Below are 70,663 nucleotides of genomic sequence, written 5' to 3'. Positions count from 1 at the left end.
AACACATATCCAGAGGTGGAGTGTCTATTATCTTAGAAACCCAAAAATCGAAGTTAGAGTACCCAATGATCTCTAAATTCTCAGACATCATATAAGTGAACATGTAATCATTTGTTCTCTTTAAGTAACGCATAACACGTTTGACTGCCTTTCAATGATGCATTCTAGGATTGCTCAAATATCTGCCCAAAACTCCCACAACAAATGCTATGTCAGGATGTGTGCAAACTTGAGCATACATTAGACTTCCTACTGTAGATGCATAAGGAATCTTTTGCATCTCATATCTTTCAAGGTCATTGTTGGGGCACTGTTCGAGACTAAACTTGTCTCCCTTAGCTATAGGGGTATCCCCTGGTTTACTGTCTTTCATGCCAAATCTATCCAGGACTTTATCTATATAATGTAGCTTTCTTGTGATAACCTTAGGATACCTTGAGAGCGATCTCTCAGTATCCGAATACCTAATACAAAAGAAGCTTCCCCAAGATCTTTCATTTCGAAATTCTTCGTTAGAAATCTCTTGGTCTCATGCAATAGTCCCATATCACTGCTAGCAAGCAGTATATCATCGACATCATAATACCAGGAAGATAAATTACTCCCACTGAACTTATGGTATACACAATCTTCAACTTCATTTGCCTCAAAACTATACGAGGTAATAACTTGATGAAATTTGTGATTCCATTGACGAGAAGCTTGTTTAAGCCCATAGATGGATTTCTTTAATTTGCATACCATAGACTTTGAGCCAACTGACACAAAGTTTTCTGGTTGCACCATATAGATCGTTTCCTTAATGTCACCGTTAAGAAACATAGTCTTAACATCCATCTGATGTAGTTCTAAATCAAAATGAGCCATTAGTGCCAATATTATTCTAAAAGAATCCTTCGAAGATACTGGAGAGAAGGTTTCTTTTATAATCAATGCATTTTTTCTGAGTGAAGCCTTTAGCTACTAGACGAACTTTATATCTGTCAATATTACCCTTTGAATCCCTCTTGGTTTTAAATATCCATTTGCAACCAATAGGTTTTGCACCTTCAGGTAATTCGACAAGATCCCAAACGTCATTATCATGCATAGACTTTATCTCATCCTTCATGGCATCGACCCACATTTGAGAGTTAGAACTTTTCATGGCTTGATAAAAGTTCAACGGATCATTTTATGTTAACCCAATGTCATCCTCATGTTCTTAAAGAAATACAATATAATCATCAGGAATTGCACTTATCCTCTCTCTAGTGGATTTCCTTAATGACACTTCTACTTCTTGAGGTTGTTGAATTTGTTCTATAGGTAATTGAGGCAGAACCTCATTGTTGTCTTGTTCTGAAGTATTGTCAGGAACAAGATTCTGAACATCATCTTCTATTACCGAATTTATTCCTTGAATGGTAATAGGCACAAGAACTTGTTCACAATCAGTAACCGGTTCTTCCTCAAAGACAACATTCCTTATGTTCTCTTCCTTCCCAAAATCAACTTCCTCAAGAAATCTTGCATTTCCCATCTCACAAAAGAATCTCGAAGTGGGATCATAAAATTTATGGCCCCGAGAGCATTCAACATAGCCAACAAAATAAAAGCTATAAGTTCTAGTGTCCAGTTTTCTTTCATGCGGTCTATAAGGTCGTGCCTCAACTGGACAACCCCAAATGTGCAAGTGTTTCAAACTTGGTCTTTTATTAGTCCAAAGCTCATATGAGGTTTTGTTAAATGCTTTACTTGGCACCCTATTAAGGATGTAAAATGTGGTCTTTAAAGCTCTCCCCTAAAGAGACTCTAACAAAGAAGAATGACTAATCATACTTCTCACCATATCCTTAAGAGTTCGGTTTCGTCGCTCAGCAACACCATTCATGCTAGGTTTGCCCGGCATAGTGTATTGCGGAACCCTAAATGTGCAAGTGTTTTAAGCTTGATCTTTTATTAGTCCAGAGCTCTTATGCGGTTTTGTTAACTGTTTTACTTGGCACCCTATCAAGGATGGAAACTATGGTTTTTAAAGCTCTCCCCCAAATAGACTATGGCAAGGAAGAACGACTAATCATACTTCTCACCATATCCTTAAGAGTTCAGTTTAATCGCTCAACAACACCATTCATGCTAGGTTTGCCTGACATAGTGTATTGCAGAACAATTCCACATTCTCTGAGGAAGAAACACAAATAGCCATTTCACAACATTCTTCTTGTCCTTTCTTATCTTATTCTGAGAGGTCATAGCTAAGTGAGCCCTTTCAGTCTTATCTCTCTGCAGTCTCTCTTCCTCTTGCATATAGTCCATCTGAGTGTTATAACTCACTTTCAATTGCCCAAAGTGTGTAGGAAGCGAGATCAAAACCAAGTGAACGAGCAAGTCATCACCAAACTCTCACTTAAGTGACTTAAGTTTTGATGCGAGATTAGACATCTCCATAATGTACTCCATTATGTTCCATTTGCCTTTATACTTCATGGAGATGAGTTTAGCCAAAAGGCTACTCGTCTCCACTTTTTCATTTTTTTGGTAAAGTATGGTTCTATTTCTTCAAGGAACTTCCTTGCACTCTGACCCTAAAAAATAGAGTTCTGAAACGCTTTTAGAATAGAGCGTTTCATGATCATTAGACACATTCGGTTATAGTATTCTCATTTCTCACTTTTAACCTCATCGAGGATTTTCAGATTAGAAATGAGTTTCTCCACCTGAAGTGTTAGATCTAAATTCATGCAGTTGATAATAATTTCTACGACTTCCTTACAGACCTTAAAGTTTGTCCCATTCAGCAATGAGATGTTCTTAATTTGAGCAGAAATATTTGCAACACAACTAAAAGAACAAAACAAATTGCAACATTCTTGCAATTAAACTCACATTCAACTTGAATATTTAAATTCAAATGATAATGGGGCACATCACGAGTTACCTAGCACAACATTAATATTCAGTCTTTGGACAAAATATTAAATTGAAAGTGATACACTCAATGTAGTAATCAAATATTGAAAATAAATCTTGTCAAACAATAAGCCTTTCTTTGAACCGACTTACTATTCACATGGAAAGTCATATGATTATCACATATTTTTTGCTACAAGTATGTTTTTAATTTGGGCGAAATAGTAATCTTCCTTTGGGCCGATCATTATTCGTATAAAATGCAATCATATAATTGGCTTGATATTTCATACCAATCACTAATGATATTCTTGTTTGTGGTCAAACATTGATCATAATGCATGTCAAATAATAAACTCTTATTTGAACTGATTTATCATTCACATACACAACTTTATAATAATCACATGTGTGTATATAATCCGGCCAAATATTAATCTTCATTTGGGCCGATTAATACTCGCATGAATACATATACACACTAGCATTTGACATTTATTATAAACAATTCACAGAAAAGATGTTACTTTGGTGACTTCATATTTAATAGATTCACTTAAAATGTCAAACAATTTTAGTTTCAAAAAGAAAAAAACATTTAGTTGAGTTTGATTCAATACTTAATCGAAAATATATATTATTTATATCTATAATAAATACATATATGCATTATAGCATATTGGTAGCATTATATCATTCTCATCACAAGGACTGCATTTCGAATTTCATTGATAATCATTTTGAATTTTCCATTAAAAAAATATTATCATTTTATACATGAGTAAACATGATAGAACATATTGTCCAAACGAAAATAATGTTTCAACAATAGCAACCCCTTAATAATGCAATCATCCACCAACCAATGCAACAAACCATAAGTGTTACAATCATTTACACAAACAAGTCATGTATTATATATATAAAACAAGACATGTTCACACAATAGACCTATCACAAGATACCTAACACAACATCAATTTCTAGTCTTTGGATATAGAAATTAATTTGTAAGTGGTACTCTCAACATAATGATCAAATATTAACAATTAGTTTTATCAAACAATAGCCTTTCTTTGGATCGACTATTATTCACATGAAAAAACTTTATAATTGTTACATATTTATCATATTTAACAAAAGAAAAATTCTTTAAATTTCAATATATATATTGAAATCAGTGGGAAAATGGCATACAATTTCATCCAAAATATGCATTACAAATTTAACGCAACAATGTAATAAATGAAATTTGAGGGAATGAACTGAATAGAACATGTGTGGCAAGGCAATGTATAATATACATATTGCATAACATAGTCATAAAAGTTAATGCAATGTTCATGTACATATTTGTATATATACTTCAACACATGTTGTAAGGATTCATAATACAAATTACTCATAATTCAAATAAGCGGATGCGGATAAAAGTTATCCTCATTATTCATAAATACTCAATTTTCATAACCAGTAGCGGAAGCATAAAAATCCCAAAATTTAAAAAATTAGGGTTCGTAAAAAATTGGGGGAAAACATCTTTAATGGAGAACCATAAAATTCAGAACATAAAGCTCTAATACCACTTGTTAGATATTTTCTAATGGTTGATGAAATATCAATCCTAGGATCATGAATATCATGATTCTCACACATATATAAAATAAGGGTACAAAATCATACTTCAATTCATGTTCTCTGATCTACTCCTTTGACATACCTTTTGAGAGAGTTTTGGTATGATGGTCTTCCTCAACCAAATCCTTAATTCCTTTTGGCACCTTCGTTTTCTCTCTGATGGGGAGAGGTGAAAACTATTTGTGATTTGGTGTATTGGGGACCTATGAAGCACAAATACAGATACGTGTATCTGATACGATACGTATCCGATACGTCAACACACATTTTTTCTAAAATGTAGGATACGATACGTTCAGGGATACGCGTATAAATTAATAAAAAATACATAAAATATGATAAAATTATAAGTGTAAATCAAAATATTCTCTCCTACCCTCTATCTTCTCTTCTCTGTGAAGAAATAAAGGTAAGCTCTTTATTTATCTTCTCTATTAAGACTCACACATCATCTTCTCTTTATAAACATACTAAGTAAAAAGAAACTAAGAAGTAACAAAGGCAAGCCTTTTTCTGTTTGCTCTTCACAATATACCTATGGCGGTAGAGACAGTAACACTAAGCACCGGCCGGTGATGTTATGGATCAGAAAATACCAGCTATTCAAGGATCAATGTGGTGTGATGGTAAGTTGGTATGATGTGACCTTTAAATAAGTGAGTGATTATTGAAAACAAATCTATCTTATCATAAAAATGAATCTATATATCTTATATTTTATTGAAAACGAATCTATATATCCTATATTTTATTGAAAACAAATCTACATATCCTATATTTTGTTGAAAAATTTATTTGTTTTATTTTGGATACTCTATGGACACGTATCCTTCGCGAATCTGAGCGTATCCATGTCGGATACGTGTCGAACACCGAAACGCAAGAGTATTTGGCGAATCTGTGCTTCATAGTTGGGGACCATAACCATTCCTTAATTATGTGTTAACTTATAGGGTTCTCATTATCCCCTATAGGTCAACCGTTTGGGTATTCACTCATTAAGCCCATATCTGTTACCAGTTTCAGAAGTCTTATAGGTTGTCATTAATTAGATCACTTGTTTTGTAACCCAAAAATAAATAGTCAATATAATTGTATGAAATATATGATGCCAACCTTAATTAGAAATTATGAATTTCTAACATCATAAGCACACAAGCAACAAACTTGTTAACAGGCAAATTTTTTGTTATTTTTAACCAAATGAGTTGTCGCAAACAATTATATAAGATTGTCGAATCCATAAAGACTTGTTTGATATTCTTTTAATTAGCAAATAATTAAAGTTAGGTTGAAAAAAAAATTATTTAGTTAAAGTATTAAAATTAAAGAAATGTAAAAGTAAACAATTTAAAAATATTAAGTTCAGAGATGAAGAACCTGAGATTAGATTTCACTATTTATCCTCTAGTATACAATAATTACATTCATATATGATTATTCCTATGATTTCCCCACTTCTAGATCTTATCTATTTATCATTTCCTTGACTAAACAGATCAAATGCCTAAATAAACTACTTCTCAATTCCTTGACAAATTAATCATCTAATCATAATAATGTGGGTGTTAGAATCGCTAGTTCAATCAATCTTATTCCTAGACATCAATATGTTACTAGTTGATATATTCTAGATCTAGTTTAAACATGGAAATTCCCATTACTCATCTTTAAACTTGATATCATGCATTGGGTGATCAAACCAAAACAAATATTAAGACTAAGAATAATCAAGGAAAAACAATGGAATAATATTAAACAATTAAATAGTCATATTGGACACATCGAATTCAAATAATTACATCTAATCCCAAGCAGAAGGATTTAGCTACTCATTCCCATGGAAGTTATAGTCATTTAGTTGTCTCCAATCCTTATATTTTCTCCTCTAATTGGTAATCAATGATGATGAGTGATGTCACCGATGCCTTCAACCCATAGCTACTCTCCTATTTATACTAATCTATATCTTTTCCTTATCTTCAAAGATTATGATTAGAATAGAATTAGGTGGTTGAATCAATATCTTCGAAGATTGTGATTAAATTTAGGTGGTTGAACCATTATCTTCAAAAGATTGTGATTAGACTTAGGTAGTTGAACCGTTATCTTCAAAGATTGTGATTAGCATGAGGATTTCCTTTGATATCTTTTGCTCCTTTTAGCCTATAATCACCTGAAATATCATAAAACACATGTCATAAAATTTGATGCAAATATTTGACTCAATATATATTATAAATTAAATTTATATAGACTTTTAAGGTTAAAAGGTGCTTAATTATCCTTATTTTTTAAGGTAATTTTCGCACTTAACAAAGTTCGATCGATATGTCACCTCCTACCTTATTGCATCGATCTAACACATATTTTGCATCCCCAGTTCTCGAGTCTTAGATCCACAACTTCTGCTATTACAAACTTGCTACCTTCCTACAATACTAAATTATGTTCAAAAGAAGCAATTAATAGAAGGGTTGCTACTTCCTAGATGCATCACTCTTAACATAAATACATTGAAAATTTGATTTTTAGTGGTGTATTAGATATATTGTTATTTAGTTACAGGATCAAATATTGTTTTAATCAAAAGGTGTATAGTGTATTTGATGGTTACTTGTTTATAACATTGAAGAGTGATTGTCTGATTAGTAATTCCACATGGATGTTTAGGAACTTTTGGCATTTGATCATGACTTAAGTTTAAATTATGATTGCACACATAAAGGTGTGCTACTAATTATTAATTGGTGGTCTTTTTGATAGTGAAGATGAGTTTAATTTTTTTATAATGGATATGAAACTAATTAGTTTGTTAACTTTGGAGGTTTAAGGGGGCAACAATTATATGCAATATTTTTTGTGTGGGAGCTTATTACAGCACAATCTACAATTATTTTTAGGTTGGAGATGTGTGATTCAAATATATTTAAAGAACAAAACAATATGTGAATTTGCGAAATTGTTAAGAGTTTGTAGATTATTTCTTTTGGTTTTGAAATATTTCGTAGATTTTGTGAAAAATGTACTCCACTTATTTTAATGATGTTTTTCACTCCTAAAAGGAGCTGAAAACTTAAGTGACAATGTTGATAACCTAAGTTGAATTTATTGGTAACTTTACAGTTTTGAATTTCATAACTTTTGATTGTTGGAACACTAACTTGGAAATAACTACTACTTTAGAGATAGTAACTATAGTTGTTTTAAGTGTATAACGGTACGAGTAGGAATAAAAATATTGGGATTTCTTCTAATGCAAGTTGGAACAAAATTATGAAGATGCATGTAATATGAGATACATTAGTAATTTAATTGAGAAAATTGATAACTTCCATGCAACATATGTTAATTTTTATATGTAGGCATTGATTATACTGAGAGTTTTTTATATTGTTACCGTTTAGTTGATAATTTGTTCGGCGTTCGTGATAATAACAATGTTGGTGTTGATGAGGATGGTTCTCCGATTCTAAGGAGGCATCGGTGCTTGTCCGGGACAAGGTGGAATGAAGATCATTGATGAAGGTTAACCATCATTTATATGGTAAAATCCATAGTTCAGTTTCTTGACATAAACTTATAATACCTGAATTATTTTGGATTTGTTATCATTTCACCCACTTGGTTTCTTCACTATCATTTTTTAACAGCATGTAGAACTTGATAATTCATGTACAAAGTCTTGAACAAAAGTTTCATATTTTTTTTTTATTTCGTTAAGCTTCAATGTAAAATTGTTATGGCATTTAGCTAGCCTTGGGAACACTAATCTTTAGGGTGATTTGGCTAGTGACATAATTATATTTGGATTATGTATATAACTTATATTCTGTGATCTATAGTATTCAATCCTTCTCCCTCCTAAATTATTGTGTGATCTTTATAGACATATAGTATCTTTGTGAATATTTTGTGATCCTTGTGACATATATAGTATTTTTTTGAATGTTTGAACTGTATGAGTCTATGCTTCTTAAGAATATTCAGTTCATATTTTTTTCAAAGTGATATAAGGAAAGATAAAATGGAGAAAAGAAGAAATGATGATGTAGGAAAGTTATTGAACTAGTCTTTAATAATAACAAAATGCCTAACAATAGAAATAGGCCTCACTTGTGTGTGTGTTTTTCTGGCTTATCATAGCTTATACTTCTTTTCTACTTTGGCACTTCTTCAAGATACATGGGAATTCCTATGAGGTTTTCACAAATGTTGATTTTCCAATTGGAATGTTTGGAGGATCTTTTGCACCAATTCTATATTTCTAATTTTTTTCTTGGTATAATATTAATTTAATTCTTGAAATTGGATTGAAATAATGGTCAATTTAGTCCTTGAAGTTTGATTTTTGTTCCTAAAATTTGGTTGAATCTGGCCAATTTAGCCCTAAAACTTGATCAACTTAGACCAATTTGGCTATTGAAATTTGATCAATCAATTTGCTCCTTGAACATGAAAATAAATTGTTCTGGGCTTATGACACTCTTTAATGTGCAATATCATGTACTCTCTTAAATTGACTAGCAATCTCTAATGTTAGGAAGTATATTAACCAAAAAAAATTGGTTTCCCACGTACGGGGTTAACCCTCCTAGCGGGTATTTTTTTCATCCATAAGACTCGAATCCAAGACCTTGCTTAAAAGAAATCAAACATGTACTACTTGAACCAACACATATTGATAGTATATTAACCAATTGAATATAATCTGAATTTATCTTGGAGACTAAATGTTTAACTTCAAGTAAAAATCTTAAAAAACATACAGTTGTTAGTTTAGTGGTGGGTCTAGATCCCAGAGAGATCAAAATGTTAAGTGTTCGATTCTTATGAGTGATACTTGTTGCGAGAGACAATCACATATCTCGGAATGGATTAGTTCATTACCCATAGAAGTAAGAGGATATCCTTTAGTGAAAAAAAAAAGTAAAAATCTAAAAAAAGAAGCACATGGTTACAAATAGACCTATGAGGTCATTTATTTAAATAAGTGTTTAGTAGGTTATTTTGTGTCTTAAAAGATTAAGACTTAAAATCAGGATAGAAAACTTTCAGTGAAAAGACTATTTTTATGTAAACATTAATCTAATCCAAACATGCAATAAGTTAGAGACTGATATTTTATTGGACATAAAGTTTTATTCATTTATAGAAGGAAATTAATTAAGAACACCAATTTCAGCCATGAGTTTGTGCTTTGTGTGTAGCCACTAAAATGTTCATTGAAGCAAACCATATATCAATAGGAGTGGACCATGGTAGTATACTAGCAACATTTAAGAAGGATATGCTATTAAATTGAAATTCTTTGTCCTACCCTACTATAGCCAAAGATTGTTGTAAAAAAATCTCAATGTCATATCAACCTCTTCCATGGAAGGAACAAATTCTAATTGAATTAATGTGTTAGAATATATGCCCCTGATGTGAGGCAATGTCATAATAATGTGATGTGATGATATAAACTTCAAGAGATTTATTGGAACTAATAATAAAATTTTAGTTTTAAAGAAAACATACTCCTTTTTAACAATAAATAGTAAACAAATCTTCATTTATAAAATGATTGACTTGCATAAATCATATATGCCATTCATAGCAAAATAACTCTTTATTCGTCATCATTGTATTTATAAAAAAAAAAGATAGGATAAGTTTAACATCTATATTGTTAGTATTGGCAAGAAGAGAATACTCATATATGGCAAATTCACCCATATGGGCACCTTGACCAAAAAATTACGGTTTTGGTGCACCTTTTAGGAAAATTACAAACCTAGTGTAACTTACTTAGAATCGGCAATGGAAATGCTGATTTCAATTTTTTTCTCTCTCTCCCCTAAATCGGCAATGACAGGAGAGATTTATATTTTTTATTATTTTTTCCTCCTCCCCCTAAATCGGCAATGAGAGGAGTTTTCTTTTTTTATTATTATTTTTTTCTCTCTCCCCCCTAAATCAGCAATGGGGAAGTTTTTGATTTTTTTTTAAATTTTTTCTTCTCCTCTAAATCGACAATGGGGTTATATTATTAGTTTTAGGGTTTAGTTTTTCAAGCCCTAACCCTAACAACATACAACATAATATTTTTTGTCAACCTTAATAACACAACACAATAATGAAATATTTTTTGCAACACTAATATTATTCAAAAAACAAAATTTGTTGTATGTTGGGATTTAAACAATTAACTCATTTTTTGGGATTTAAACAATTAAAATTTTAATAGTGTCAGATTTTGTTTTTTGAATAATATTAGTGTTGCAAAAATTATTTCATTATTGTGTTGTGTTGTGAGGGTTAGGGTTGACAAAAATTATTATGTTGTTAGGGTTTGAAAAACTAATAATATAACTCCCCCCATTGCCGATTTAGAGGGGGATGAAAAATTAAAAAATTTACCCATTGCCGAGTTAGGGGAGAGAGAAAAAAATATAAATCTCCCCATTGCCGATTTAGGGAGGAGAGAGAAAAAAAATAGAAGTAAGTAACACTCCCCCGTATTGCTAATTTTGGGAGGAGAGAAAAAAAATTGAAATTGACATTTCCATTGCCGATTCTATGAAAGTTACACTAGGTTTATAATTTTCCTAAAAGGTGCACCAAGAATGTAATTTTTCAATCAAGGTGCAGATGAATTTGCCACTCATATATAATGGAAGAAGTTATGCTTTAACTGTGATCTTACATTAGATTCTATTTCAAAACAGTAATAATGAGTGGAATAACTCAACAAATATTTAAACCATATTTATGAGAAGATGTGTCTTACTTTCAACAATTTTTTTCTCATACAGTATTTTTTTCTCATAAAGTATTTTTTTCATAAGTATTAGGAGGGTAAACCATCCATTGCTTAAAATTCTAAAAACTAGTATACCAATCATTTCTTAATACAATAATAACTTTTTTCTTTCTTTTTAACTACTTCCGGTGCCTTGTTTCCCTTGGAATAAAGCCATATGGCAATACATTACCCAAATTTCAGATTTAAATTCTGCGTCTAACTCTGATCCACGTGACATTGATGGTTCCCTAATTTGTACCCACAAAAATTCACCGTTTACAAAAATATCTTCTCGAAACCCCACATGCTTACTTAACTGCCAAGTAACTTTCTCATTCATATATTTGACAAATATATAATTTGGAGTCCCACGTTCAATAATATATAGCAAATTTAATATGATACTTATAAGTTATGAGATTCTCTCACTTAATAGATTAATTTTTTAGATTGGATTATCTTCATGTAAGTTCTAACATATACTTGTCTTAAATTACATTCTATAATTACAATTATAGTTATAATATTGTGTTTTAGAAATATGCATATGTACATCATTCAAAGTTATGCATTAAGTATATTTATCCACATTTTTTTATAATTACAATAAATATAATGTAACTACAACTACAATAACACCTCCCGGAAGCATCCTGATGAACATATTTTAATTTCTTAATCAAATTTTATGTTAAAGTTCCACGTGCACATCAAAATATTTAGCACTTTCTTTATAAACTATTGGATAATAATAAGCTGTTGCATGTATTAACATATATCTATACCACTTGATCTTTAGTTTTTAATAAGATCTTATCCATTTTTATATTTTGTTGTTATGTTGGTTGTTTAGATCAATTTCCAACTTCCAAGACAGCCTATAATTATTATTTTCCATGATAAGTTCAATTAACATTATTAGACTTGGGCATAGCTCAAATCATAAGAACATTATGAAATTAGAATTGAGATCATTACTTAGGATTGAGTTATACCAATTTAAGTAACGTGCATGGGTCAAGCTATATTGAAATTTATAAACATTGTATGGTTGCTTGTTTCATCCATTTATTTTTACCATATTGTCGTTTTTCTTCAAAAACAACATTAATAAGGTTTCTCATCTAGGGTGCAAAAATACTTTGACCATTTTCTTCAAAACAATTAATTGTTATTTCAATCTATAGCAAGAGAAAAAGGAATATACCAACAATATGGAATTTGCATATTCTAATTTTTGCACATAAGAGCAAATGCATTATAATGAATTGCTTATATAGTGCCTAAATTGATAATCACAAACCTGGGGTAAACCACTTTATTGGACCAAATACTAGTTGGTCCATCATAAATAATAATTAATAAACTTGATATTCTGAATGCATTAGAACCCACACTTATAATTAAATGCTTACAACTACACTCTTCACTTAATTAGGTTAATACTTTTTTTCATGTTAATATATTAGTATTTGTTGTGGATGAGACTCGTATTATTAATCTATTTCATTCTACACCTAACCATCAAATCAGTTTATAACTATTGCCCTTATTTTTAAAATTCAATATGGGTGAGATTCGAACATACAACTTCTTTCACTTTATTCCATAAACTCATTCACCTTGATCATCTCAAATCACCTTATGACTCCTTAAATTATTACTCGATAACAATATAATGAAACTCGTTATGTGGTAACGTGTTTGGGATATATCTTCATTAAATTTGAAACTCAATATTATATAATGTTGGGTATTCCAAGTGTGAATGAAGAAGTCTCATATTGAGCAAAAATGGATGAGTTAAAGAGCATATAAGTAGATGGAGCCATAGACTAATGCTTTAAGGTTTTGGGTCAAGATATAGTGTCAAGCCCACTTTATGCTTCTTTTAACTTAGTTCATAAAGAAATGTTGTAAATCATGGATGAAGATCTCCGGACATAAATCACCAATTTGCATTTAAGATGGGGTCAAAATGTACCACAAACATACAAGTGTATGGTTTAGAACAGTGCCACATAGTCTGAAACATCTTGTTTCAAATATTAAATTTGAGACATTTATCCTAATATGATCCACTTGAACATCTTATATATTATAAACCCCATGTTACTCTGAATCATATGCCAACTATTCCTTAGATTCGCTGCAATTTTCTTTGTCTTTATCTCAACATAGACCTCAAATACTAGACAAGAATCTTTTGCATCCAGACATAACAGATAGATATATAGTGCTGTTTATTTGACTAATATAGTTATAATACACAAAAATTTAGTATTTAAAGTGGGATCAAAGTATTCACATTAAGCATGCAGGTATATATGATTTATTATATATGTCATACTAAGATATATAGTGAAATTTATAGCTAGCTACCATGCATTATTATTATTCACATCAAAGTTGATATTTCTTTTGCATTAGCAGATTTTTCAGTGGCTCTTTAGAGGCTTACATGCACAAGAAAGAGAGAGCAGAACCTTCCATAATCCTTCCCCCAAAAGTGAAGATATCAGAGGTAAGATTGATTTTTACAAGTCACACAACTCTTATAATTTGTTTCTAATTTGGCATCAAGGTTTAAAATTGGGTCTATGTTCAATTTTGATAATCTTAGTAAATTATCAGGATTATAATTGTGGTCATATCAGCTACATTTTTTCCATAATTGCCCATGATTATGGTTAGCGCAAGCGCAACCATAATTTAAAATTTTGTTTACCCTCGGCATAATGGTGAGCTGGTTGTATAATGATCATAAAGTTACGGGTTTAAATCCTGAAAACAGTTTTTCCATTTTCAAGGGTTAGATTGCATATTTCTATCATTTCCTGATTTCATGTATTGGGTTGCCCCTTTTTTTATTGTATGCAAACAAAATTATATAGAATTTCAATGAATGTGAAATTTTTTTCTGTCTTTCAGATCAAAATGCTAAAGGGAAGGATATAAGTCTACTAAAACATCATAGAGCATATCAAAGATCAAAGAGAAAGGAATGGAGCAAGTTTAGAAGCAAGAATTCAAATATATTTGCTTTTATATATATGAAGGACATTCCAAAAGAATGCTTTTATAGCACCATCAACTTGAAGAGATTAGGAAGCTTTAATAAGAGACATTTTGTGCACTCTATGAGGATGAAGAGAGAAGAAGCAAGAGTTATTAACAAAGCTGATTCATTTGTTCATGTAGGAAACAAGGTTTTGCCTATAACTGAGGCACCATTTTCATCTTCAGTTGAAAGAAATGATAAATGTGATACCAAAGAAAATAAGGGAGAGAAAAAAAAGCCTATTTCAAGAATGAAAGAACTACTTAGATGGGCTACTTCTGCAAAAACACAAAAAGGTGATAAATTCAATGGAAGAAAGGTAATTCAATTTTTAACCTCCTATTATTATTCTTGATTATTTTCAAACCTGTCTTTGAGAGTGATACATGCATGGACCAGAAGATTTTTTATTTATTTATGATTTTGATCTTAGGTGCTTCCATTTTATGATTCATAACTCTACTAACTAAGCTATCCCTTGAAATAAAATTGTCAAATTTTGACATGTAAATAATGAAATTGTAAGAATTATCTTTAAACATGAAAATATATAGTATACTAAATATTTTATTATAATTTGATGTTCAAATCAGACTTGGTCATAATAAGCCAATACAAAATGAATTTAACGAAGGAATGAAGCCACCCTTAGCTTGTTACATTCCACCAAAAGAAGAAGAAAAAAGAAAGAAATATTGGGTCTAATTAAGATTTTTTTTATATACCCATTTAGTAAATGAAAAATAGAGTTGAGTATCTAGAAAACAAAACAATGTATTCCAAATGTTCAAATAACTAAACTCAGATAAGATAATTAGGCAAAATGAATTTAATGAATGAAATAAGTGAAGAAGCTACCCTTGTTCCAATTTATTTTTTTAGAATTCTAGTGTCTAATTAACATCTTGTTAACACTCATTTCTTAATCTTAGTAGTTTCATTTTTTTAAGGTTTTAATGTTGGGAAGACGTGGAACCCTAAAAGCAGTTCCAAATGATGATAAAGTTTGCAGTGAATCTCCTAAGATGAGTTTCAAATGGGATTTGGAAAGTGGCTCCACTTTTTCTTCATTCTCAGCTATCTCAATAGCTTCCTCATCCCAAAATGTCCAAACCCAAACTTCACCTTCCACCATCTTAATCCCTCCTTCAGAGACAGATCAAATCACTTTAAATCATAAACAAGGAAACTGGATCACAACAGATACTGAATGTAAGTCATCTTGTTTTTAGTTACTTTTCAAATTTTCTCATCCTCTCACAATTCAGAAAAATGGGCCCATTGCAGCCCCCATTATGTTGGTGATTTGATTATGGAAACCCCACAAAAAAGGAATAGAGATATCTCTCCTGTCAACAGTAATGTGACATTAGAATGTCGTGAAACCTGAGCCTGACATTAATTCAGGATGGGTCTTGTATTAGGTTTAACCGATTTAAATAGTTAAATCATCTGGTTTAACCAGATGATTTCATACATAATTAATAATTTTATCTTTAAATATATAATTATATATAAATGTAAAACTTCATATAATTAGAAATTATGTATAATTATATTGAATTAATATCTCTTCATATGTTTTTGGACCCCATTTTTTTCTTATTTTTAAGTGAATCAACCGGTTTACTTCCCGGGTTAATCCGGTTTAACCGGGTTTAACACAGTCGGACCGGAATTTCTCAGGTTCAAAGCGGTCCAAATCTCATTCGGTTAAAACTGCAAACCAGAACCGTTTTCAAGTCCGGTCAGCGATCAGACCGGTCGGACCGTCCGATCCGATTCTCACAACACTGGTAAAAATAACAATAATAATAAAAATTTAATTTTTTAGCTAATATGACATATTTTTATTGGTACGAGATAACACATGAGACATAATTTGGATACTAAATTTCCATTTCACAAAAAGAATACATTATGGTTATAATTATGGTTGTGGAAAACAATTTAATTAAAACCCTAGCATACATCTTTATATATATAGTTTGTTTTACCAGTAACTAGGTATTTACTATTTACTATTTACTATCCAAATGCTTGGACTAATTCTTTGTTTATCACGTTTTTTGTTTGAAGAGTAGTTGTGGTTCTGGAACTATGAAAGTGATGTGTAATGAAGATCTTCAAATGTGTGGTAAACTATTAGCAAGTCAATCTACGTCACAATTAATGCTCTAAATTAATATGGTCTTTTACTCTTGTAGTTCATGGCTAATTTCTATCAAATATTTCCTAGAATTTTTATGTGACTACTAAAAATAGAGAGATTGTAGACAAGTGAAAGATATGTAATAGTACTATATGGTGATTCAAGCTTATCACATACAGAATGTTTGGCATCTACATTATATTACAAGTTAGTGGGTACCACTTCCTATAAATTAATCATGATTATCTGAAAATGAAAGTCTAAGGTCGTTATCTTCCCAATTTTATTCCAATAATGCAACTTTTCGAACTAATTACCTAAGTGATACAATTTTAAAACCAATAAAATATTGATTTTAATTATGTAAGACTATATCAAAAAAATTAAAAGATTAAAAGTTTGATTTTGGGAGCAATATTTATTGGGATGAGCAGTCACACACTCCAAAAATAATTATTTTCTTACTCATGAGGTGAAAAATATCTTTAGTAATATAAAAAACAAGCATAAATTTGTGGTTAATCAAACAAATTATTAATTAATTTATGTGTGGTGAAACAAACTATTTATCAATATGTATCAATTTAAGTCAACTTAATATTTTATTATTTTTTATTACACATCTCAAATTTCTATTGGACCAATTTTTTTATAAGGAAATATTTTTTATTTAAAAAAAGGAAAAAGTGGAGGAGACAAGTGTTGTGACAAATTTACGTGGCTAGTGCACTTTAACTGAAATATTACAGTTTTAGTGCACCTTTATATATCTTAATAAATTCAAAAGAGAAGATCATGATAAATCTTTCCTTCATGGATCAAGCAAGTAAATGGCCAAGGATTCCTTTCCTTATTTGGTGTAGCGCTTGAATTAAAAAAGGAGAATCAAATCTCATTTGAGTTTGCCTTAAAGAAGATTGATATCAAGCCATAATGAGGAGCTATGAAGACAAGGATTTAATTCCTTATTCATTTCAAGAGCCTTCAATTTTGAATTTAGACACTTAGCCCTATTAAGATGCATTCCTACAAGGCCCTAGTCGAATGAGCACATGGAGAAAGGAATAAGGAAAGGCATCAATCCTAAAGAATAGCCTAATCAGCACATGGGAAAAACGAAATAGGAAAGTCTACCAATCCTAAGGCTTGACCGAATTAGCACATTGGGGAAAACAATTAGGATCAACAAATGAATGTAATTAACTATTTTGCACATGGGAAATAAGGCCTAGCCGAATTCTCTTCCCTATTTGTACCAAATTACACATGGAAATAAAATAACTTGAATTTTATTTGGAAAATAATCCAATTCCAGTTGAGTTTCTCCTAGTTTCTTGGTTAAACCAAGGTCATTTATTATTAGGGTTCTCTTCCTTGTGGCGAAATACATTAGGCTTATCAAGCAATCAAGCTTGTGGCGCGTTCATCTTTCTATCTATTCCACCTTCTTTTATCAACTTCAATCCTCAATCATACATGGCCAAATAACCCTACACACAACCACCAACAAACATTCTTACACAATTGCCCTAAATAATCTACAAACCCACTCAACCTTCATCCCAAAACCCCACGGCCAAACACACTCCCTACACAACCAAAAACCAAACCAACAACAATTATAACCCACGGCCAAACATTAACCCAAACAAAAACTAATCAAAAATTTAACAAGTTTCAAAGTGCAAAAATCCATATTCATCTCAAAGACTTACATTCAAGAACAATCAAAAACAAAAATCTGAATCCTCTCAAAAGGGATTCGCATCAAGAACTATCTCAAATGGGCATTATATGCATAGGTAAGGGCATTAAAAACTTGGCAGCATTACCTCCTACCCAAGGAGTTTGTGATACATAGTGACCATGAGTCATTAAAGTACTTAAATGGGTAAGGTAAGCTCAATAAAAGACATGCCAAGTAGGTTGAATTCCTATAGCAATTCCCTTATGTCATAAAACATAAGAAAGGAAAAGCCAATACTGTGGTTGATGTTCTATGAAGAAGGCATACTTTGCTTTCTACTCTTGAAGCAAAATTGTTGGAATTTGAATTAATCAAAGATTTGTATATTAATGATATGATGAATTTGCTTATATGTATAATAAATATGAAAATGTTGTTGTCAATGGATACTATAGACAATATGGATACTTATTTAAATAAAATTGTTTATGTATGCCTAAAGTATCCATTAGAGACTTGTTTGTTAAGGAGTATCCACTTTGGGGTCCAAAAGACGCTAGACATGTTGCAAGAACATTTCTACTAGCCTCACATGAGGCAAGATGTGCAAAGGCACTGTGAGAATTGCATTGTTTGCAAGTGGGCCAAATCTAAAAGCAAGCCCCATGGGCTTTATACTCCATTCCCCATACCTGATTGCCCGTAGATAGACTTATCCATGGACTTTATGGTTTCTTTGCCACAATCTAAAAATGGAAAAGACTCAATTTTTGTCATAGTAGATCATTTTTCAAAAATGGCACATTTCATACCTTGTAAAAAAAATTGATGATGCAAATCATATTGCTGACTTGTTCTTTAAAGAAGTGGTGAGACTACATGGTCTACCATATAGTATTGTAAGTGACAAGGACACTAAGTTCCATAGTCATTTCTAGAGGACTTTGTGGGGAAAGCTTGGGACTAAACTCCTATTTTCCACCACATGTCATCCCCAAATAGATGGCCAAACCAAAGTTGTTAATAGAACTTTATCTACTCTTTGGAAGGAAATCATAAAAAGGAATATAAAAAACTGGGAAGAGTGCCTACCACACGTTGAATTTGCTTACAACAGGGCCTCTCATAGTACCACGAAATTGTCTACATTTGAGATAGTTTATGGGTTCCAACCCCTAACTCCCTTGATTTATTACTTGTGCCTAACTCATCTGTGTTGCAACATAAAGATGGTAAGTCCAAAGCGGACTATGTGAAAAAGCTACATGAGCGGGTCAAGGCCCAAATAGAGCAAAAGGCAGAATGATATGCTAAACAAGCCAATAAGGGGTGAAAAGAGGTGATTTTTGAGCCCGGAGACCTAGTCTGGGTCTACATGAGGAAATAGAGGTTTCCTTCACAAAGGAAATCCAAACTCCAAGCTATAAGAGATGGGCCATTTCGTGTGCTAGAAAGAATCAACAAAAATGCCTACAAACTAGATCTGCCAGGTGAGTATGGGAATATTAGTGTGACATTTAATGTTGCTGACATTTCTCTTTTTGATGCAGGTGATGAAGACTTTGATTCGAGGTTGAATTCACTCCAATAAGGATGGGATAATATGAACCTACCAAGGCCCATCAACAAGGAAGAGCTAAATGGGCTAGGAGGGCCCATGACCCAATCCAGAACCAAGAAAGCACACCAAACTCTCAACCTGTTAGTAAAAGAAGTGGCGGAATCAACAAGGCCCAGCAAGGAAACCAAGCCCATACGTTGCACCATTTTTATAGAAGTAACCCAAGTTGGCCACGACCAAGGAGGGAATATTTGAGGCGTGTGGGAGTCCCATTTAATAAGTGGGGATTATCATTTCCACATGTAGTATAGGAATTATTTTCCTTTCTTATTTGAAAGAACAATTACTATTTGCATTTTTTAGCGTTGAGTGCTTAAACATAGTTGTAATAAATTGCATTAAGAACCATGTAATCCAGGTACAAACCAAGGGGAATCTCATACTAATCCAGTCGTGAATCCACCCTATGAAGACAGAATTGATTCTTGCCTATTTTGAAAGAGCACGTGTAAATGAGTCATCAAGTCATGGGATTTTTTTTCCTAATGAGGAGGGGGCGTGTGAATTTCAAAGGGAGAAGATCATGACAAATCTTTCCTTACTTGGCATAGGCGTGTGAACCTTCCTTTCTTGGCATAGGCGTGTGAAATTCAAAAGAGAAGATCATGACAAATCTTTTCTTAATGGATCAAGCGAGTAAATGGCCCATGATTCCTTTCCTTATTCGGTGTAGCATTTGAATTCAAAAAGGAGCATCAAATCGATTTGAATTTGCCTTCAAGAAGATTGATACCAAGCCATAATGAGGAGTTATGAAGACAATGATTTAATTCCTTATTCATTTCAAGAGCCTTCAATTCTGAATTTGGATACATTAGCTCTATAAAGATGCATTCTTACAATGCCCTAGCTGAATGAGCACATGGAGAAATGAATAAGGAAATGCATCAATCCTAAAGATTAGCCAAATCAACACATCGGAAAAACGAAATAGGAAAATCTACCAATCCTAAGGCTTGACTGAATTAGAACATGGGGGGGGGGAAACAATTAGGAGCAACAAATGAATGTAATTAACTACTTTGCACATGGGAAATAAGGCCTAGCCGAATTCCCTTTCCTATTTGTACCAAATTACACATGGAAATAAAACAACTTGAATTTTTTTGGAAAATAATCCATTGCTAGTTGAGTTTCTCCTAGTTTCTTGGTTAAACCAATTTCATTTCTTATCAAGGTTCTCTTCCTTGTGGTGAAATACATTAGGCTTATCAAGCAATCAAGCTTGTGGTACCTTCATCTTCCTATCTAATCCACCTTCTTCTATTAACTTCAATCCTCAATCATACACGGCCAAATAACTCTACACACAACCACCAACCAACATCCTTACACAATTGCCCTAAATAATCCACAAACCCACTCAACCTTCATCCCAAAACCCCACGGCTATACACATTCCATAAATAACCAAAAACCAAACCAACAACAATCATAATCCACGACCAAACAATAACCCAAACAAATACCAATCAAAAATTTAACAAGTTTCAAAGTGCAAAAATCTATATTCATCTCAAAGACTTAAATTCAAGAACGATCAAAAACAAAAATCTGAATCCTCTCAAAAGGGATTCGCATGAATCCTAGTTCAAAAAAACTATCATACTCCATCATAAAGAGTATACCCATAGCACACACCTTGCACCAATGTTAACTAATGTCTGTGTCACATTCTTACATCTAATCCAATGCCCATGTCACACCTCTGCTTCTCTACCAATGCTCGTGTTACAACTTGCATAAAAGCCAATACCCATTTAACACCCTACATCAAAGTCAGTTAGCGCCTCTATGCTTTTGTGGATTTGCTAACAATTAACATTCTTCACTATGACGTCTCAGACACGCCATTAGGATATTTCACTTCTCATCTCAAATGAGAACATTCTCTCAACATCTTGAGAGATATTGTCAGAACCTGTCTTTGGGTCAAACTAAACACATGAGTCTCTATCTCCACCTTGATCCTAATCTAGTACATGAACTTATGGGATTCTGGATCAACATATATCGCCCCCACAACAATTTCGCCATGTTTTATTCTCCTTCAACACATCTACTCTATCTTTTCCATTACCTTTGACACACCTTGTCTAGCCATCACACCATCTACCAATTGGCTCTGATAACAATTGTTGGTGCAGCAAAAGCGATCGTTGCGCAGCGTTGACCACAAGCAATCAAATAAAGTGCATAACATAAATATAAGAGAAGAAACAAGAGAATTTGTTAACGTGGTTCGGCCAATTTTGCCTACGTCCTCGGGAGCATTGAGCGGCTACCAAGATATTATTAGAGAATAAGGATTACAAACTCTAGCACACTCATGGGCCCACATGCCCATGAGTGTTTTTGTTTGGTACTTATATATGGTGCTCATTACAATAAGAGACTTGAGTTCAATATATAACATTGATACTCTACTCTATTCTAATACCAAGCAATGTGGGACTTCATATAATAACATATTTCAAACATTTCCAACAAGACTTGAGCTCTAGTGTATCCAATGCATGAAGAGGAGAAACTCACACTTGAAAGGGAGGTATTGGGTATTCTAAGTGTGAATAAAGAAGTATCATATTGTGTAAAAGTGTATAAGTTATAGACTTAATGTCTTAAGGTTTTGGGTCAAGATGTGATGTCAATCTCACTTATATTCTTCTTTCACTTAGCTCACGGAAGAATGTTATAGTCGATAAAGATTTCTTAACAGATTGCTCACTTGTTCCTATCAGCAATCGATCTTTTGTTCCCTGGAATATAATGATACATCATGCATATTTCATCAATTGAAAACATATTTCTCGATGGATTAACTTCCAATGAAACATTGCCTGAAAAAAAGTGGAGTTATTTAGGGTTTATATTTCATTAGCATTTAACTTGGAAGGTAATATCTTATCACTCTCTTTCACGAGTTATTGTCCTAGCTTTCATTTTGAAATAAAAAATAATATTAAAATAAGTTCTCATGAACGACACTTGTTAGGAAGGATTGAAGAATATCCATATATCTCGGAAGAGATTAGTTCTTTACCTTGAGAATACATTTGGTTATAAAAAAATTCCCATGCAATGGCTGAAAGGTTAAAGGGAACACATGTTGCTCTTGGTCTTGGGTTTCAGAATAACACTAAAGAAACTTGGCAGCCTTGATTATTTTCTTGGCTAAAGGTCAACCATCTATCTAATGATTCTCTCTTTCTTTCTCAAACAAAGTATGTTAGGGACCTAATGGAAAAGGCTCACATGGGCTCAGATAAGCATATTCACTCACATACACATGGCTAGAAATAGCAAATTGAACAAAGAAAAATGATGATTACTTTGAAATCCAACTCATTACAAGTCTATTATTAGTGCATTGCATTATGATAATGTCACTAGACCTAACTTGGATGTTAGTATTAATAAGTTGTATTAGTCTATATGTTAATCTTATAAATATACATGACTATTCTACCCCGGTCATAACAGGGCAATTGTCCATCCGTTCCGAGCATCACATACAGTGCCCCTCATACCCTCAATACTCGCCTCAGATGGACCTACTTATAACAAAAATTATAAATGCTCCTAACACAGCATTAACTCCTCTGACTCACCATTTAATGCGCCTCTGACCCACCATTTAATGTGCATCTGACCCACCATTTAATGCGTTGTTAACTCACCTTCATGTCAGATATCAGACCGTCTGCCACGCCGCCTGCACATTGCGCCTATCCCCGACAATTCAACAAGAGCAAATTCACGGGACAAGGAAAGACGACCAGAGTACGTCCTTTATGCACGTTAGATGTTGACCAATGATCAAATGACATCTCAGTATTCTCTAAACTCTATAAATAGGAGAGATCATACAGGGAGTACAATTAATTTTCATTCTCTCATTTATTGCTACTCACTACTATTTCTCTCTTATTTACTCTCTTTCTCTCTAGAATACTCCACTGACTTGATCGTCGGAGAACCTTTTCAGGTACCTCCCTTGACCGGTCTAGACAACAACCCGACCAAGTTACCTGATCACTTACACTCCATTAGGCGTCTTCTACCGACCATTACTCCTCTATTCCCGACTATCCCCTTTCAACATAAAATAATTTAATGAAACATACAAGATGTTGCAACCTATGAAATTATACTCAAGCTTGCTTCTCCTACTTGTGCTTTGCCTCTAAGAGCCTTTTATGGGCTTATTTGTTTGTAGATTCAAATCTCAAATAAAACCAATCTCAAATAAATTCTTATTTGTTTGTAGATTCAAATCTTGTCATCTAGTGGTTAAAGAAGCAAAAAACTAGTTCCAGGTCGAGTATAAAAGTCTTACCTTAACTTCTCACGAAATTAGTTGGATCAAGTTTTTTAAGGGAACTCAATTTTCCTATCATGTTCCTCTAATGGTATATGGCGATTTTAGTACATTTGTCGTTGCTCATAATCCAACGCTTCATAATAGAATAAAGCATGTTGAATTGAATATGTTTTTTTGTCATACATAATAAGTCTCTCCAAAAGTCCAAGTCAAGCACATAAATCGCAAGTTTGCTTATTAAGCCACTACCTACAACAACATCTCTTATGCTAAGTTTATCAAAGGGATTAAGAAGATGTAGCAACAAGTACTTGTTTTTGGGTTCATGCCTTATGGGAAGGAAATTTTGTTTTTTAGCTAAGCATGGTCTTCCATGAGACTCACTAATAAGGAACAAATTCCTTCTATCAAGGAATTAAGCTATTAATTACTCTATTTCTAAGGAAATAAACAATACTAAAAGATAAAATTCATATTTCATTGATTGATTCATTTTGGATAAAAAAAAATACTATTTAAAGAAATTCTAAATTGATGATGACCACACAAGTGTCATCATCTTACAATCGAATATTCTAGAATTATACATGTAATATTAATATTTAATTAAATCTAAATACTAAACTATAATATTCTATTATATATCATTTCTAATGAACCCAATAACAAACATCATAGAATACATTCTATAATTATCGACACCTTAAAAATCAATATTGTCCTCAAGGTTGAATAATTGACCTATAGATCAAATAATTTGGTCCATTAAATTTGAGAAAATATCATTTTCTTCTCTATCACATTTGACTTTGCCCATAAACATAAGATTGGGCCAAAATATTTCATCAGTTAAAAAGTCCAAATCATTGTCTAGATTAGTAACTATCCAATGCATCAAAAATTGTGTCCCTATTAATTATCATTGTGTGTGCACTTTCGTAAATAATTAAAAATAGTTATTATCTTCCAACAATTTTAATAGGTTTGTGCAGGAATTTAGACTCAAGAGACCCAAGTTCTAAAAACCTAATTTCTTGCTCCAACTTATATTGGCAACCTGAATGAGGCAACAATAAAGAACTTTGAAGAATGGAGCATCATCCATAGTTATGGGAGGCATTGAGGTGTAAATGAAAGCACTAATTATTAGGACTTAAGCACATGAGAAGAGTTCAACTCAAAAGACTAGTCTATGAGGAGGAAGAGCCTCATGGCTTAAATACCACATTGAATTTGTTATTCTACTCAATGTGGGACTCCTTACATTGTCGCCACCTTTAAGGTCCAACATCCACAGTGACTTTCACTCACCTATCAGTTTTCAGTAATGTACCTTAATTCACCTATAGGTAGTCATTTCCATGACTCAATTCTCAATGAAAGACATAAATTGTTAAGGAACAAATTCCTCCTATCAAAGAATTAAGTTATTAATTACTCTACTCTTAAGAAAAGAGATAATAATAGAAGATAAAATTCATATTTCAGATTTATTTTGAATAAACAAAACACTACTTAAAAAAATTCTAAATTGATGATGACCACATAAGTGTAATATTAATATTCTAGAATAAAATATGTAATATTAATATTTACATGCTAGAATTATACATGTAATATTAATATTTAATTAAATGTAAATACTAAACTAAACTATTCTATCATATCACATTTATAATGAACCCCATAACAAACATCATAGCATACATCTTATCACAGAGTTTATCATTTTTTACTTTTTAGTCTATTTTCTAGTTGGCCGTCTATTTTGGCACTCTGTTTTATAAATGGATGAATTTTGTTTTGTCCGGGGCCTTTGCGCCTCCAAGTAAAAATATATAATACAATATAATATTATAATTTAAATAGACCCAAGTATTAATAGATTGTCAACTTGAATGTCTTGTATTCCTTAACTTTCTTTCATAAGTTAAATTCACCCCTCGATTTTTTTCTAGTAGCTATGAACTCAAACTTTTTCAATTTTACTATAGTCCCTTTATCAAGTTTTTGTGAAACAACAAATAGAAGGGGGTCAATCATGACATATCCATGCTAGTTAAATACCATGGATGGAAATTTGACAAAAAAAAATAATAACTTTGGGATCAAAATCTCTCCAAAAAAATTTGGAAGACTAAAAACCATACAGTTTTTTACGCTAAAAATGAATTACGAATGAATAATTGATTGAAATTATACATGTTTAATTCTCTTTAAACAAGATCTTAAGTTTAAGTCTTGTATATGAAAAAAAACTTTACGAAGAGAACAAATACACCATATCGTAGATGTTTGAGAACATAATGTATTTGGAGGAAACATAGTGTCTATTTCAAAAAATGAGAGAAGTGCTTAAGAAAGCAATGAACTAACAAACCACATCTTATCTTAGCTTTCACATCTAGCTTATTTAATAATAAGTTTGGGAAAATTTTATAATAATCTTATATTTTGGTTTGTATGATTATAACATGAGAAATAGTTGTTGGTATCTATGATTTTGTTTATTAGTTAGATATTAAGATTAAATTATTGATTATTTATAAACACTAATACTACTTTTTTTAATCTAAGTTAATATTCATTTCCCAATAGAATAAGAAGTAATCAAACTCAATTTGTGTTGTTCCTCCTAATAAATGTTATTTTAAGAGATGAAATATTGACTTTGTCCTTTATATGATACATAGAGAAATGATGTATTCTATCTAAAAAATATGTTACTTCATGTACTATTACTTATATTGGTTAAGAAAATACTTAATTATTAAATTTTTAAATAATTATAATTTTTAATGTATTGAATGCAATATTTTTTATATTAATGACGTTCTCAACCATATTTTCCACTCAATGATCATGAAACAACCATTAATCTTGGCTTTGTTAGCATTGAACATATAATTGCTTTACCATTTGAGTATTAAAAAATACACAATTTTTTAATAAAACACTAATCCAAAATTCCAAACACACATAAAAAAAAGTAAAAACAAATAAAGCAAAACACATAAGACTAGTCCTTAATTGGAAAATTAGCAAACAATTTATCCATTTCTTAAAATAGTTTTTTACCAAATAAAAATAAAAATATTAATTTCATAATCCAATCCAAACCCCGCGTGTAACTCACGCTCGCAAACGAAAATATTCTTCTTCTTCTTATAGGGTTTTAGGGTTAGGGTTTCATTTCATTCAACTCTTCACAGTAACCATGGATAGGTACCAGAAGGTCGAAAAACCAAAACCTGAATCTCCAATTAACCAGAACGAGATTCGAATCACAACACAAGGCGCTATTCGTAACTACATCACTTACGCTACTTCGCTTCTTCAGGTGTGTAAATTTTCATTTTCCATGATTTGTTGCATTACGAGTTTCTATCTTTGTTTGTGTTATATTTGATTTGATTAATCGGTTTATTAATGAACGAGAATCGTTTTGTAATTTTTTTTATTTTTTTTGTGCGGTTGTGTCTGAATGACTATTAGTCCCCGAAGTCATGGGTTTGAATCATGGATGCTTTCTTTAGGGCAATAAAATACTGCAGGAGTATTTAAGCTTGAGGGTGACACACTCAGTGTATTTATGGGTTCGGGGTCGTGTCATGAATGAGGTGTTATATTATGTGTATGTCCTGAGTTGGTATTTTGGGTATTTTTGAGTTTTTAGTTTTGGTTTTTGTCGGTTACGATGTTGATTGAATGCTGCATTGGTTTTGACTTTTAATTGATGGAGTTTATGTATTGGAGTAGTTGCGATTGATGTCATTGTGTTTTGGTTTAGAGCACTGCTATGTGGTGCAAAATGTTATGCATAGTTTCTATGAATTGTGTGGCCGTATCATTGTTGAGAGAACAATAAATCAAATGTCACATACCAGACACATGTAATTGGTGGTTAATAAAATACAGTTATAGAATAGATAGATTTGAATTCTTATGTCGTTTAATGAGTTTTTTATTCATATGAAACGGTTTTTTGTCATGCTTGATGTTGAAAATTTAGCAAAGTTGACCATTTTTGCTTTTTTTGGAATATTGAGCTTGTCTCCGCAGTTTCTGCATTATTCAAGTTATGTGCCTGACTGCCTGTCAAGATGTGGTATTTTTGGAATGTTCACTGACTTTTTGTTTTTATTCGAGTATTTTGGGTTATTTATTTTGTTTGATTCCATGCTGTAATTATGAAAGAGGGATGTGAGGTAATGTCTTCAGTTTATTTGTGCATTCGAAATAGAGAAATGTTTTAATTGGCTTTTCTGATTTTTTAAGTTATTCAACATGAAAGGAATACTAGATGCTCTGCTTCTTTAGGGAGAGCGTCATGACTTTTCTACTGGGATTTTGTAGATCTCCATTAAGTCTTAATGTTATTTGAAACAATTGAAGCTGTATTGTAAAGAGCTTTCCTTAGAATCAGAAGCTAGGTGATGAAGATGCACAGTAGCTGTTTTGCCCTGTTCTTTTTGTTTTCTAATTTTTTGCCACGGAAGAACAAGAGGGAAACTCGAGAGGAAATCTCTACCAATATAATATTCAATTATTGTATTTGACAAATTATTAAATAGTTGAACTTTAAAATTTGTTATTATGAAATGAACAGAAATCTGCTATAGAAAAATGATAGTCTAGCTCAATTTATAAAACCTTAGGAAATTCTTAAAATAGGAAGGAATGTGAAGTGATATAAAGTAGGAGGTCATTTTATAGAAGTAGCAACTATTGAAATAAATTCAAGTCTTACGAAATATACCAATTGAGAAAAACATTATTTCCATGCATATAAATTACAAACAAACTGGTTTTTAGTTTTTAGAGTTGTGGTTCTGTAGTTTCTCTCAGTTTTTAAACTTCAAAACCTGATTGTATAATTTATCTCGTATTTTTTTTTCCTTAATTTTATGTTGTATGTTTGCCAATAAACCTGTTGTATGTTTGCAGCAATTCAAATTAGAAGTGTATTTAGAAATTTATTAGAATCACAATGGTGCTTTGCATATTGGTGTCATTTTGATGAATTGATCAATTTTTACAGTGCCTGTATCAATAACTGTGTTTTGTCGCTATTCGCAATACCTCCAACCTGTACTGTCATTAGACTGATAAAAAAAACACATGATTTTAGCTTGTTTTTTGGCCTTTTGCTTTTCATTTTCCCATTAAGACTCACATAGTCATATGAAATTCACGCATCTAGAAAAGAATCTATTGTGTCATAATTATTCTGTTTCTCTTAAAATGATGACATTCTCCTTCTTTGTGAGTTTGAAACCCTGCTGGCCTTTATCATTTTAATAATTGTCTGCTCCATTTTGTAACATAATTAGATATCAATCTCTGATTTGTAATGTTGACTTGTGATTAATTTTTGTTTCTAAATCTTTAGTTAAGTGTCATAAGATGATAACATTCTTGTTAAGTGAATTAATATCCGGAGTATTTTTTCCATTTCACATGTCCATGTACATCTTTCACATTATTATGTTTTTAAGGTATTCAATACCTTGTTTCCATATCTTATGATTCTATTCATGATTCACAATTCAGAAAACAGCATTCTAGTCAACAATGTGTGTCATAAAATGACAGCATTGATTTGGGTTACTTGACCATTGATTTTTATTCTTTTATTATCTCTTCCCAATTTTCATCTAGTGAAATTACTATACAAAATATATTGTTTCTTTCACTAGTTGAGTATATTTTTCTCTGAAACCTGGTATTATCTTCTTTTTGTTGTGGAAAAATCATTAAAATAACTGTACTATTGTCAACAGAAAGACTTCTACGAATCTTGTTTACCTAGTTAGATATTATTAATTTCTTAAGTGTGGTTCTTTTCAAGAGGGATATGTCATTTTGTGTTGTGCATGTTTGTGCTCTTGTCTCCATGTATGTTTCATCATTTTATTCATAATTGGCTGATCTGAATGAAACTAGTTATGATACCCTGTCTTATTGTTGTATGTTGTTATTCATCCAGGAAAAAAATGCTACAGAGATTGTCTTGAAGGCGATGGGACAGGCAATCAGCAAGACAGTTGCCATTGCAGAGATTTTTAAGGTCTTATTTCCTTACGGGGTGGCCATTTCTTGCCCATTCTATTGTTAAATTTATACAAATGACATTCTAGCTTAGATTTCCAGTTAACGAAGTTGTACAAATGAAAGCATAGAAAAAAGGGTGGAAGTTCCCCGGGCGAAATAATTATATAAATGGTTGCCACAGAGAAAAAGTGTTACAATATGCTTCAGAATTCATATTAAGTTTAGTATTTTATGTTTGATTGGCTTTCTATTTCAAACAGAAAAGGATTCCCCAGCTGCATCAAGACACTGCCATCAGCTCAGTGAGCATAACAGATGTGTGGGAACCCATTGAAGAGGGTCTTGTACCGTAAGTATTGTATGAAGTTTGAACCTTCATGCATGCATCTGTGTATCAGTGGCAATGTTACTGAACATAAAACATTTAATGCAGTGTGGAAATGACTCGACATGTCTCTATGATCTCAATTACCTTGTCAACTGGAGAATTAAACAAAGATGCTCCTGGGTAAGCTCTTGAAGAACTCTTAGGGTCTGATTTCCTATTTTTACTCAGTTAAAGTGTTGCCTTTTTGTAATGGAATGCTTTGATTAGTTATCAAGCCTATATTTTGAATCCTTTCCTGAGTTGTTTTAACTTGACGTTTTTAGGATGTTTTCTTTATGATTCTGCCTACAGGTATCAAGCTCCAAATAATGTGGAACAAGCAAAGCCCAACTTCAATTACCAGCGGCAACCGATAAAACCAGCACGTGGTCCTTATAATTCTGTAAATGAAGGTAACCTTAATCATTAAATTTTATAACACAATAGTTTCTACATTTTAGCACATCTAATATCTTCTTTTAGACTCATATGGCCAAGGTCGGGGTCGTGGGAGAGGGAGGGGAAGGAATTGGGGAAGGGGTGGTTATGGCTATCAAGGTGGTTATGGAAATTATCAAGGTGGATATGAGTATTCTCAGGGTGGATATGCAAATTACCAAGGTATAGACACTGTTCTTGTCATTTTTTTGTTTGGATGCATATTTAATTCTCTTTTTAACGGTGCTCTTTTCCTTACAGATAATGGTGGGTACTCAAATCGGGGTCGAGGTGGTGGGCGTGGCAGAGGTTGGGGATATCATGGTAAGACTCGATTGTAAGGGACTTTATTTTGTCTATTGTCCAAAGGACTTGTATGCTAAGTTTACACTCTTTTGTTGCTTATTTCCCTCTTTTTTATTCGAAAATGACAGTGGGAAGAAAAGGCTTGGTTGCTCTCGGGCTTCCTGTTATAATAAAAATCTGTATCTTTATATTTTTCATCTGGAAGTATGCAACTTACAAATGTCCTTTAGTTTCCTATTTTTACTTAGTTTTACACATACATCCCCACTAAAAATGGAAATCTTTTACATTATCTATATGTATTATGTATAATTGTATATGAAGATGCTTTGTCAATCTGATTATAAAATGATATTTCAAAATCTGAGTTTTCTTACAGGCTATGAAGGTGGCAGAGGTGGAGGTACAGGCTATGAAGGTGGCAGAGGTGGAGGAGGTACTGGTTATGAAAGAGGCAGAGGTAGAGATACTGGTTATGAAGGAGGAAGGGGTGGAGGAGGTGCTGGATATGAAAGAGGCAGAGGTGGCGGTACAGGTTATGGCGGAAGAGGTGGAGTTACTCGTTATGAAAGACGAGGCGGAGATGGAGGTGCTGGTTACGAAAGACGAGGCGGAGATGGAGGTGCTGGTTACGAAAGACGAGGCAGAGATGGAGGTGCTGGTTACGAAAGACGAGGTGGAGATGGAGGTGCTGGTTATGAAAGACGAGGCGGAGATGGAGGTGCTGATTATGAAAGAGGGAGGGGTGGAGGTATAGGCTATGATGGAGGAAGAGGTACAGGTTACGACGGAGGAAGAGCCGGAGGAGGTAATGGTTATGAAAGAGGTGGCAGAGGTGGAGGAAGGGGGTATGGCCGTGGTAGGGGACGAATGGGTGGACGTACAACAAGGGGTGGTGGCAACCAGGCATGATAACTGTGGATGATATTGTCATTCTTACTAAATGCCTTGACCAGTGCCATGAATGTTATTACAATGCTGTGTTGATAGTGTGATATGGCTCATGATTCATCAAGCACTATTTTATTTTTTTCATCATGAAATTGATAAGGGCAAGGTTTTGATAATCTATAAATTTAGCTGCAAAGGATCTTGGTTTTATGATTCTGTAATTCATTTCAACTTTTGCCAAAACCATATTTTTATCTGTATCTAGTTTAAATATTATTTTTAATTAAATCAAAGTGGTTCTTAATTCTTATTCTAACCTTCCATGATGTTCCAATAAGTAGTTGAAAAATATTATTTAAAGTGAAAACTTCCAGGGTCTGATGAATTCAAGTCCACAGAAGAAGAGTTGAGGAATAGCTTAGGGAATTGAATTCTAACTTACCCCAGTCTCAGTTTATGAATGCTTTGGGCTTTGATGATGACTTTGTCAAAGGGATTGATGAATTATTATATGCATTGGGTTCAAATAGATCAAGAAGACTTCCATTTTTGAGAAAATATCATCATTTAGAGACCAATTGGCATGTTAATAGTTGAAGCATTTCCTTATGTTGTATATTGGTATGTTAGGTTTAGGATCATGGCATCATGCAAGTAGCTAGTTTCTTATCCATTTGTGTATTTTCCTCTACCCTTTTTTCTTCTTAAAAGAGTGGGGAAAAAACAAGAATATGGGGGTTGGGTGTATCTTGTAATTATAAACTATAAATTGCACTCAATATGGTTGATATATAATCTCTGGTTAGTTATGAGAAAATAATTTAAATAAGGTCATGCAAGTTCATTAAAAGTTGTATCCATATACCATCCACATAACTCCTTGAGATCAATTATGGTATGTTTCATTGCTCTCTGAATATCTATCACCATCTTTCAACACTATTACTAAGTAGGAGCAAGTATTTCACCCCATAAAAGCTAGCAAGTGATAATTACTAAGTACATTTCAGAAGAACTATATGAAACCAAGTGAATCACCACTAATTATTGTTTATTAGGCAAACATCATTAATAGACTGATTATATGCCTGCATTGGAGAATATTGACTAGTGCTATGTATATGCAACAACAAGAACAAAACAGATAACACTAATAATCTCTTGTTACTGTGTCACTTACTATACCAAATAACTGTAAGTAAAAGGCTTAATTGCATTCGTCCTCATCTTTTATGACTTTGTTATTTTAGTTCCTCCATTTCAATCCATGTTAAATCACCAACAAGATGTTGATCTAGTCATGTAAGATCTCATTAGATCTTCAGAAAGACTAAAATGACAATGATTCAATTCCAATGAACAACAGTTGTTTGTTTGGGAAGGAGTATTTCATTACGCAAAAGGTAGGGACACCCTTATTAGTAGGGGTGTAAAAATTGGGTGTAAATCATAAAAACAGAGAATAATAATAATAGTTACTTTTTGGTGCCTTCAGGGACGACAAAAGCTCATAACGATCTGGTGCATTCATCTCTTCTTCTTTTTCACTCCTAGGAAGCTCGTAAGGTTTCCTTTTTGTTGGTACATAAAAAACACAAGTCAGGCCCTTCTACCCATTATTAATATCATACCAGTCATCAACCCGCTAAGTAGAATAGTGATATAGTAGTTCAACCAGTTGTTCAATGTATGCTATAACATCCCAGTTTTGATATGCAACTTCCCAGCCAGTCCAGAAATATATAGAGCGTGCCATCCACAAGCTTAAATACTCATTTCAGTATTTTATTCTCCACAAAGTGGAAGCCTTCCGGGATTCGAACCCATGAACTAAGAGATAAATATCACTATACCACTGAGTCGCTTTTGTAAGTGACACGCTCACTATATCTGGGCCTAGGAGGTCGCATGTCAGAACTGGGGTGTTACACATACCGGTTAAACCGGATGCTTATAAATATGAAACAGCAGAAATACCACAAAGAAAAGAATAAATATGAAATTCCTAATGCCAATCCTAAAAGTGTAAATTGTGCCTATTATGAATTAGAAGATGTTGTGTTTAAATTAGGTTTTTCTCAGTGCAGTGTTACCTGAAAACAGTTAAAGACAAAAAAGAAGAAGAAGAAGACAAGCCTGGAAGAGTGGAAGGAAGGAGAAGAAGAAAGGACACAGATCACCTGTCCCATTCCTGTCCTCACTTCATTAAAAAAGGAAAATTTTAAAAACTTAAAATAACACATGCATTACTTGGAAAAATCATCTTATTGAGTTGGGACATGGCGACACACTGATTTTGGACAGGTGATCCCTATTCAAGAAGAAAGACATGAAAAAGTGTAACAACGTTCCTAAACAGCTTTCCACTGTCAGAAGATGACTCTGTCCCGAGATGACTCGGTATCCGTGTCTCCATCCAATAAAATAACACCAAATAATATAAAAAAGAGTGTGATATGAATGATTTATAAATGACACGACATCATGCATCATTCATTTCGATTATTCTTTTGCAGATAATCAATAATGATTAAATATGAATGATAATATAGTAGTAGTGTATAAAACTCATATGCTATTAGTGTTTACATCTTTTTCTCATTTATAAAATGAAACCGCATGATTTATCATTCATTTGAATTACTCCAATAATGATTAAACATGAATTATGATAATATAGTAATAGTATATAAAACTCATTTTAACATTTATATAATGAAAACAAAATTAAGTTTGTCATGGTTCGAATAAAAATGACAGTTTTTTGTACTACCAATGTATCACTTACCCTATTCGTGATGAATTAATTGATATTATGATATATGATTGTTTTTTCCAATAAATATTGCTATTAGAAATAGTATCATTGACTTTTTTATCTTTCTAAAGATCTAGCATATCATACACCACTAAACAAATGTCTTGTTGATATAAAAATTACAAATTAAGACAACTAAATGAAAATGAAAGAAAGTAACTATGTAAACAAAAGCCTTTGCATACATTTTTTCATTTTTTTTTATCTTTGTACAAATTGCTAATTTTCTATATATTATCATTTTATTGGAGCCTTAAATTTTCAAGCCACATTCATAATGGGCCTTAAATTGTCTCACATTTTCCCACCTAGATTGGACCACTTTCAATTATAATCAACTATAATAATACAGTAAAATGATCACTACAAGTCTACAACAAATAAAGCATTAAATAAATTCATATGTGGAGTGAAATAACTTATATCACAATCAATTTAGAAAAAATTAAACAAAGAGTTGACATTTTGTGTGAGTGTGAGTAAAAATAAATTGGGACTCACAATAATAATATTAAAATGAATCACTTTACAACTAAAGCATTTGGTCTCTTTTCCAAAAGAAGGTTTCTAAAATAATAATTAAAGTATCTTTCATCTTTAACCTGTCTAAAAATTTATCCCCTCCTTCATTACCATAATTGAAAAAGATAACATCCAACTAGAGTTTATGAAGTTAGCAGCTATAAAATCAAGTAATCCAAACTTACTTCATATTATATCCTTCATTCTAATATAATTTTCATCCAAAATTTTCACCTTTTAAAATATTTCAGTTAAAAAATTCAAAATATGAGACAAATATCCATGGGCATGTGTAATGAAGTATTTGACACGTATCATATGAGCATCGAAAAAGTGTCGGCGTTGGATATGTGACAAACTTACTTAACCACATTACTTTAATCTCATTAATTTGTAATTATTTAAAAAATATATAAAACTGAATGCAAATACTCGTAAAAATAATAAATTTCAATTGCAAATGATATAATTGGATGAGCTAGAAATCAACATTTACTATAAATCTTAATACTACTTAAATATAATTGTTCCAAACTTCAATCATATTCTGAAGCTTCTCTTCTAACACACCTATTTGCTGAAGAACTTGCAACACTCTTGAGCGATGCTCATCAAGATTGGGAGCTTTGAATCCACCACATGCTTCTAGGAAGATAGATTTATCAAAAGATAATCTTTAGAAACTTTTTGTACAAAAAAAATCTATGAAAAATTAGATATAAACTAGATACAAAAAAATCTAAGGTTTGCCATTACTCACATGTATAGGAAAATTAGATATAAACTCCTTCACAAACTAAACCAATTTGAGGACAAGTCGAGTTTCGATCAAGAGCTAGTCTTAGTTAAACATCAATGAAGAGCCGAGAAGGAATCTAGACTAAAATTGATACTCAACCCTAAGTCCTTAAGTCACGTTGATAAGAAATAAGAGCCAAGAAGAAATCTATTTTACACATCATCAATTAAAGTAAAGAAATATTTACAGAGTACATAATCAATTAAATTTAAATAGTTTAGTAGTTGAATATGATACTCAATATAGTAAATTATTTACAAACTCCAGCAAATAAAAATGAGACCGGTCATGACAAGTTATGTAACTTCTAGCCTATGTATACCCTAAGTCCCTAACACACCAAAAGTATCCAATTCACATGCCATGTATCAAAAAATGATATGATATATTGTAAAAAGAATCCTATGGTGTACCTTCATTTATAACGTACTACATTGAGTATCAATTTCTTCAAATTATCATATAGTTTATTGCAATTTGTAGTCTTCACATATTAAGACATTACTTTTGTAAATGCTACTTAGATTTTAGATTTCCTATCCCCTTAGGAATCTTATAGTGAGAAACAAAACAATATATCTTCTAGAGAAAAAGCTACATATTCTAAAAAATGGGTTATGTTCTTATTTAGTAAGGTCCACAAATAGTATATCTAGATAGTTTTATTTCATAAGTGGAGAGTCTGCTTTCATAATTTGAATTAATAATCTGTTCGTACTAAACAACAACTTTATCATTTTGCCGATGCTAACTCGGGAGAACATTCTAATTCTCAAACAAAAGATAAATGAATCTGAATAGAACATAAAGAGTATAGTTGTGTAATCCCCACAGCTCATAGTTCACAGCTCATGGCCGTCCACAAAGATTTTGCCACCAATGGAAGGTAATGCATTTAATTTACACGTACATGCAGAGGTTGACCAAGAATTAAATATCATTATTAAAATTAGACTAAGGATAAATTGAAATTTGGAAGAAAGCTTTTAAAAAAATTGAAATAAACTTAAAGAGCTATATTATTTATGCGACTGGGATTGATTCATATAACAGCAAAATCTTTGGCTTCACATAATATATGATTTTATTATCCAAAAACTTATTGTGGCGGTGTACTTTATTTTTATAATGTTTTCTACTTCAACGTACCACTGAATCTTGAACTGATTGGTCTTTTGATTTGGACAACGAATTCAATGAAACATTTATATCTGTTCTACCTCAAATTGCCCTTTATTTGCCACTAAAGTTTTCAATTATTTGTTTACCAAAAAGAATTTCTTATGTTCGAATATATTAGTTATTTTTAGGACTAAAATGTTAACTTTTGAAGGACAAATGACTATTATGACTAATATTTGTAGTATGTGAATGTGTCAGGAGTGTTATGTTGAATATAAAGCAAACTCAATCTGATACTTAAGTTATGAGGCTTTTCTATTTATTAATTAGTCTTTTGGGTTGAGCTCTCTTCATGTGTTTAAGTTATAACCGTCAATGCTTTCATTGAGAGTTGTACCATGAAAAGAGCTAGAATTAAAGTACATTAATAAATAATTATAAGTGAACGAAACCGCCAAAAGAAAAAGGACTATCATCATGTCAATATTGATAGAGTAAAATTTGGTGTGGACATCAGTCTCTAAAAGGACGATAATATTATGAATCTTACATTAGATAAAATAATAAATTTAATGTGCTACTTAACTCATGAAACTCTGTCACCTAATATATTAGTTTTTGGTGTTGTATTCTCCTCCTAGCAAAATGTTAAAATGAAAGTTTACTAATTATCTGATATCCTAGATTTATTTAGGACTATAATATATGCATGACATCACTGAATTTACATGCAACGTAGGGTAATATAATTGGGCGTATTTGTAAGATTTTATTGATCTTTAATATTATATATATTTATGTTCCAAAGTCCAAACAAAAATGTATATAATCTTTTATAGTTTTTGAGGATGAAACAGCAGTTCAACGCAACAGAAATCAAATAAGGTGATATTAAATTCATAATATTTATACATAACTAGAAAATACCTAACTATGGCAAGTGTTACGTATACAAACAAGCTTGCAAATTAATAAATTACATATGCTACTATTCACTCCATCTACACTATTATAAATTACTTTTTATTGTTTTATAAAAATGAATAATGGTACAACTACAAATACTATCACTGTGCATGAACCCTTTATCTACAAAATGTAAACATTTCTTTCTCTTTAATATATAATTCAAAAAGTGGGAAAACTCAATAAAAAATCCTAAATTTATGTCTTTTGTATGTAATTGTCATGAACTATTTTTCTTCCTAATTGAATCTTAAACTTTATTTGTTGATGAAATTAACCCCTACATAAAAATAATATTAAATTAATAGCAATAAGAAATTCTATCTCATGTATCTTTTAACATTAACTCTTAGATTATTAATATTTTATTTTTTATATATATACAAATGTTATTACATTAATCACTTTTAACTTTGAAATTTATTTATTATACTCTTTTCAATCAAATTTTTATTTTGATGATAATTTCCTAAATATTAATGTGGCTAACCTACATTGTTGCATTACTATTGTTACGAGGATTGTAGTGACTTATTTCTTAGCTTATTAGTAATTTAAAAATAATATTTATACAGAGACCAAATTCACAAAATCATAAAATTTAAGGGTTAATTAGAAAGAAAAATAATTGATAATAACTACTAGCTAAATGCATAAATTTTAGAGAAATTTTATACAATTTTCCCTAAAAAATATTATTCATTTCAGTCACTTATTATTATTCATTTATATTTAACAAAAAAAATTGTGAACTGATATATGAAACGAGTATATTACACTTGAAACGGTCTTATTTAATAACCGATCATATTAAAACAACTGATTAGTGAACGAACATAAATAAAAAATTAATCAAAATAGCTAGTTCAAAAACAGAGATTATAAATATGCTGGTTTGATTAATATCTTATTCTGATTTCATAATCTGACTTAAGGTTCCTGTAGCTGAAAGTCTTTCATTTATTTATTTATTTATGATTGTTTGAAAGAGTGATCGATAAGCAATATCTTAAATTGGAGTCACGATTATATTATATATATCGCAATTGCTAAAAGTTGTAACACAATATACCTTATTTGGTTACGATTGTAGTTGTAATATCATTGTAGAAATTCTCAAAATCATAATGCCTTACTTACAATTATAGTTGTGGAATATAACATAAAACATTCTTACTAAGCAACAAAGATTTATCATATAATGCACTTCATATATTATCATCAGAAAGGTCAACTTCAAAAGTGTCATAAAATAAAGTTTGAACTACAAAAATACATATTTTTTATGAAAAAAATACTCCATTGACAACTTTGTCCATGCTTTGACAAATTTGCATGTCAAAATATAGTTTATTTTTCAATAACATATTAGTTGCCCACAAAATCCGTTAAAGACAGTTGAGTTTCAAACATTTATAAATAGTTTTCTAAATAGAAATAGTGTCATTGGCCATTCGCATGATAATCAAATATTTAAAAAATGCCAGCCACTGACCGACCTTATATAAAACTATATATTATACACGTTTACATTTTTATCATTATATATACACACAATAGTTTAGGTAAATTCGGTCCTATAGTTTATTAGGGTTACGGCAAAACTCGCGACTATAAGAGACATTTATAAATTAACTACTAGACGAGTTATAAGGTAGTCTAATGATTAAGATGGAGAAATTAAATAATTAAGTGAAAATATTTGTGAATTTGAGTCTCACATACAACAAAAAATATTAACATATTAATACTTGTTTATAAAAAAATTAACCGTCGTCGATTTTCACGTTGATTCTAGGATTTGAACTCGTGATCGGTTGATATAATCTGAATTCTTACTAAATGAGTTACCATCATTCACTATAAGATTATTATATAGGATGATGGATAAATAAAATCCCTAGAGATAAGGGAAGATCCCATGCTTTAATATGTATTATTCAATAATTGATTTTAACGCTCTTCCACCTTTATTAAATATGCTCTCACATAAGTCTACACTCTAAGCTAACCGCTAATAATATACACCTTCACTACAAAATCTATATATAGCCAAAGTTAGAAACACCTTAGCATTGTAGCAAAACCTAGAAACACACGTACCCATAAACATACACAAAGAGAGAGAGAGAGAGAGAAAATGAGAAGCAATAATGTGCGTTTGAGCTATGGTATTTCAATGCCTCTCATCGGGTTTGGCACTTATTCATTCCCTAATGATAGGAAAACAACAGAACTTGCTATACACAATGCCCTTAAGGTATGAAAATGTTACTTATATATCATGTTACATGCAAACTTTATAGTAATTAATTAATTAATTTTTCTTATTATATATATATTTGTGTAGATGGGTTATAGGCATTTTGATACAGCAAAGATATATGGTTCTGAAGCAGCAATGGGAAAAGCTTTAAATGAGGCAATCCTTGGAAGACAAATAGAGAGAGAAGATATTTTCTTGACATCAAAACTATGGGGGAGTGATCATCATGATCCTGTTTCTGCTTTGAAAAGAACATTAGAGTAAGGACAATTTTTCTTTCATGGTTGTAAAAGAGTAATGTTATTTGTACCGATAAAAGTTGACACTTAATAATGACACCATTCTTTTGGAATAAGGAAGAGCCTTACATTGAAAAGTGAGGATGTTCTTCCTTTTTCCTAAAAGAATGGGATAACATTCTTGAGTGTCAACTACTCTTGCGTAGTAAGTTTTGTCTTAAATGCATGCAGTGTATCATTATTAAATCAAAAAATACCAACAACAAGTTTTTAACATAGATCGAACGATATCATAATGATTTATCATAAATAATGTTCATTGAAAAAACATTGAACTGAATAAAAAAATATATCATAGGATAAATGATGGAGTGAACTTGGGGCAATGTCATGGCCCATAAATGGACATGAGAAACAAGTATGTTAGAAAAATATTATTAATGTGGTTGATAATTACTTAGCCCTAAAGAATAGGAACAAAATCAATGTTGGAAATCTAAAAATGATTTTGTTATGAAAACAGGAATGTGGGGATGGAATACCTAGATATGTACCTAGTGCATTGGCCTGTGAAGTTGAAGCCATGGGTTAACTATGCAGTGCCTAATGAAGATGACTTTGAAAATTTGGATTTTGAGAGCACATGGGCAGGGATGGAAAAATGCCTAGAAATGGGGTTGTGTAGGTGCATTGGTGTTAGCAATTTCTCTAGCAAAAAGATTGAATGGCTCTTAGAATTTGGTTCTACACCTCCACTTGTTAATCAGGTATATACACTTCATTTTTATGCCATTTCTTAGACATTAGTTTCTTAACTTAATTTTACCAGAAAAAAAATGTAAGCACGGATAATAACAGTTTTTTATACTATAAATACATTATTTATTATTCATGATTGATTTTTAAATATAACAACTATAAATAAATGTTAAATATCATATTAATTGTGTATAAATCTTTACGCTAAAAATGATATTTATTTCATTATATCCATAGGTTGAGATGCATCCAATGTGGAGGCAAGGAAAGCTTAGAGAAACATGTGGGGACCACAAGATCCATGTAAGTGCATATTCACCACTTGGTGGGCCAGGGAATGCATGGGGATCTACGGCTGTTGTTGATCATCCAATCATTAAATCAATTGCACTCAAACACAAGACAACTCCACCACAGGTAAAACTCAAATCCAAACTATTTTTTATTAATTATAATGTTATGCACGGTTAGTATAAAGATTTATATATAATTAATATATTATTTATTTGTATTATTTTTTTAAAGACTAAATGATAATTAAAAAATAGGGAATGAAGTAAATCCTGGTATAAGGAGATAAGTTATCTCATTCTGTCAGTGAAATCATGACATGTGTCATGTTTCATCATTTTCTATAAAAATATTTTTAAAAATAAACAAAATAGGACACATGTTACATTTTACTGGCTAGAGGAGATAATTTATCTCCTAATATATATAGATACATTATTCTCTTGAAAATAATGGTAAGTAATAAACTGAAAGTGTATAAAACTCTGACGTTGTTAGTATATAATTTTTTTAACTTATTTATTACTTAGAAATTACAAAAATGTACCATCACCCTATTCTATTTTAGTAATCAAGCAAAAAAATAAATTAATAAAATTATTTTATCTAAATATTCATTAAGTTTTATTTTCTTGATCAATTAAAAAATGAAATTTTCTTGATCAATTAAAAAATAAAATATGGAATTAGCAAAAATAGTGGTAAATGTCATACCATACCATTGGAGTAAGTATCATCTCCAACAGTGGAGTAACAAATACTATAATAAATAAAGAAACAATAATATAAAATAACATTTTTATCATTTTATATATAATGAAATAATATTTTTGTCATTGAAAATAAAAGGTAAAACAAAAACTAATATCTCTAGTTTGGTATCATTGATAGTTGAAATATTAGAATTTTATCTAGAAATGAAAAGGTTTGTGTATTTAATATACCTTTTGGATGTGACTTCTTAAGGTTGCTTTGCAATGGGGACTCTCAAAGGGCTCAAGTGTGATTGTGAAGAGCTTCAATCAAGAAAGAATGAAAGAAAATATAGGATCATTTGATCTAAAATTGGATTATGAGGATATCTTTGAGATTGAGAAATTGGAAGAAGTGAAGATTATGAGAGGGGAGTTTCTTGTTAATGAAACCACAAGTCCCTACAAAACAATTGAAGACCTTTGGGATGATGAAATTTGAAGCTATAGACAATGTTGTAATTCATTTCTTGCATTGTCTTCTCTCCAAAAGATTTTTCATTACATAAAATATGAAAACCCTAATGGTGATTTTTTGGAAGGATATAAAAAGAGCAATGACTTACTTTATACTTAGTTTTACTTGTATTGTTATTGAAAAGTTATTTTAACCGAAAAAGTATGTTGTCAGTGTATGAGTTCTATACATTGTCATTATCTCATTCATTCATATTCAATTATTATTGACTCTTCAAGAAACGTAATTCAAATGAATAGTGAATGATATAATGACTGTGTATAAATATTTACATTAATAAAATACAGATATTACACTCTTTATTTTATGTTTGTTGCTAATTAAGTGTATTTTACTTCTTATACAATTATCATCAAATTTAAACCTTTAAATACTTGATTATTATGTGATCACATGAGGAAGAAATACATACTATCATTATATATATATATATCTAAATATTGATTCCAAGTATTTAAACATCAAATTCATCACCACAAAAAAATAGTATGTATTAGAATACGAGATGTTTATATAATTTGTAGCACAATAAGTATTTTTCGAAAATTAGAGCTGGTGATTGGAGAACAGTTTTATGTTCAGATTTTTTTAATAAAAAATAATTTCTAAGATCTTGCTTCTATAAAAGTGAAGTTTCATTGAAATTAACAAAACTAACTAAACGTATCTAATTTAGTAATATTGTGTAGAAGTAAATATGGACAACAAAGGAGACAATATCTATTTCAAATTAGAAAGTACACAAAGATAAGAAATAGAAAAGTGTAAGACCCGTTTTCCTTTTGCAAAAATGCATGCTATCCATAATATACTACCATTTAATTTATACATATAATAATAAGAAGATAAAATATCTTCTCAAGTTAGATTTTGTACACCTATAATAGATTAATGTGTCACTAACATTTTAATAAAGAATATGTATATTATTTAATGAAAGAACAAATAGAATAAATGACACATTTTTAATAGAATGAAGAGATAACTTATATACAAATTATCCTTAAAATTGATGTGACTAGTATAATAAAATTCAATGATAAACTTGGAAAAATGTGCTTTTTGATGTGATAAACATGTTTTCCGCTTTAAAACATTGCTCTCACTCAAAATAAAATATAACATTGGGAATGATTATGCCTACAGAGCCAAGAACAAGTAATGGCTACTAGGGAACAAACTTCAATTTTTTTTTAGTTATTTATGTTTTCTTAATGAACATGATTTATGATAGCATATTATGACGTCATTTGATTTATATAATTAACTTACATAATGAGATTAATGCTTGGTAAGCTCATCAACATTTGTGTTGAAGAAAGAAGATGAATATCATGAGCCACCTCATACGCCACATACATCAGATGCACCAAATTTGACCGAGAAAACTTGACCCGTGATCAAGGAAAGCAAGCCAACCCTGACTAAGAGACATTGGCCCATGGTCGAGGAAATCAGGTCAACCCTAACCGAGAAATGTTGGCACATGACCGAGGGAAGCAACACCAATCTGACCGAAGAGAACAAGCCAACCTTGACCAAGAAAGGTTGGCCTACCAAGCCAACCTTAACCAAGAAATCTTAGCACATCAGGCTAAACATGACCGAAGCATGAAGCTACATCAGAGGCACCTTGACCTTGATATGATGGCACACCAAGATGTCCCTAAGATGCACCATCACCTGAAAATTGACCGAAGCAACAACAGAACTTGCAATACATACATTTTATCAAACACATGGAAGATTTCTCAAGAGGTTGCTTCATCCACCAACATGTTAAATACATGATTAAATTGTATTTTTTGTCCTTGTAATTAGCTGTTAATAGTTTGTTATGAAGTTTTAGTTAATTAAGTTTGTTTGTTAGTGAATTAACATTTATTTTTCTCATCATTTTAGTTTGTATATATATCTTCGAGTTGCTTTGTATTTTTCATTTCAATCAATAAAATTTTTGTGAGCTTTTCTTTCATTCTTGAGTTGTGAAGGTACTTTGTTTGTGATTTAATGGAGATTCTCATTTTAACAATATGATAGAGGTGTTGAGTGTTAGAAATTTTAGATCACACATAAGTAATGTTTAAGTGTGTTAAGATCATTATTTTTATTAATCAAATTAAAGTGGTAGGATTCAAATAAGTTATAAGTATGGACATAATTGTCATAAAGTTATTGTGTGAATCCGAAGCCTTATTTCTATTTTATGATGGATATAATTAGAAATAATAAAATTGTGGAGCATTTCCACTAATGAAAGAGTTTGAATTCAAAGGATATGAAAGAGCATAGATTCAAATGAGCATCACTTTTCATGAAAGAACATGTACTTCTTATAAATAAGGTTACAGTCCTCAGGTGTAGACACACAACAACAAAACGACTTTATTTTCTTCACCCATTAGAGGAAGGACAATAAGGCTAAAGGTAGTCTACAATTGGGAAACTAAAAAACCTACATCTTCCACTATCCATACGCATTTGGATATAAGCTAAAAAAACAAGTAAGTTCATTCACCATATTCTCTATGAATATATTAAGGTACGTTATCGCTCTATATTCCTTCTTGGCAATTTCACATTAAAGATCTTGAATTGACTTTATAATTATTTGTTCATAATCTTTAATAGTATTCATCTTGAAAGTAAATCATCTCATGCATTAAAGTTTTTCCAACATTGAGCTCTTTTATGAAGCTTGTTGATGCATTTCCTCCTTCAAAGCTAGTTTCTCAAAAGTATAAAACGAACCCTCTAAAATGAATATATGGAAAGGCATTAAGTGAAAGTTGATTATTCTTATCTTCGTGGATTTATCGCATGAAACATACTTTTGTCTTTATAATATATTTTAAAGGATTAAGATTGTTAAAATAGTTGAGCTTTTGTTAGTTGGTTAGTTAATTTGGTTAGGGTAGTTAGTGTTTTCTTCCATTTATATAGATGATTCAATGTAACTTTGAAATTCAATTCAATTTAATAACATTTTCTCATTCTTTCTTGTTCATCAAGAATCTCTCTTATCTATGGCTACTATCATTTTAACAAAGATAAGGAAGATTTTAAGGTCCTCTCAAAATTTGTTCTCCTTGTGGGATTGTGGCAAGCAAGATTGTAGCTTATTGCATTTATCTGGATTTTACAGGGTTAATGTATTTTTTAAGGGGAGTATAAATTTATTGAGAATCCAAAAACAATGAACGAAAGTAGATTAAAGGATAAGATGTAATAAAAGAGAATCAGAAACAAGGGGGCAATAAGAAGAAAAATATATACATTTTTAAATGACAAGTTTATTAGTGAATTTTTTTATTCATTCATTCCCCTCCATCCATAAGCACCAAACTAACGTTGTGTTAACAGAAATATATATTATCTTACGTTTTTAGAATTTTTTAATTAAATGTCACTTTATAATTTGACGAGACAAAATTTGAGACACATAATCTCGATTTCTTAACATAAAAAAGAAATTTATTGTATTCTAATATTCTTATGGTCATACCAAGTGGCAGATTGAGGACACTAGGTCAATAGATACAAGTTTCATTAAATGCATTGTTATTATATTCAGTTGAGTTGATTGGTCTGACATAGGGATGAAGTTTGGCCTGATAGGCCAGTCCATTTGGATTGATATTTTTAGTATGTTGTTGGGTTGAGGATTTTAGCCTAAAAACTTATATTCAACCGAGTTTGGAAACCCTTTTTTAGACGGGCCACATAGGGTCGGGCGGCCCAACGGGCCACCATTAAAAAAAGGAGACTAGAAACTTATTGAATGGTTTTGTTAGTGAAGGTAATTTATTTTTTTCAATGTAATTATCATTTATTTGGTAGTTAATTATTTTTATAAGCATATATTAATTTAATCATGTAAATAATGTAGATGATGAAGAAAAAGATTTGAAAGACATTGATGGTGGTAGTAATAGAAAAGTAGAGACATCTTCCAATAGTGAACTAGGAGTATAAAAGTTTAAGATAATGTTGGTTTATTATTTAGAATTTACAATTTTAAACTAAGACGGTATGTTATTGAGAGATTGTGGACTTTGGTTTGTGATTTTTTGTTTTAAAAGACATTTATGAGGTGTGATGATTATTTATTTTTGAAATTGTGATTGAGTTGGTTCTAATTATAAATGTCTATTTTGAAAGAAAAAAAGGTTAGCCCACGGCCTACTAGTCTTGCCAAATATGGGTTGGGCTGGAATTTTGTGCTCTTTTAGCAATAAGAGTCGGGCCAAGCCAACACATATTTTAGTGGACCAAAGGTCGGTCAGACCGAGTTGGCTCGTATTGTCATGCCTAGTCTGACCTAGAACAAACACTTAATTAGCTTGAGTTGCTCATTCAATTGGCCATAAACCAAAACCAATATGAATCAGTTCGACTCACAAAATAACCAAGTCTAATGTAACAAAATATTAATTATTTATTTAAGTTTTAAACTTACTCATTTACTTTTGTTACGATTAAAACATAACCTATATTGTTTGATAATATTTTCAATTTATTTATGACATTTTGTTTTAATAAAACATTCTTTATTAATGGAAGGAGTATACGGCCAGACCGTATGGTGATGCACGGTCGTGAATTCAAGGCTTTTCAGAATTTAGATACGTGACATGGGCACCACAGCTATGCATTGGGACACATCCAGTGTATTTTATCTCTATTCTATTTACTATTCCATTGTTCCCAACAATTAAGAATTATTTATTGGACTTATTGTGAGTTGTGACCATAAAGATAATTAATTTTGAAAACGAACAATGCTCAATATAATACAAGCATATTATTAACAGGCATGTTCCACTAAGCTAATTTGAACAGAGCAAATGAATGAATTAACAGTTGATAATCCACCCGGGTGAAAACACAGGCTGAAACATTTTTGCCAAAATGCACATATAATCACATGACTAGAAAAATGGTACAGGAAAAGGCCAATTAAGCAATGTTTAACAGAGTTTCAATCTGTAAGCATATAAAATAAAGCATCATAATCCTTCAACTCAAACTCCCACCTAAACTACAAAGGCAAATCAGCACAACACTATCCGAGACATGCCGTGGAAGACCATTAACACAACTATACAAGCAAAGTCATTCAATATTGACCATCATGGAAGTAGGAAGAATGTAAATCCCAAAAAAATAAGTCTAATCCACTACTTAGATAGTAGAAGAGGCAAGAGCAATCAGCTAGCAACAATCTTAGCACATTACTCACTTACCGCAGCGGAATCCATTACAAATGGAGAGAACAATAATGAGAATCAAGGCAATTATAATACCCAAAACTATCAGCTTTATCTTCATATTTTGGAACCACATCTTTCTCCTAATCTTTGTTCCCTGTTGCCTGAAATCTTGTGCCTGCAAGATAATATGAATTCACCAGTTACAAAATAGATAAGCAAAACAAGAAGGGGTCGACTAACTTTTGATATTGAAGTGATCTTGATTAGAAAAACCATTGCGAGCATAATATTAATCACATTCAATGTTAGAATTTGCGGAAAAATTAAAACAAGAATAAACAAAGCAACACCAGAATTGGAGTGCACAAGTGTTTTATGTCATCTTACTAAATTCACTAATGCTACGACATGTCAAAGGCAGTTCAATTTAAATATAATGTTTTCATGTAATCATCTTGTAACTGTTGAATTAAACCTTCATCCATCTGATCAAATACCCCTACTTGGGCTTCTATTTGTCTTCATCTCACATGTACAAACCATCTTATCCTAAGAGGAAACTTAGGTATTGTTCACAAGTGTTTATGGTGCTGTTATCCAACAAGGATATGACATGTGTAACACCTCATCAATAAAAATTTACCAGGTGTAGGCATGTAGCTGTTATTACACATGTAATATATTCATTGGAGAAAAACACCTAATATTTCTTCTTTCCTCAGTAGTGCCACTCCTACTTTCCCTCTAATAGTTCATATATGTCCACTCATCCAACACAACATTCTCATCTTTGCAATACTCACCATATGCTCTTGTTGGCCCTCTCCTTGCCAGTATTAAGTATCATAAAACAGTGTTCATCTTATGGTTGTGGTAGAACTTTCGTTTTAAAAGCACTAACAAAAAAAATTAGAAGGCAAAATCTGACCATTCTATAATGATTCATTAGTTTCATTTTCATGAATTTTCTCTTAAGTTTTTTAATATGCAAGAGTAGTATCCAACAGACCTGAGAGCGAAGGTTCTCTGTTTTATCCACCAAAAGCTCAATTTTCTCCCCACGGTCAAGAACCTGCCAAATAGGATAAAATGTTTTCAGCTACCTAGTAATCAAACACATTAGATTATATAACTTCAGATTTGAACCCCACCATATGTGTCCACTACATAAAAAATAGACTACAAGGACATTTTAGCTTCAGGAAACATTTTCAACCCTGCCCAAAGCCAAAAGGTTGAATATGTTTAGCAAAGATAAAATCTAATGAGTAATGATATATCCTCCTACTAAATTCTCCTACAAAATCCTCCTACCCACAAGAAAGTGACGTATGTCACTTGTAAGCCAATCATTAATAAACAAAATATTACTTTGTGAAATATATCACTTTCTTGTGGATAGGAGGATATATCATTTTCCAAATCTAATTACTTAGTATCCATGAAAACAAAGGAGATAAGATGTTAAGTGCTTCACCTTCTCAATATTTTCCATCATAACTCCTTTCACTTCCGAAACCTGAGCTTTCACTTTAGCAAGCTTGCTAATCTCCTCAGGGTGATCAACACAGTACTGCATCTGCTCCTTCAACTTAGGTCTACATCATAAACAACACATATTTCACAGTATGGATGTCATAATAGCCAGTTAACAACACATTTTCTATATATAAAATGCAGCACACATAAATACCCAAACTCTCTATTGAGGCTCTGAGCAGCAGCCGTTGCAGCTTTTCCTCCAGCATATTTCTTGGTAAAATCCTCCTTGACACGTTCAAGGAAAGCACTTCATATTTTGGAACCACATCTTTCTCCTAATCTTTGTTCCCTGTTGCCTGAAATCTTGTGCCTGCAAGATAATATGAATTCACCAGTTACAAAATAGATAAGCAAAACAAGAAGGGGTCGACTAACTTTTGATATTGAAGTGATCTTGATTAGAAAAACCATTGCGAGCATAATATTAATCACATTCAATGTTAGAATTTGCGGAAAAATTAAAACAAGAATAAACAAAGCAACACCAGAATTGGAGTGCACAAGTGTTTTATGTCATCTTACTAAATTCACTAATGCTACGACATGTCAAAGGCAGTTCAATTTAAATATAATGTTTTCATGTAATCATCTTGTAACTGTTGAATTAAACCTTCATCCATCTGATCAAATACCCCTACTTGGGCTTCTATTTGTCTTCATCTCACATGTACAAACCATCTTATCCTAAGAGGAAACTTAGGTATTGTTCACAAGTGTTTATGGTGCTGTTATCCAACAAGGATATGACATGTGTAACACCTCATCAATAAAAATTTACCAGGTGTAGGCATGTAGCTGTTATTACACATGTAATATATTCATTGGAGAAAAACACCTAATATTTCTTCTTTCCTCAGTAGTGCCACTCCTACTTTCCCTCTAATAGTTCATATATGTCCACTCATCCAACACAACATTCTCATCTTTGCAATACTCACCATATGCTCTTGTTGGCCCTCTCCTTGCCAGTATTAAGTATCATAAAACAGTGTTCATCTTATGGTTGTGGTAGAACTTTCGTTTTAAAAGCACTAACAAAAAAAATTAGAAGGCAAAATCTGACCATTCTATAATGATTCATTAGTTTCATTTTCATGAATTTTCTCTTAAGTTTTTTAATATGCAAGAGTAGTATCCAACAGACCTGAGAGCGAAGGTTCTCTGTTTTATCCACCAAAAGCTCAATTTTCTCCCCACGGTCAAGAACCTGCCAAATAGGATAAAATGTTTTCAGCTACCTAGTAATCAAACACATTAGATTATATAACTTCAGATTTGAACCCCACCATATGTGTCCACTACATAAAAAATAGACTACAAGGACATTTTAGCTTCAGGAAACATTTTCAACCCTGCCCAAAGCCAAAAGGTTGAATATGTTTAGCAAAGATAAAATCTAATGAGTAATGATATATCCTCCTACTAAATTCTCCTACAAAATCCTCCTACCCACAAGAAAGTGACGTATGTCACTTGTAAGCCAATCATTAATAAACAAAATATTACTTTGTGAAATATATCACTTTCTTGTGGATAGGAGGATATATCATTTTCCAAATCTAATTACTTAGTATCCATGAAAACAAAGGAGATAAGATGTTAAGTGCTTCACCTTCTCAATATTTTCCATCATAACTCCTTTCACTTCCGAAACCTGAGCTTTCACTTTAGCAAGCTTGCTAATCTCCTCAGGGTGATCAACACAGTACTGCATCTGCTCCTTCAACTTAGGTCTACATCATAAACAACACATATTTCACAGTATGGATGTCATAATAGCCAGTTAACAACACATTTTCTATATATAAAATGCAGCACACATAAATACCCAAACTCTCTATTGAGGCTCTGAGCAGCAGCCGTTGCAGCTTTTCCTCCAGCATATTTCTTGGTAAAATCCTCCTTGACACGTTCAAGGAAAGCAGTTGGAATCTGCCGCCCAGCAGACTCAACAGCAACAACACAGTATGCTACAACAGTCAACAGTTTTTAAAGTTAGTTCCAACTAATGACAATTGTAACTTTAGTTGAAAAGGAAAACAAAATCAAAGCAAGAGCAGGCATCAAGTTTTAAGTACAAAATCAAGTTAGAACAATTGCATCTGTTATATCTTCTGAACAAGCATACGGATTTCTACTTTCCAACGCATGCAAAATTTAAAAGTTCCATATGAAAAGATCCATTGTCGTCCTACTATTATTGCTTGTGTATTTTATTACTCTCATAAGACAAACCTCTCCCGTTACTTAGTATCACGAGAGTATCTTGATCCTTCCTTTTCAATAGCTATTTGAAGAAACCTTCAAAATTAAAATTTTCCATCAACAAATTACGGTGTTACCTAATAGACTCCCAATGTTGTTTGACCATGAGAAAATAAGTGGCAATGAAACAACTACATCAGATGCAACACTAGAAACTACAAGAATATCAAGGTAATCAATCCATCCAACACAGGTGAAAAATGCTAGCAACACACTGGTTTACACACTGTTTTCAACATACTCCCTATTATTGGGTGAAATTCATATAGTGCCCACTAAATCACATAGGTCCACTCTCTATTTAGTCAATCTCACATGAACTCTTCCCAACAAAAAGAGTGTTGCACTTTTGCTACCATTTCTAATCTCTCTAAACATATTGATTACTACATTTTGTTAGGAGTCTCACATTGAGTAGAATAGCAAACTCAATGTGCTTAAGTCTTTTGTGTTGGTCTCTCCTCATGTGCTTAAGTCCTAACAATTATTGTCTTTCATTGAGAGTTGTGTTATGAAAAGAGCTACTTATAGGCTGAATTAAGATACATTAATGTGGTATTTAAGTCATGGAGCTCGCCAACCTAATAGACTAGTCTTTTGGGTTAGGTTCTCTCATGTACTTAGTCGTAACACTTTTCCACCCTTTTCATTTTTTCCACACGTTCTGATGAAAAGAATCCCTATATTCTCACACTAAATTTCTTGAACCAACTTGTATACACCTTATGATGTATAAATCAGTAGCTATCACGTGTACTAGATGATTAACCGTTTAAACCAATACATGTGAATCCGTGATGAACCAATGTTGTTATGATAAATATTTTATTCAAAATTTTAAACCATTGGAATCGATCGATTTCCAACGCAACAATTGCTTTATCATTCTGCACGCGGATCAAAGAACAACAACTAACACAGATCAAAATCGGAGAACAAAAACAGTTAAAATCATAAAATGGAAACAGATCAGCGAAACACGGAAATGAATAGAGAGAAAGAGGAGAGAAGTTACTGAATCCATTATCGACGAGGTAGTTGAAGGTGTGACCATCGCAGTTGTATGTGAACTTGTTGTTAGAGGAAGGTAGTTTCTGAAGACACTGTGCCGCAACGCCGGTGAAGTTTCCGGTGAACTCAGTGTACTCAGCGAGGATCACGGTGCCGCGCGCCACGAAACTGTAGATCAACGATTGCTGTCCCATCGCCGACGGAAGGAACTACAATCGGCGCCGGAAAGAGAGAGAATGTTAGAGAGAGAAAGGAGAGATGAAATTCACGGTGGTGGTGTTGTTTGTTGAGAGAGAATAAGGCTTAGATGTGAAGGAAGCGTGACAGGGAAGAAAAGTGTGCATTTTTTCTAAGAGTACCCTTCTAATTCTGAGTTTATTACGGAAGTGCCATGCCGTGCCGTAGTGTCCGTTTTTTATTCAAATTTGTTTGTGGATTTTTCGGGAAAACAGAATAAGATAGGTATCATATGAAGTAGGAATGAAATAAATTAATAAATATATTTACAATGTAAAGATTTATATATAATCAGTATATTATTTATTATTATATTTTTTTAGTTTAATATTTTGATAAATTATAAATAATATAATAATCGTATATAAATTTTTATATTAATTATATATAAATATTACCATATATAACTATATAGGTGTAGCTTGGTTTTGTCAAACTTTGAATTACTTGGTGGAGACGCTGTCAGGGAAAATAATGAAAATAGTGGGAGGATCCTATTATTCTAGAACTAGAATGGTATAATATGATGTGATTAGATCGGAGCACATGATTTTAGTAAGTAATATGCACCAATTTTCTTTTAATACTAATCAAAGTAATGTACTTTTATTTAAATGAAGAATAACTTTTAAAATTATATAAGTACATACTTTTATGTTTTGTGACAGTGCATGATCTTCATCTTCATTGTTTAAACAATTCCAATGTACTTGACTCATTCTTTTTAAAGAAAAAAAATGTATAGGCTGACGATATTATATTTCAGCTGAAATTCATGTTTTGTTATGATTAATTATTCGAATAAAATAATACAAATAAATGATTAATGATATATTAATTATATATAAATTTTTATATTAATTGTGTATTGATATTATCTCTCTGTCCGATGACAAAGCTTTGCTCATGCTTGCAAAAAGAAATATTAAAAAATCGCATGCATGTAAAATGAAAAAACAAAAATGTATGAGAAAAGTTGGATTTCAAATCCTCCCAAACTATCAAGATATCAATATATATCACCAAAGTAAAACCTTAGGTAGATTTTACAGCTTCTACTTCTACTCTGAGAGAACTTGTTGGATAGTGAATGGGGCACACCAATTAGATTATATGGTCGGTCTTTTATTATAATTGGGATGATCTTTTATTATAATCGGAATAATCTAGTTTGATTCGGCTCGTTTAAGTTTAAAATTGGCGAGTTGCCGAATCAATTAATTTAAAAAAACACTAAAATTATTTCATTTTGATATTACAAACATGTGATATTTTTAACTTTTTTCTAATCTTTTTGTCATTTTTATTTATGTTGTAATAAAATGTTTTTAATTAATTTGTGAACTTTTTGTTCATTTTTATTGCGATTAAAAAGTAAAGTTTATGCTATTCAATAATATTTTCAAGACATTTTCAAGTTATGTGTGACATTTTTGTGATAATATAACCATTCAAGTTGGTTGTACAATCATATATTTTATGATTATTAGATGTTCAGTTGTATTTTATTTCTTTCGACCCATATTTTTACTTTATGTAATTAAATATTTAATTTATATATATTTTATTTTATGTAATTAGAATATTTTTATTTAGTATATTTTATATTATAATTTTTATCAGAGATAACTTAAATAATAATTTTTATTTATTTAATATAATGTCATTTATATGATTTTTATAGAAATTAAAAATATTAAAAGAAAAAATAGGAAAGTAAAAATTACATCAGGTTATGGTTTTATACATAGTATAGATAATATTTTAAATTTATAGTATAAAATTATTAAAAATTATTAATATTATAAACTTTTAACATATTTTAATATAATAGATACAAATTCAATAGTTCAACTAGGGATGACAATGGGTACCAGATCTATAACTGTCAAAATGGGCAGGCTCGATTAGGCCGGCCTGCCAAAGCCCGAAAATTTATAGGGCTTGGGTATCTTTTATAGATTCCGGGCTTTTTAGCCCGACCCAATTGGGCTTTTTAAATTTGGGCTCAGGTCGGGCTCACTGAGCGAGTTCGGGCTACTCGTTTTACTTAATTGTTTTAATCTTTGGAACATTTGGCTTGGTAATAAGCATTATGAAAATTTACAAAACAACTTATAATAAAAAATAGATAATAAGTATTATGTTATTGTGTATTTACTTCTATTTAACTTTTACCACAAAAACATAATAAAAAAATAACGTTTACAACAAAACTAAAATCAACATAAATTGTTTATCATAGAGAACTCCACACAACCAAATTTCGTGTTTCGAAGTTCTAACCCTAAACCGAAAACGAGAGATTTTTATTATCCGATTGGGTATTAGCCGAAAATACTCGGACATGGTTTAATCGAGAATATGTCGTCAAAAAGGTCACATCACTTTCATGTAAGAGGTTTGCTTGTTAAACAAGCAAAAATACATATTTTCTTACATAAAATCCCTAAAATCACTCACTTATCTCTTACACAAACTACTTTTTGAAAAACCATTGACTTTTTTCCCCCAAATCTGATTTCTCTCTTTAAGGAGCCAAACCCTAACTAAGAGAATACCTTGGCATTTCAAACTCTTTCTTCTCTTTGCATTCTCTAAGAACTCTCAAGGTAGTTCTTCATGGCTTTTCATTTTGATTTCTTCATATCCTAAGATCTAACCATTAGATGTTTATGAAATTTTAGTATGATGTTTATAGGTATGTTATGAATATTTTCGACCGTAGAAATGTTGTAAAAATCTTCCAAACTCTTTTTATGTTTAAAACTCCAAATAGACATTTTCTTGAACTTAGAAAGTTATTTTGAATCCATGAACTCTTTGTATTCATGGGGCTATTTTTTTTTATGTTTAAAAAGCTTGTATGTTTGTTGGTATTTGAACATGGTTAAAGGTGATGGTTGTATATCAAAGGAACCTTTAAGGATTTTTCCTAACCATGCAAAGTTTGGACTTTTCCACTTGTTTTTGGCTTGAAAAACCATAGCCTTGGACAAGTTTAAAATAGTATATTTTTAATGTTGAAGTTTGATTTTGTTTCAAATGAGATGATTTTGTTATCAAAGGAACCTTTAAAATGTTTAATGATAAGTTGAAAGAGCAAAGCTTTCCTTAGCATTAGGTCTAAATCATGGCCTATATGTGTTTAGGAGAACTTTAGTTTCGAACTTTGAAATCCAAAATGTTTATGGATGATTTTTGTGAAAAATTGTTGTTTTAGAATATTATGAGTTAAAAGTTGGCCAGTAAATGATATTCTTTGACTTCCAAGTTCAAGTAATGATTTGAAATAAAAGATGATTTATAAAAGTCTTGACTTTATAAACTTAAAGTGTTATAAAGTAAAGGATGGTTGATTTGTTGTAGAATGAACATTGATAAGGTAAGCTTACTTTAAAGTGGTAAGTGTAACTTAAGAAATGTTGATTTAAATGTTGTTTAAGTATGAGATCAACACTATCAAGAATGTGTTGAAATGACCAAGAAAACCTATTATACAAAATATGGAATCTACTTAAGATGACTTACTTTAAAGTGGTAAGATCAACTTGGGAGATATGGATTTAAAAGTGTAGACTTGGATTAAGAAACTTACCTTAAAATGGTGAAATATGGCTTACAAAGTCTCCATGAAAATATAAATCTATGAGGTGATTAAAGTGTAAACTTTATTAAAAACTTATCTTGGAAAATGTTGGATATCGGAAACAAGATTTTCAATGATAAAGGATGGTTCAAAAATATGAATCTTGGACCAGATGGATGAAAGTCTTTGAGTTCATGAAATAGATTAAAGTGTTAAACAATGTTTTTACTTTAGAGTTATCATGTAAAATTTATTCGCAAATCACTAAATTGTTTTGTGTGTTTAGTTTCGAAGCTTTCGAAGTTGGACGATCAACCCACACTCTCGTAAAGGAAATCGACCACGCAATAACCTAAGGTGAGAGAGAATACATCGTGACATAATGGTGTCCAAATATGACACCCGGATCTCTTAAACTATCTCAAAAGTTTGGAGTTATATTTGTGTATTAAGAAAACCCGTACTTAATCAAATATTTGTGTGCATGGATTTTGTACGGATACTTTCTTAAGTTGTATGCTTAGGATAACTTAAAATATTAAGTATTGTGGTAGTTATCTATGAAGGATCACCACTTGGAAAACTAAAATGCATAGAGATCGAAATCAGCGGAAAGTTTTGACCCGATAGCCGAAAAGGGCGAGGAAAATGGTCCTGGGAACTGGACCACCTTGCTTGGGCGAGGGAGAGGCAGGAAATGAGACCCAAGTTGGCGCTTGGACGAGCAACCCCTCGCCCGGGCGAGGGCCAGAGGGCTCGTTTTTGGCGTCCGAGCGACTGTACTTTGCCCGAGCACGGTCCAGACAAGTATTTTGACCATTTTTTTGATGGATTTGTTGCTTGAGCGACAGTCCCTCGCTTGGGCGAGAATTAGGAACATAATTGAGTTTGTTTTGATGAGTTCGTCGCTTGAGCGACAGTTTCTCGCTTGAGTGAGAGACATACAATAATTTTGATTGTTTCTGATTGTTTGATTGCTTAGGCAATAGCCCTAACTAGGGTGTGAAGTGTATTTACACTTGGGAAAGACCGCAACTCAGATGATTGAGTCTGGTGCCTAAAATCGACAAACTTATAGAAGTACCTTTGTTCTTGTGCATATTTAGGGCAAGGTTTTCTGTGATGTTGTAATTAGGGCAATGCCCAAAAAGGATTACATGATACCATACAGCGAGGTTGTCTGATTGTAAGAGACTTGGCCATGTGGTCGTCCAAGATATCCAGCGATGGTTCGTAGTGGTAAAGATGTTATTCCTCTATTACATAATGACATAAGATCGGATCACATATGAAGCATTTCTTTGAGATATGTCTTAGGTTGGGCCGATCATATAAAAGAATGATTAAAAGATTGAATTGGCTAACCTCGGTTAGTATGCATACTCATTATGGATAATGAAGTAGTGGAGAGGAAATTTACGGGAGACGAACGAGCCCTGAGATGTTGAGAGGGACGGCGATGGCGATGATTCGTCAGCAAAGTCTTGAGGGTGAGTCTAGGTGAGACGAGTCCCTTGTATTCCTGGATGAGGTATTCTGTTGGATCAGACAGTTCTCACTGCGCAAACTAGACGATCTCTGACAACCCCTCTTTACAATCAGGATCGATGAGAGGGATGCCCAAAAAGTGTTTGATACGACACCATCCTGAAATGGACAGTTCTTTGGAACAGATCGATCATATATCCTTGCAAGGAATAGTTTGGTGCGTTCAAATCGGTTTGTTATGGGACATGTACTCTCGGTTATTTCTGAATAGTTTATTGGGAGGATATTGGTGTAAGGATGGATGAAATAAACATAGCATTCATAGATTGAGCACGTGAATATTAATCCTTATGGTTTGAGTTATAGCGTCATTCATCATTTGCATTTATGTATGTGATATATATTGTGTATGTTATGCATGTCTGTCTGGATGTAATGTTCTATGTAATTCCACATCGTCAATGAGTAATATTCATTAGACGTCTTACTCCCTCTTCTTTCTATTTTTCTTCTATTCGCGTTTTGTTCAGATGGATCATTCAGCCAGGATTCGGAGTTACCACTTTTCGATGTCCCAGGAGGGGGCATGGAGGATTGAGGGAAACCGTGATACCTACACAGGCCCTTGTGCTTTTTGATCAGTGTACCTGTGTAGGGTATTTATTTTGGAGTAGTTTTATTTGGGCGACGATTAGGTTCCGTCTTGTACTTTGTACCAACATTTTATGATATTATAATGAAGTATGATTCGAAATTATATTGAGTTATATTTTTTTACCATTAGGTAATGGTTTTTTATTTTCCGCATTGTATGTTACTTAAAGTGATGTTCCGAAAATGAAAAGACTATAAAGAAATAAATTGTATATGGCTTCACCATTAAAAAAAAAACATTTACCCATTTTTTGAGCAAGATTTTTTCAGTAATTTTCGGGGCGTTACAGGTTTGGGCTACAATTTGATATGCATAAATTATATTCGAGCTTTTAGCCCGGTCCAGTTTAGCCCGAACCCGTCCGGGTAGCCCGTTTTGACACCTCTATCCAGATCTGTGAGTACCCACAAAAATACTCTCAACGAGTCAAGTCTGGGTCCGTGTTTTGATCCCGTGGGTAATAAGACAAGAGATTTTAAGACTCGTTGTTGGAGGGTCTGGATCCGGGCAATAAAATACCCAAAGCCATGGGTACCCGAACCCACTATTCTATATATATATATATATATATAATTTTAGATATCAATTTTAGGAAAATCCAATGGTTTGAAATAATAAATAGTATCATCATATTTCCCTAGAATTGATGGTTACGGTGTGGAATATATGGATCCCTATATATATATTGTTAATCCATAATGTTATATTGTTAATTCGTAAATATAATTGATATATTGTTAAATAGTGATGTTATATTGTTAAATAATGATGTGATGTTACGTTGTTAATTGATATATGTAATATAATATTATGTTGATTGAACAATTCTTATTAAATCAATTTTACGTCATAATGTTGAAATAGTTAATTTAAAATGTGTTTAAAACTAAATTATCTTTTATAATTTTTTCTCTTATTGATTACCTAAATAACATATAAGATTGTAGTAAACAAATGCACAATTACATAAATTACTAGAAATTATTTTTAATGTTTTTTAATTTGTGGTACCCGCAGATCCGCTGGTACCCAAGGACCTGTGCGTAGCAGACCTAATGAGTATCAGCATAGGTCTGGGTCCAAAAATAAAACAACAGGGCGGGTCCGGGTAATGCACTACCCATGCCCAACCTGACCCATTTCCATCCCTAAGTTCAACCATCGGCGGATTAAAATAAGAATATAATATTTATGTATTGTCGATGGAAAGATTTATATATTTACTTATGTAAAGATTTTTATACAATCAGTATACTATAAATTATTCATTTAAATTTTAGTTTTTGAATAATTAATGATACTTAAATGTAAATGATAAATAATACCATGACAATATATAAAACTTAGACATTAGGAGCAATGTTATTAATATCGTATCGTTCATCAAACGATTTAGGATAATGGTATAACAGTTCAACCGGTGATTCACTAATTAAACTGCATACAAGCGAAATTAGATACACATATATAATATATTAACATTATATTGAAAAATCAATAAAAAACCAATAATTTTTTATTTTCATTAAAAAATTAATTTTAAATAAAAATTGGCCGGTATATCTAGTTTTGATCAGTATGATTATATAAATAGTATAATTATTATATCATACCGATATTGAGTCTGATTCATCGGTTGAATCGACCGGCACGAACCAGTCTTTCCAAGTGATTACCATCCCAATTTAATATCCTAATAAAAATAGACTTCCTCCATGTAATACAGATTTTGCCATTTAGCAATAGTTGTCTTCATTAATTGTTAATCCTCATTATTAATTATATCTTTCTCATTGTTAAAGGTTTCCCAAAGCCAATGAGAAGCATTATTTATTGTTTTGGGTGTTTTCTACGATAAGCTTTCTCTAGTTCATTCAAATTTCAATTTCTGTTACCAAAAGTTTAATTATATAAGGTTATGTTAAATCCTCGAAATGATTAAAATGTTGAGAGTTTGATTTCTGGAAATGACAATCATATACCCAAAATTGATTAATTCTTTATCTATAGGGTAAAGGTATATTATTGGTAGTACTAAAAAAATTTAAATTTCCTTTTCCTTCTATTGCACTTCACTTCACATTTTTCTTACACTTCTCATCTTAATCTTCCAAATTCTTCTCCTAATCCCAACTACTTCTTAATTTTATTTCATCTTATTTTTATTGATGTTTCCGATAATGACATGGTTTTATTTTTATTATTACTATTTAAAATAATTGTTTTGTATATTCAATTTATGTTTATTATTTCCTCTTTTCCATATTTGTTCATGTTTTAAATTTTGTTTTTTCTTTCAAAAAATTTATGTTTTAAAAATCTAGCACACATTTATACTCTATTTTTAAATCATGTCAAAAAATTTACCCATCTTTTCTACTGCTTATCCAATATTATTAAACTCAAACCAGTCAATGACTCAGTCAGAGCACTAAGTCAATAAGTCAGTGGTTAAACTAATGGGTCAACGGTTAAACCAGTTGATTCGATTTATATTAACAAATCTAAAAATTCATAATATTAGCTAATATTATTTAATATCTCTATATTTTAAATTTAAAAATATTATCATACATAATTAAATAACCAACAAGTAATATGTCACTACTATGGAACATCACAAATAAGTTGAAAACATCACAAAAAAATATATTTATTTTTCTTTAATTGCAACAAAAGTGCACATAAGTTTAAAATTTAATTAAACAACGAAATTTTTGTTATAACATATGACAAATATAACTAAAAATAAGTTAAAAGTATTTGATTATGTTCATCTCAAAACGACATCGTTTTAGTTGTTTTTTTAAAATGTTTTTTAAGTGACCGGTCAGTTAAACCGATCTCATCATTCGAATCACCAATTTTAGACTCAGTTGAGTTGAACCAAGTCAATCCAATTTTAATGTAAAATCGGTTAGATGATAAACTCAGACCTGTCAGATGTCTGGTTCATGGTTGAACCAGTCGGATTGACCAATTCAAGCCGAGTTTTATAATACTGTACTTATCTCTCCATTTTTATTTAAATCCAAATCATAATTAAATAGAGTTCTCATAATCAAATTTTTATATCATTTATAGATTTATTAAATTTTGGGCATAACTTTAAATATCAAAAGAAGTTAAATGATGGAATATTTAATAATATTCTAAATAATGAACATTTTACTTAGTTTAATCTTTTATCATTATCATTGTTATTATTTTAAACCATATTTTTCCGGCTTAGTTCCATTATCTATCACTATTGTTCCAAACAAATTAATTTTTTTGGTTTAATTTAATCTTTATTATCTCATATTAATATTTTTATAGACAGTGTGTTAACTCAAAATTTTCCCATTCAATAAATTTAATATCACCTACTAATACTTTTATAAGTAAAATTTATAAATTCTAAAATTTATAATAAAAAATAAAGATATATTTTTAAAAGAAGAAATAAATTTATTATTAGTTGTCGTGACTTAAAATATATAAAATTTAATATCAGATATAATGGTCAATTTAATATGACGTATATATATGATGGTGAATTTATTGTTAGGTTGCCTAAAAAATGGTGAATTTATTGTTAGGTTGCCTAAAAAGCTACAAAATAACAATGATATTAAATGTCAAATATTATTGATGATCAACCTATATGATGTTGTAGATAAATATATAGGATGATCCTAGAATAAATAATGATTAAGCAATGAATTTTCATGCAAGATATGCACTCAAATAAAGGGATCAATCTACCATAAATCAAGAAAATATGATAAACCTCATCATGTTAAACTAACATTTCTTGCATGTCCATGCTAAAGCATAATCGGGCATTGAAGTTAGCAGATTCAAACACAAAAAAGGGTTAAATTATCTTTATTACCTTTCTAGAAAATAATTATTTTATTAAAAACTTTTTCACAAACAAATATATACTAAGCATAAGATTAAAACTAATTTGAAAAGTTAACCTGCAAACAAATTCAAATCTTCACCGTTAGTATTATAAAAAACAATAGAAGATAGTGAACATGAAAACATACAATGATTTATTTTGGTTCACTCCAAGAGCTAAGTTTAATCTCTTATTCCAAAAGGATTTCCCATATAATTACATGTAGGAAACTTCTTCAGAATCTAACACTTACTAAGTATTCTTTCACTTCGAAACATTTATAGACTCTAAAATATAACTAAGTACTCTTTCAATGTCAAGCCTTTCTAGTCTCTGTTATGAACCAGTGCAATTTATTTAATAGAGCATATGGCTTAAATAAGCCTTACATCAGTGCATAATTGAAAAGCCAACAGAGAAAGAAACTGAAAACAAAAACTAACCATGTTTATATGATAAGTACCCAACTAAAGAGAAGTACCTACATGTCCTACATAATAGGAATTATTAACTGATAAAAAACTAATCTATGACCCCTTCAACCCCCTTAAACTTACATCATATCTAGTGACAATATTTGTTTTGACCTTAAACATTGGACACCTATAAATAATGAAACCAATGGGAGATATCCATAATTGCAGCACCACGCTGCAATTGCAACATTGTCCTTAATTGCTCTAGCAATTCAGAATATTTAAGTAGTAATAAAATTTATTCCATCCTGGTCAACTGGACACTTCATTCGCTCAGGATGGGACCTCTCACGACCAATCAGGGGCCAAGCAAACACAACTTGATTGCTTACGTCACTCTTCCATAAGCTTTATAATTATCCCTGATTTTTCATTTAATACATCCCCAACTAGAAACTGTCATGCCGCCTGCAAATCCAGCATGTCCCTCTAACAGTACGGTCAGGAGCCGACCCAATACATGGTGGGAACATGTCTATTATACACCTATGACACCTACTGTCAATCACCATTAACTATCGGACAAATGCCATGTCCCCCATTTCATTTACTATAAATAGGGGGTGTCCGCTTACAGGAAATATATTTATCTCATTCATCCCTTCATTAACTCACTTACTCACTCATTTATTACTTGCATTTACTCTCACTTGTTTTTCAACAATTCCCTTAAGTCCCATACTAACTTGCCTGTCGGAGAACCTTTTCAGGTACCTCCTCTAGCATGTCCAAACTCAGCATCATCCAGACTTAGAAGAAGGCCACCGCATAGGCACTAGATCCGACCATCCAATCAAGCAATAGAGAACAAAATTGAAGAAAGAGAAAATGTGAAGTCTCGTTAGATTGTAAGTCTATTGTAAGGACAATAATTTGGTTGCTCAAATGAGGATGCACTTAGATTTTTAGGGTAATATTTAATAACTCACTTGTAGGTGAGTGTATGAATGTTAAAGATCATTTGACCGTAAAACTCAACTACAAAAAATATTCCAAAAGATATATAATGTAAACTCTGAGATATTTCCTTTCTCTTTTTCTCAAATAGCTTTTATACAAAGATGTATAAAATATAAACTTAATAACTTATCTTTATTCTCTTTAGATTGCTTAAACCGTTCACTTCTATTTTCAGAAAAACTCTTCTTTTATAGTATATCTTTTAGGTCTTCAGAGGAGCTCCAACAATCTTCAACTAAATATATGTTTAGGAATAATATTTATTACATTATATTTTGTATGTGTGATTTTATGTCCTTCGTGTACAAAATGGTTTGAGTACAAGGTCTACATTTTCAACACTACTAAATTTCTCTTACCAAGAAATAGAACATATAATACAAGACTAATTTTTGAACAACAAACATTCTCATTCAATGTATATATCAATTATTTGAAATAAGTTTAAATGATTGGCAAAGTAAAGAACATGTATACTTTGAGAAAGTAAAAACAATTAAAGTCGGTTATCACTTGGACGCACTTGATCTTTAACACACATGTTACTCATTGGATACACTTGATCTTTAACACACATGTTACTCATTGGATACACTTGATTCTTTTGACGTGATAACTCATTTGAAGAACTTAATAGCTAGATAAGTTAACTTCACATTTCACAATTTTTTATTTCATATATATAACTTTGGATGATAAATTTTTTTCCTTTAAACTATATTTTTCAGATTAAAAACATGAGGAAAAAGCTAATTTTTTGTTATTTATCAAAAAATCGTGGAAAAACTAAGAGATTAATTTAAAATAGTTGAGTTCTTAAATGGATATTTAAATCAAAATCAATATGGTTCATATTTATTTGGTACTTATTTATTAATTTAGTTGAGTCAATAATAGCCCATGTCATGTGTTTTTTTATTAATTTATTTGATACTTATTTATTGATCTAATTTTAAAATATTAATTTCTATGAAAGAATAGTATAATATCTACTAAAACACATGATATATCACACTATTCATTAAATTTATTTTAAAAGTGACAAGTGAATAACATGTTTGAAACTTTGAATATACATTAAGATTTGGTCATCACAAAACTAAGACATGAAGATAATATGCTTTGTTCTATATTTTGTATACCATGTATACGACAATGTGCCATTTTTAAAATTCAATTTGAAGACGTATGAAATAAATCATTTAAGATATGACAAAGTTTGCATCTCTATATTTGATACCTCAAACAATGTCAGATTTGAAAATTAACGATGAATAACAAGAGGAGAATCGACTTGAAACAATTAATTATGATATTGATGATTAATTATTGGATGAGTCATGAATATGTGGGGTTTTTTAAAGATGTTTCGTGGAATTGCCTAAAAAACGTGGAAACAGATTATCAACCACGTTACCCTTAAGATAAATAGTGCTATAGAGAATTGATTATAATAAATGATAATATATACACATATAATTGCATTGCTTTTCCTTTTGTATTATCATTAGTGGCCATCAAATCAAGTGAAAATAGTTTTCAATCATGACCTTACAACCGTATAGATAATTGAGATTAAAAATTAGTTATTGATCGTATGATCACTTAAAAAAAAATATTGATATATCTTTTAATATTGATTGTTCAAATAAGATCACATGATCTATACATATTAACTGTTTTAATTTTTCATATTAACAATGTTTCTTATCACTTGAGTCACATCAAATTTTATATTATATATATATATATTAGCGGTTAATAGTTCATGCCATGCATACATGTTTTTTTAAACTTATTTATATGGTATTTGTTTATTGACATAAAGTATTAATTCTTAATTTATATGAAAAAATAGCATAATATCATATCACACTATTTGTTTATTAACTTCATTGTTAAAAGTGAAAAGTGCACAAGTTATTCGAATAGGATTTGGTGATAAAAAATCCGGTCATGAAGATAATATGTCTTTCATTTTTTGGGTGAAGTATATATCTTCCATTTTATATTCTGTATATTATTATATATAGGATAATAAGTCAGTTTTAAGATTCAATTTGAAGAAGCATAAAATAAACAATTTATGAGATTATGAAAGTACATATATTCTTTATGTTATTCAAATAATGTTATATTTGAAAATTAACTACCCCTTCCAAGGAATAAGTTAATAATCATTAATTATAATTAAGCATGTTATACTTGAAGGACATGTTTAGAATTTTAAAAAATGGGGAAAGTATATAAAACACACCAAACTTTGTCATTTGTAAGTAGCAATCATGAACTATTTTTTTCCTAATTACCACTCAAACTTTAATTATGGGTGAAATTGACTCATACATAAAGATAGTATTAAATTAATAGGAATGAAAATTCTATCGTACATTTTACTTTAAACTTAACTGTTAGATCATTATTATTGCATTATCTATATTAACTTTTAACTTTATTTATCATATTCTTCTCAATTAATTTTATATTGTGAGTGTGATTACTCCTTGTTGACATACTAATAATTTAACAATATAGTTAGATATAGACTAATTCACCAACTAATAAAATTTAAGGGGTAATTAGGAAGAAAAAATAGTTAATAATAATTACTTGCAAATAATATAAAAAAATTAAAATTAATAATCATAAATTATGATTGTGGTTTATGATCAAATCAGGATCATAAAACACTATAATTAATAACTATTAATGATAAAGCTATTTTTGATTTGAATCCATGATACATAGCCATAGTTAGAAATGTAGTAGCCATATTTATCCTTAGAAAAACTGCAACTTAAAAGATTTGTATTATTAACTAAGAATGACTGAGTTCAACTTAGTTGAAATGAGAAAGACTTATATATACATGTTTTATATTAGACATAATCAATCAAATTATTCCACTCTTCCACTTCATTAAAATAATGTTTGAAAGACAATAAAACCTTTCCCAGAACCACATTTAATGAAGTGGAAACATTTGATTGGATATGCCTAATAAACATCATGCATATCTAATTTGTCAACCATAAGATAGTTTATTACTTCAAATGATTAATTTATAACTGAACATTATAAACACCATATTAAGGATTAAATTAAGAACAATGTATTAAAAATTAAGAATATTAATCTTAAACATCAAACTCTGACTTTAAAGAAAATATACATCAATAATCATGATTACTTTACTATAGTTAGGGTGTAGTAGTCATATTTATAGTTGAATCTGAAAAATGTATTTTAAAATATTTCAGTAAGTTACAAAAGTTGAAATGGTTCCAACTCAACTTATATTAGAATTGTGAATAAATATTCTCATATATGATTTTGTTGTCAAAAATACATAATGAGAGTTTACTAATATTGAATGTATAATAAAAAAAAATAGAATTAAGAATATGATATGTAAAGAACATAATTGAATTTAAATATAATCACAAATGACCAATATGATTCTTAATTTTAGTCATGATCATAAAACACTTTCACTGTATAATAGCTATATTCATTTACAGTTTAAATTGAAAACAAAATGCATTTTAAAATATTTTCATAATTTAATTACCTCAAGTTTCCAATTTATGTGAGATGAGAATAGCCTGAGAAAAAAAAAACTCATGTACCAGATTTCATTGCAAGAAATATATAATAATATAATTTTATTATATCCAAATATATTAAACAATCCATATATTACCTTAACTTGTTATGGCTGCCTCCTTGTGGGAATATCACCTTTGAGCTTAGTCAAATTTGCCTCATCAAAAATCAATAATATGACCATAATGTCTCTATTATGGTCACTAAGATCAATTAATTAATGGGGTTGAACAATTAATGTCTCTAGGATGAAAAGCTAGTGACATCAATTGCATATTAGAAATGGATATACAATTAAAAAGAGTAGAAGAGGATAATCAAAATTATTGATGGGGTGATAATTGATCAAGGAAGGAGAAAATGGCTTTATGGTTGCTTAGACATAATCTCTTTTTACCTTCCATTCTTTGGTTGGATACAATTTAATGGATCAAATTAGGATTTTATGATGTAAAAGTGTTAAGACTAAGATGATATATATAGAGTTGGAATGCATGTATAGGATTTAACATACAACAATTAAGTCCTAATTTTAGTTTAAATGAGATCGACTATATGAATTGAACGATGTTACAATCTTTTATCATAAATCATGTATATTGACAAAACATTGAAATCTAAATCTTTACTAATTGTGTAGCTTGTAATTTTTTTTAGCTTAACCTTTCTTTTAGAAATTGGACTAACTTACATTTGATATACTCTTCTTACGAATGCTTTTAACGTTCTTTACTCATGTCCAAATTACTTAAGGCGCAATTCTACCATTTTTTTCTATCAAGGTTCTAACTTTCTTTTGGATGCATTCATTTCTAACCCTATCTTATCTAATATATTCACTTATCCAATGATTAATTTATATAAAAAAATGAGAAAGTAATCTATGCTATAATAATATAAGAGATTTTAAAATGTTACTGAATCGTCAATTATTCATGTGTTAACCATCATTAATTTTTAAATAAAATTAATATACATGAATAGGGAATAAAATATTAATTTGCTAAAAAAAATTATACGGAAAATGAATAAATATTGAATTAAAAAAACGATATCAACACACCCTCTATTGCACTTTTTCTTTTTCCATTCTTGATAAATGCATCTCTAACCTCTTATTAAAAATAATGGGTGCATGATTGGTTGGAGCTTGGTTGGAAAAACTTAAAAAGATAAATGAGTGTATAATAATAAGTGGCTTTTCTAACCTATGGAGTAAACGTATCAGATAAGTCTTTTTATGTGGTATTTTTGGTACAGTATTCCCTAATTTTATAAGTAAATTAATTTTTTTGAGATGTGTAGTTATCTCTTCTAATAAATGTTATTGCTAATAATTGAATCGTTGATATTTTGAGCTTTCTTAGTGTTCGTGGTTAACTCTTCCAACAAATGTAGCTCATAATTAATAAACTTTCTTAACTTACATATAAAAAAGTAAGCTAAATAAGTATGTGTTTGGCATATATATTATATTTTTAGTTTTAATTTATAAAGTATGAGATAATAAATGGTAAGATTATAATATGTTCATGTTGGATTAAAGCTAAAAATTGATTATTAATTAATCCGTTTCATTTAAGTAAAGTTGAAATGTTATTTTTTTACAAATTAATTACAAAAAGGTGAGATTATTTATTTATGTTGGGATTATTTAATTTTTTTTACATATTTTTAAAGGCTAAAAATATTAGAATAAAGACAATATAATAACTAATATCAATATTTAAAAACAATATGACATATATTTTTAATATGTAGTTTAGTGGAACAGTAAATGAGAAGAGAAACAATCTTAAAATTAAGGGTAAAATGAGAATTGTCAATTTAATGAAATAATAAGTCAATTTTGAAATAAATAACACATGAAGAAGGAGTAAGAACTTCAATTTGTTTGGTTTCTCCACCACAAAAAAATAAGTTGAATTGAGTTTATATTCTAGATTATCAAATGTGCTACAGTTTTAAGCTTATTATTTAAAATAAACAAAAAATACAAACTATCCTCTACAATAAACAAACAATAAGACTAGTTTTAAAGCATAGTCCTTGTATTGAATTATTTTTTATTATAAAAAAATCATCTAATTAAGATTCCTTTAAAAATCAATAATTGCATTGATTTTTTATTTTTTATTATGATTTCGATTATATTTTAAGAATAAGTTTTCAATGCATTCTTTATCACAATTTGAGCATATGGTTTCTATTGGTCCACAACATCACATCTTAACTTATTTACAATTCCATCATATTATTAAACATTAATTTACATTTAAAAAAAGTTTAATACATATGCATGTGTAAATTTGTTAGATAGAATATATTCACGTGTATTATTTTGATTAAAAATTCAAAGGTGATTCATATGGAATGTAATATCTATGCATTGTCAGCGTAAAGACTTGTATACAGTTAATGTATCATTCATTATTCATTTATATTACTTTTATTCAAGAGTAAATGGTAAATAATGCAGTGACAATGAAAAAACTCTTA

General features: G+C 30.9%; 4 protein-coding genes and 2 long non-coding RNA genes across 10 annotated transcripts; 3 read left to right on the top strand and 3 right to left on the bottom strand.

Moving 5' to 3' along the window:
* Window positions 3,592-22,272, bottom strand: LOC109363461. Its single transcript, XR_002109493.1, has 3 exons — window positions 22,228-22,272; window positions 22,043-22,157; window positions 3,592-3,603 (listed from the first exon to the last, which is right to left on the bottom strand). It is a non-coding gene; the product is annotated as an uncharacterized LOC109363461 (long non-coding RNA).
* LOC109363460 lies at window positions 13,463-16,817 on the top strand. Its single transcript, XM_019609725.1, has 5 exons — window positions 13,463-13,641; window positions 13,754-13,844; window positions 14,252-14,700; window positions 15,332-15,593; window positions 16,466-16,817. Exons 1-5 carry the CDS (start codon window positions 13,636-13,638, stop codon window positions 16,483-16,485), a joined length of 828 nt encoding a protein of 275 aa, XP_019465270.1. The 5' UTR covers window positions 13,463-13,635; the 3' UTR covers window positions 16,486-16,817.
* On the top strand, window positions 27,306-32,477 carry LOC109325895 (glycine-rich cell wall structural protein 1.0-like). 4 transcript variants are annotated; one of them, XM_019558499.1, is made up of 9 exons: window positions 27,306-27,505; window positions 30,155-30,235; window positions 30,480-30,568; window positions 30,653-30,727; window positions 30,899-30,999; window positions 31,070-31,207; window positions 31,286-31,348; window positions 31,710-31,885; window positions 32,015-32,477. In XM_019558499.1, exons 1-9 carry the CDS (start codon window positions 27,383-27,385, stop codon window positions 32,240-32,242), a joined length of 1,074 nt encoding a protein of 357 aa, XP_019414044.1. In that variant the 5' UTR covers window positions 27,306-27,382; the 3' UTR covers window positions 32,243-32,477. The 4 variants fall into 4 exon arrangements, with proteins under 4 accessions (XP_019414044.1, XP_019414043.1, XP_019414042.1 ...); XM_019558498.1 differs by having other exon boundaries at window positions 27,307-27,505; window positions 31,710-31,991; window positions 32,088-32,477; XM_019558497.1 differs by having other exon boundaries at window positions 27,307-27,505; window positions 31,710-32,024; window positions 32,088-32,477.
* On the top strand, window positions 40,555-43,268 carry LOC109325139 (aldo-keto reductase family 4 member C9). The gene is made up of 5 exons (XM_019557297.1): window positions 40,555-40,708; window positions 40,799-40,974; window positions 41,477-41,720; window positions 41,950-42,129; window positions 42,970-43,268. The coding sequence occupies exons 1-5, from the start codon at window positions 40,589-40,591 to the stop codon at window positions 43,195-43,197; spliced, it is 948 nt and encodes a 315-aa protein (XP_019412842.1). The 5' UTR covers window positions 40,555-40,588; the 3' UTR covers window positions 43,198-43,268.
* LOC109325871 (vesicle-associated membrane protein 722-like) lies at window positions 48,231-53,611 on the bottom strand. Of its 2 annotated transcripts, XM_019558468.1 has the most exons (6): window positions 53,269-53,606; window positions 51,891-51,958; window positions 50,140-50,213; window positions 49,924-50,044; window positions 49,456-49,518; window positions 48,231-48,621 (listed from the first exon to the last, which is right to left on the bottom strand). In XM_019558468.1, the coding sequence occupies exons 1-6, from the start codon at window positions 53,456-53,458 to the stop codon at window positions 48,472-48,474; spliced, it is 666 nt and encodes a 221-aa protein (XP_019414013.1). In that variant the 5' UTR covers window positions 53,459-53,606; the 3' UTR covers window positions 48,231-48,471. The 2 variants fall into 2 exon arrangements, with proteins under 2 accessions (XP_019414013.1, XP_019414014.1); XM_019558469.1 differs by lacking the exons at window positions 49,456-49,518; window positions 49,924-50,044; window positions 50,140-50,213 and adding exons at window positions 51,133-51,195; window positions 51,601-51,721 and having other exon boundaries at window positions 51,817-51,958; window positions 53,269-53,611.
* LOC109325872 lies at window positions 52,313-52,647 on the bottom strand. Its single transcript, XR_002105192.1, has 2 exons — window positions 52,585-52,647; window positions 52,313-52,479 (listed from the first exon to the last, which is right to left on the bottom strand). It is a non-coding gene; the product is annotated as an uncharacterized LOC109325872 (long non-coding RNA).

Source organism: Lupinus angustifolius, chromosome LG13 (genome assembly GCF_001865875.1).
Source record: "Lupinus angustifolius cultivar Tanjil chromosome LG13, LupAngTanjil_v1.0, whole genome shotgun sequence".
Classification (NCBI taxonomy): Eukaryota; Viridiplantae; Streptophyta; class Magnoliopsida; order Fabales; family Fabaceae; genus Lupinus; species Lupinus angustifolius.
The sequence above is the reverse complement of the archived record's forward strand: the minus strand, read 5'-3'. Positions and strand labels throughout refer to the sequence as shown.

Excerpts from the sequence above, each read along its gene's own strand:
- LOC109363460 (XM_019609725.1), top strand. Across the intron at positions 14,701-15,331 it reads ATAAATTCAATGGAAGAAAG|GTTTTAATGTTGGGAAGACG; the intron begins GTAATTCAATTT and ends CATTTTTTTAAG. Across the intron at positions 15,594-16,465 it reads GATCACAACAGATACTGAAT|TTGTGGTTCTGGAACTATGA; the intron begins GTAAGTCATCTT and ends TTTGAAGAGTAG.
- LOC109325895 (XM_019558496.1), top strand. The coding sequence starts at position 27,383 with ATGGATAGGTACCAGAAGGTCGAAAAACCAAAACCTGAATCTCCAATT. Across the intron at positions 30,236-30,479 it reads CCATTGCAGAGATTTTTAAG|AAAAGGATTCCCCAGCTGCA; the intron begins GTCTTATTTCCT and ends TATTTCAAACAG. Across the intron at positions 30,569-30,652 it reads ATTGAAGAGGGTCTTGTACC|TGTGGAAATGACTCGACATG; the intron begins GTAAGTATTGTA and ends CATTTAATGCAG.
- LOC109325139 (XM_019557297.1), top strand. The coding sequence starts at position 40,589 with ATGAGAAGCAATAATGTGCGTTTGAGCTATGGTATTTCAATGCCTCTC. Across the intron at positions 40,975-41,476 it reads GCTTTGAAAAGAACATTAGA|GAATGTGGGGATGGAATACC; the intron begins GTAAGGACAATT and ends TTATGAAAACAG. Across the intron at positions 42,130-42,969 it reads ACAAGACAACTCCACCACAG|GTTGCTTTGCAATGGGGACT; the intron begins GTAAAACTCAAA and ends TGACTTCTTAAG.
- LOC109325871 (XM_019558469.1), bottom strand. The coding sequence starts at position 53,458 with ATGGGACAGCAATCGTTGATCTACAGTTTCGTGGCGCGCGGCACCGTG. Across the intron at positions 51,959-53,268 it reads CCTCGTCGATAATGGATTCA|CATACTGTGTTGTTGCTGTT; the intron begins GTAACTTCTCTC and ends TGACTGTTGTAG. Across the intron at positions 51,196-51,600 it reads TGATGGAAAATATTGAGAAG|GTTCTTGACCGTGGGGAGAA; the intron begins GTGAAGCACTTA and ends CCTATTTGGCAG.